Source organism: Centrocercus urophasianus, unplaced genomic scaffold, assembly GCF_019232065.1.
Source record: "Centrocercus urophasianus isolate 14NV4802_14NV808 unplaced genomic scaffold, USGS_Curo_1.0 seq_27, whole genome shotgun sequence".
NCBI classification, from domain to species: Eukaryota; Metazoa; Chordata; class Aves; order Galliformes; family Phasianidae; genus Centrocercus; species Centrocercus urophasianus.
The window spans coordinates 11,519,389-11,591,477 of record NW_024884833.1 but is presented as its reverse complement, the minus strand read 5'-3'; positions in this window follow the sequence as shown (position 1 = coordinate 11,591,477).

Here is a 72,089-nt window from a genome sequence, read left to right as displayed (position 1 = left end):
AAGTTAAATGATGTTATTATTTAAAGACAAATTTCTGGGTTTGAGCTAGATTTTGAATATATAAATAATAATTATAAATATGCTAGTGAAGCATGTAGAAAAAAAGTCTTCTCTTGGTTATCCTTTCAATGAGACAGTAGGAGTTCTAAGCATTCAAAACAGCTGTGCAGCCTTCAGGGTCTGATTTTTTTTCAAATACTATAAGCTCAGGGCCGTGTGCAAAAATGCATGCATAATTACACAACCTGAATGTACATTTACCATGATTGTAAATGCAATTCACGTTGTGTGCAAAAACAGTCGGTTGTGTTTCAAAACCTGAGCATCGTATGAAGTCACAGTAATTGTGCATGCTGATTAAGCATGTAATTGGGCATATATTTTTGTAAGTGACCTCACGCTTCTGTGGTTTGAAAATGAGATATTTTGAGCTAACTATTAATAGGTACCTCTTTTTATTTTCTTTTTACAACATCATTGCTAAACTTGGTGTGTAATACACTGAGTTGATTTTGTACTTATTATTTTCTAATTTGGACATCAAAAGAGGTGTCTTCCAATGTCTTCTTCTGCAGGAATGGCTTCTTTTATCTGGAACAATGTACTCACAAGATAAAAAGTTCTACTAGTAGTGTCTTTCTTGATCAGAGTCAACATTTTTATTTTGTTGTTCTTCTATATCTTTATTGCTATAGCTTCAGAGTACAGATGGTATAAAAATATCTTTGTGCATAACAGACCAAAACTAGTTATTTTATGTACTAGATAACAGAAAATGTGCTCAATTTCATGTGACAGAAACATGATCTGGAACATGGACTGCGTGTCCGTGTAGCTAAACAAGCTGCATCACTCTCTCGACAGTGTCACAGATCTTGGCTCCTGGAAGGCAGCAAGCCTCTCAAGACTCCCTGTCAGGTTGGCAGAAGAGACCTTCAGTGCCTTTTAAAAGGGAGTCACCCACTATAAGCACTTGTCTTTTCTTTTTATGATAGCCACTGCAGGCTACTAGCATGGTTTCTTCTTGGGCATAGGGGTCATGGATGTTTAGATATGTGACAGATGTAATAAATATATTAAACTGTATAATGAATAGTGTAAAAGCAATGAAATGAGCCCAGGAGGACAGAGCTGGCTAAAGAGGTCTTCAAGACAGCTGTGTTGGATTTCATTCTGACATAATTAAAGGCATTGAGGAAAAAAAAACATGTTAACTGTGTTCAGAAAAGTTGCATAAAAGTAGTAAAACACCTGAAGAATGGAAAACATAATGTCAGATATTTCAAAATAATAGTGAAATTATAGATCAATCTTATTGTTTTCAGTCTGGGGAAAATATGAAACCAAAATCAAACTGTTCAGAGTTTTGAAAAGTAACACAGAAATGACTAACAGACCAAGGTATCTCATACATTAATCAGAAAAAAAACTGAGTGAAATTGTTCCTACAAGATAGTACTTGGACCTATAAATGAAAAAGATAATAATAACTGGATTCATTGCCCTCTTTAGTAAGGGAGAATGGATAACTGGCTTCAAAGACATGGAGAAAGATGAAATGTTCAACAAATTATTTGCTGTAATCTTTACTGGCAATCAAGCTTCCCATGTCTCTCACATCCATTAACTTCTAGGTGGGTCTGGGTGAGCAAAATCCCTCCTACAGTAAGAGAAGAGCAAGTCCAAGACCACCTCATGAGACTGAATACATGTAGGTCAGTGAAGTCTGATGACATGTGTCCCCGGGTCCTGAAGAAGCTGGCTGATGTGCTTGCAAAGACACTATCATATTTCAAAAATGTTTGCTGTCAGGCAAAGTGCCCAGTGACTGGAAAAAGGGAAACACCACTCCCATACCCAAGAATGAGGGAAAGGAGGTCCCAGGGAACTGTACCCAGTGAGCCACGCCTCTGTGACTGGGAAGATAACGGAACAGATTCTCCTGGAAGCAATATTAAGGCACATGTAAAATGAGGATGTGATCAGAGAAAGCTGGTACAGATTTACCAAGGGCAGATCATTCCTCACCAATTTGGTGACCTTCTATGAAGGAGTGATGGCACTGGTGGAAAAAGGAGGGATATTTACTTGGAATTCCTCAGGGACCTTGCTATAGACTCACACCATCTTCTTTTTTCTAAATTGGAAAGATACAGATTTGAAGGCTAGACTATTCAGTAAACAAGGAATTGGTTTGATGGTCATAGGCAGAGGGCTGTGGTCAACAGCTCTATGCCCAGGTGGAGGATGATGACAACTCATGTCCACCAGGGGGTCAATCTTGTGGCTGACGTTCTTTAACATCTTTCTCAGTGACATTAACAGTGGGATCAAGTGCACCCTCAGTAAGTTTGCTGACGAAACCAAAATAAGCAAGTTTGAAAAATTAGCCCATATGAACTTAATGAGGGTCAACAAGACTAAGTGCAAGGTGTTGCTCTTATGCCAGAACAATCCCAGATATCTACAGACTGTGATAAAAAATTATTGAGAGAAAAACTGCAATGTGCTCTTGAAGCCTGGAAGGCCAGCAGTATCCTGGGATGCATCAATAGAGACATAGTTGGCAGGGAGAAGGAGGTAATTGTCCCCATCTGCTCTGATCTAATGAGGCTTCATCTGGAGTACCGCATTCATGTCTTGTGCCCCCAGAACAGAGAAAACTTCTGAGGAAAATAATCAGAGGTCTACAGCACCTCTTCTGTGAAGATGGGTTGATGGAACAGGCCTTCTTGAGCTTGGGGAAGACTCCAAGACGTCATTACAGCCTTCCAATATTTAATATGAGATCATAAACAGGAAGTCAACGTTTCACATGGGTGATGGGAGAAGAGGGGATGGTTTTAACCTGAAAGAGGGGAGATTTATATTAGATATATATATATTAGATGTTGAAGAAATTCCAGAGGCATTGGAATTTGTTTCCGAGAGAAGTTGCAGATGTGTCCTTATACCTGGAGACATTCAAGGCCATACTGCTCTTGGCAGCATGACGGTGGTTTGTCCTGAAGTGATATTACTGCAAGGCTTTTGATAAGAGTAATCATTTGTAGAATGTGTACTCTATTTTGTTATCTGACAATTTGTGCTTGTTGAATGAATGTATAATCTGGAGTTGTCTAAAAATATCTTTCTAATATTTTATGAATTATACTAATGAAAATCCTCATTTACTGTTGAAGGGAAGTTATTTTCCATGATTACTTCTGAACAGTGTTCATTATGTCATAAGAGACTTTTGCTGTATTCTCTGCATTTCAGTTGGGAGCCACTCTGTTAAGGGATTTAGGCCTTTAGTAAATAGCAGAAAGTGAAGTATGCTCCACTCTTTTATCAGCGATGCAGGAGAAGGGCTCTTGACTGTTGCAAACATTCTGGATCTACTCTTGGTTGGCAAATGTCGACATGTTTGCCTTCAGCGGCTCAGAAACTTGAAAAGATCAGGGACACTCTAAAGAAGAATCAATGTGTTCATATATATACAAATGCATTCATAAAAATATATGCATCTGTGACAGGAGTGTTAAGTGTTTTAAGTATTAAGGAGTATTAAGATTTACAAAATGTAAGTAGTGAAATAGCAGGAAATGCTGATAAACAATTTCAGGTTTTTCTATGTAAGAAGGTTGCATGCATTTCTTGAAACCCTACTGACCAATGGTAGGAACTGAGGTGAGTAGCTAAATTTTCAGTGCCAAAGAGAAAGCAGGAAGCCAATTAAGATCTCTCGTGGTAGAAACAAACAAACAAACAAATAAATAAATAAAAGGGAAATGTAGCAGAAGGTATGCTCACAGTTAGTATAACCTACTTGGAAATAGCTAACTTGGACCACCAGAAGTTACACCTGTGTTCTAGAAGATCAATCTTGTTTTAAATTATTAAACTAATTTGAATGCATTTCATTCTGGAGTTTGATATATGGAGCCTGTATATCTACTAAGCTTCTCTTTACACATAATGAGAAAAAATAGAATAAAACTGTTGAGAGCTCTGTGCCAAGGTAGTGACCCAAATGACTTCCCTTGTAACTTTAATATTTTTAAGATCTTTAATATTAGAACATCAATTCTTTTCTGAAAAATTGCTGATATATTCATTCCCTGAGACAAAATTATACATGCTTTTCTCTTGCCTTGCAAATGTTTTTGAAGAAAAAAAATTCTTACGTATTTAGTTGCTTTTCTTCCTTCTTAAAATTGGCCCTTAAGCATCCTGTTTGCCTTGGAGGAAGTGGGTTTATTTTACATAATTACATAAAATATAAACATTGGAGTGGTGATTATTAAAGTGAAATAGGGGGAAAGTGACTTGCCCACTAATAATCAGGAAAACTTTGCAAAGATTTGTTAAAACATTGTCAACAATCCTAATCCAGTGAAGGATGTGCTGTCATCTCCATACTCCTTAGAGTCAGAAGACTTAGAACAAAGGTGAAGAAAGCTTACAGAACAGGTGAGAGAAGCATGGTCTGGAATGAGTTGTCCAAGTGTGACATGAGGCAGAGCTGGAATTTAGATGTCCCTGGATAGTCCTTTTACATCAGCCGCAGCAAGATGTCTGAATGTCTTGCTTCTTCCCACAGTGATGATTTGATTTCTCATTAAATCTGAGCCAGTGCAGTCCATAACATGACGGATCATCCACATATAAACTGTGATGGAACTGTTAGACAATCATATCTTCATGTCTACTGTAATAATATCTTTGCCTAGATTCTAGGAAACAGCATTCTGAACAAAAGCACATTTTAAAGTGTGTAAAGCAGAAAGTACATGACATCGAGGAAGGGCTGATGGAGAGAAAAGCACAACTGTGATGGAATTAGGAAGCACAGCTATTATTAGTTATAGTTTGTGGCCCTCCCTTGAAGTTACATAAGATCAGTATGCATAAATGTTTTAAAATCTGATACTGGTAATTTAATCATCCAGTGATATTTTTGAAGCATTCGATTATGTGGGGTGGAAATACATAAGACAGGAGAAATAAAAGCATGCATACAAAGCAAATCAATTTAAGTGAGTTTATAAAATACTTTTACAAGAACAAGCTTTTGAACAATAGCAGATGAGTGTGGCTTGCAAGCATTAGAAAGTGAAGCTATAACTCCATCTCCAACATCTTCTTGCCTCTGACTTAAAAACTGATATGCCATATGTGGGAAATATAACTACCCACCTTATTATACCTGCAAATAGGAAAACATTTTAAACTTGTAGTTGATTAGCCCTTCAAATAAAATAATAAAATATATAGAAGATACAGGAGACCTTTGTGGAATCCATGAATTATCAATCACAATATGAAATGAATCATTCCCTAAGGATAAATGCCTTGGAAGGGTAGAGTTGGTATTTTATTAAAGGCCTTATTTCCCCCAATTAAGAAAGGGTCTGTTAACTTCAAACACATGGAACCACATGAATTAAATTAGGTCACATCTCATGTTACAGTTTCAGATTTCATAAAGTACAACTTGTGGTTATGTCATGTGTTTCACATCTAAAGGCCTGGTTGATGATTTCTCAAACTCTTCAATACCATACTTCCAATGATATTTACCTTAGCTTGACCATAACACTTTCAAAGCTGGTGTTAATAATACATGTGCCAGTTTCGTAGATCTGACAGTATTTCCCTTCCCAATAAACAAATACCAGTGGTGTGACAGTGGGTGGCTTAATTGTGTAAGTGCCTTGCTGTGAGCAGCCTTCAGGAAGAAAAAGGCAAAAGTATGGTCCAAGCTTAATTATAGGCAGTGATAAAGGCTCATTGACGTCATCCTTTTAAAAGGGATGTCACCAGCAAAGATTCTTTAGACATGAATAACAACTAATTGCTTGAGAGCAAAACACTAATAGAGTAGCTGGTCTAAAACACTCCTTATCCCCATTAAATTTTGTTTCACTTGTTTTTCTAGAGCCGTGGATGCAGAGAGTGCATATGGCTCAAGATGTTTCTTTATCAGAAGAGTTTCTTGGGCACCATTTGTTATGCAACCTGTTGGATCACAAATTATACGTCAGAAAATTAATTGCTAAATACAATAAATTTTTGTTGTTTATCTTAATATGTCACGATTCCCAGAATTAGGCCCTATTGAAAACAGAGACAGCAACTTATCTATTCATCCTGAATTGCTTCACTTTATTCATTTTGTTCACAGACATAACATGAATGTTATGCATTTAGTATATTTAGTTGCAGTACCAGAGCTAGGATGCATTCATCTTAATCTTTTAACTTAGTCACATACTTCAGGAAACTTTGATGAAGAGATAAGAGAAGGGAAGAGAAAGGAGGGAAGGGGAGAGGGAAAAGGAAGCTGGGGCTGTTTGCTTGGCACCTGGACTAATGGTTGTGGATGTGTTTCACCTTTATTGAAGGGGAAAATCAGGCCCGCTATAGATAAGTCTAAGGGAATGATGACAGGATTGGGGTTGAGGCAAGAGTCTCAGCTGAAGTGTGTCTGCACCAATGCACACAGCATGGGCAAAAAATAGGAGGAGCCATTGTGCAGCAGGCACACTATGACTTAGTTGCCATTCCAGATATATGGTGAGATTTCTTACACGACTGGAGTGCAGCAATGGATAAATATAAGCTCTTTGAAAGGGAGGGGTAAAGGAGGGGTGGTGGCATGGCTATGTTAGAGAGTGTTGTTGATGGTATTGGGGCTGGGAATGATGAGATTGAATTTCTATGGGTAAGGATCAGGAGAAGAGACAACAAGGCAGAGATCCTGATGGGGGTCTGCTATAGACCATCTAACCAGGATGAAGAGACAGATGAGGTGTTCTATGAGCAGCTGGCAGAAGTTGTGCAATCACCAGTCCTTGTCCTCATAGAGGACTTCAGCTTCCCTGATATATGTTGGAAGTGCAAGACATCACAGAATAAGCAGCTTGGGCAATGTCTAGAGAGTATGGAAGATAACTTCCAAATGAAGCTCATAAGAGAAACTACCTGGGGAGGTGCCCTGCTAGACCTGGTATTCACTAACAGGGAAGGACTGTTGAGAGGCGTGAAGGCCAGGAGCTGTCTTGGACAGAGTGACCACAAGATGGTAGAGTTCTTGATTCTTGGTGAAATCAGGAGAGGTGGTAACAAAACTGCTACTCCTTTGGGATTCAGTCCTAAAGGGTAAAAAGGTCCAGGAAAGCTGGTTTCTCCTCAAGAAAGAAGTCTTAAAGGCGTAGAAGTGGGCTATCCACCTGTGCCACAAGATGAACTGGCAGGGAAGAAGACCTGCATTAATGAACAAGGAGCTTTTACTGATGCTTCAGGAGGAAAAGAGAATCTTACTCCTGTGAAGAAAAGATGAGCACCTTGAGGAGAATAGAAAGAAGTTGGTAGTTGTTCAGGGAGAAAGGCAAAAGCCCACCTTGAACTTAACTTGACTGTTGAGATAAAAGCGAAGAAAAAACTTTTTTTAATTAATATTATTATTAATATATTAATAGCAAGAAAAGGGCTAAGAAGAATCTCTATCCCTTACTGGATTTAGGTGTGAACGTGACCACTGAGGATAAGGAAAAGGCTGAAGATCACAACACCTTGTTTACATCTATTTTTAAAAGTCACTGGGGTACTCTACCCTCTGACCTGGAAGTCTTGGATGGGGAGCAGAATAAACCATGATTTGGGTGGAAATAGTTAGACCTACTTTTCCACCTAGATTGCAATAAGTCCATTGGCCAGATAGGATCCACTCAAGCATGATGAGAAAGCTGACACAGGTGATAGGCTACTTTCCACGATCTATCTGTGTTTCCAGTCAACCAGAGAGGTTCCAGAGGACTGTAGACTTGCTAGTGTGATTCTCATCTGCAGGAATTTTTGTAAGTAGGATCTGGGGAATTACAGGTCTGTCAGTCTGACCTTGGTGCTAGATAAAGTTATGAATAAGATAATCTTGAGGAAGATCACACAGCATATGTGGGACAAGCAGGGGATCACCCCTAACAAGTGCAGGTTCACGAAAGGCAGGTCCTGCTTGACCAACTTGGTCTCTCTCTGTGATTGAGTGACCTGTCTGGTGGATGAAGGAACGGCTATTGAAGTAGTAGATCAAGGGATATGGTTGTAGATAAAGGGAGATGGTTTTAGTGGGATGTAGATAGAGGGACATGGTGTAGCGGTAAATGCTGGTGATAGGTAGATGTGGCATGTGAGGCATGGACTCTGTTGCTGGTTCAGAATAAAGACTTTTATTGTAGATGTTCACAACCTTTTATACCACTGTAACAACTCCTTTGCCATGTGTACTAGCCAGGTGTTTCATGTGTGTTTACATCTGGTGCAAGTAGCTGCCGAGCTTGTTTAATCATTTACAAGGTCTTTTGTTCATAGCATCCTGCAGCCTCACTTTCACTTTGTCCCCTGTTTCTGTGTCATAGATCTATCTACTCCTTCTACGTTATGAAAGACCCGCAATAAAAGTCGTCTAAAATTGAAGCTTTCCACTTTATCATGGTGCTTCTGCAAATTTGTTAACATTATTTTGCAAACCGTCTTCTGTACCTTTTTTATACTTGTTCCCGCTGTTCTCTGTTGCTCACCTCTGTTCTGCAGAGGTGATTCTGGCTGAGGTTCCTGGCCCTGCTTCCTTTCAGTAGTTTTTGGGTCCAACTTCCTTTCAGCGGCCCTAATTTCTTGCCATCAGTCAGCTTGATTATCTCCCGAGGCTGATCCTGATACAGGGTCCCTGTTTGGGTGCCATTTGTGGCAAGTGAGACACGGGCTCCATTGCTGGTGCAGAATGAAGAGGTTTATTGTAAATGCTCACAACCTTTTATACCTCTGTAAAACTCCTTGGTCACATGTACAAGCAAGGCACCTTGTAACTGTTTATGTCTGGCACAATTAGTTGCTGAGCTTGTTTAGTCATTTTGTTCATAATGTATTAGTCCCACTGGTGGATGGTTGGACTGGATAATCTTAGAAGTCTTTTCCAACCTTGGTGATTCTATGATTCTACAATTCATGCTACTACTTCTGATTCCATCAGTTGCACTACTTCCAGAACACAGAGGAAATAATATTTTCCAAGATGCAGGATAAATTCCTCCTTCCTCTACAAATCTTCCCTTTTATCACAGAACTGACATCCTGCAAACAGATGCCTTTTACTTGCAGATGTAGCCTACATGCTGCCCGGACAGTCCTGAAGGGCTCAGGACTTCAAGGGTGCCTTTTGGCCTTGAGAGCACTGTCATCTTAGAACTATGAGATCAGAACAAATCTTGTCCATAGGCAGGATGCATAATCATGTTCAAGCAGGATCTTATGCTGTTACTTCAGTTATATCAGAGAACTTCTCTCTAGAACTGTTAGATGCTGGTAAAACCACAAGTTTATCAATGCTGCAATCCACTGGAATTTCCCCAGCTATGGGACAAGTAAAATCCACTTTCAATCCTTCACTCCAGTGCCTGGTGCAACTGAGTTTTGTGTCATCATCAAGAGTATATATAATCATGTGTATTTATTCATAATATTAAGCTAGAATTATTATCCCTAAAGCAATACCAGCTCATTTGTATATCCATAAGTGGAAAGGCCTGCAAGGATAAAACACTACTGGGCAGCACAAACAGGTGAAAGAGTAGCATGGCTTTGTGCCAAGAGCTTAGATTCTAATATGCGGGTTTTTCCCCTTCTGATTTGCATGGATCTGCTTATCCCTATATGGAGCTCTCTCTTCTGTTTGCTTGCTTGTTTGTCCTCTAGTCTAGATTGTAGCCCTTGCCACTGAACTCTTTCACTGACATTTGCAGGTTTCATGTTGTGTATCTGAACTGTGTTAAGACCTAGATGTAAATAAAAACACTGTTCATTTATTTTCTATGAGACTCATTGAAGCTGATGAGACTCTTTACAGTGAGTTCAACAGGAGCTGGAGTGAGCCCCATTTGTACTGAGTTAGTTTTCCTTGTAGTCCAGTTTCTAAATAGCATTTGTGAAAACATACTTCATAGAAAAAGTGATAGCATAGTAATGTGATTTGCTACCAATTCATTGCATCCAATAGAATAACCATGTAGTTTCGACATTATTACCGTGAAAATCTTTTATTTCACAGAAACAGTAAAATAATATTATGTTCTCTCTTATGTACAGACTCGTAAAATAGCATAACAAAATGTTATTTTCAGACTTCCATTTTTACTCCTTTGTAGCTTAGAATGTCTAACAAAAAATCTCCCTTGTTTTTATGTGAAAGAACATATTTTCCAAACACTTTCTCTGGACATCTTAAAAATCTCTCATTTAGGATTCCATTAAATCTGTTTTCTTTCCATAGATATATTACAAATCCTCTATTTCCTTTTGCATGTCACTTTTACTATTGCAAAAGGATCATGATTTTTAAGGCAAATTATTTCTGTGTCTCTTCATGTTCCGTGTTTCTCTTTTCTTTAGAAGACTGTAAAATGTAACAGCAGTAGTGTCAAGTGTCCTAAAAATGCAATATTAGAGAGTGATAGCATTTCTATACCACTTAAAGACTGCATGAAATATAAAAAGGAAGCCTTGGTTAGGTAGAAGGGACTTCTCCTGTACATATATCTACATAGTTTTCTTAGAAAGGGTTTGTGTCACAAGCAATCCCATTTACGTACCATATTTTGCATTGTAATAATGTTGATCTCCCCAGCATAAGTTAGATTTTTCTAGAAAGCTATTATGTTATAAACACACTTCTGGAGTTCTAATTTCTATGTTGAAACATTATTCTTTCGCATTTTTTTGTCTTTTTCCTTTTTTTTTTTGTTTTTTTTTTTTTTAGTTTTTTTTTTTTCTAAATAACATTTGTTTCATAGTTATTCTATTCCTGTAAGATTTTTTAGTATTCTTCACGATAGAAATTTGCTCCACTAGATCATTACTTACACTGTTTACTTATTGCACCTGAGATATTTATTTTAAGCATCTGCCTTCCTCCAGTTATTGGAGGAGATGGTTCGATATATAATATACATATACAGATACCCAGAGGAAGATGAAGGCAGAAAACAAAGCCAATGTTCTTCAACATTCATTACAAGTTCTAAGCATCTAAGTGGTGTGTGGAAGATGGGGAAGCTGGCAATAGAGAAACTGGTTTACATTATGGGGATAATCACCACCAGGGATTGAGGGACTTGTCGCTGATCCATAGGGAAGCAGCAAGGTCTCGTTGACCTGTATGCAGCTGAGGTTTACAGCAGGGGGGTACCCCTTCTTCTTTAGAACTCTTCAGGTTTTTATCCTCTCCATAGAGTCGTTTCGGTTGCCAGGGTCTCTCCTGCCTACCCCAGTTAGCAGGGGCATCATGTCTTCCTCATCACAACAACAATAGCTGTTGGGGTACCCACATTTTGTTCCTCAGGAGGAATAGCACTTCTGTCTTCTTATCACTGTGCTCATGGTAATTATCCATTAACTCCAAAAGCTTGTTGATTGGGTTGTGTCTTGGATGGGTGCTGGGTGTAATGGTTAATCAGTTGAGACACTTGCTCCGTCATTTTTGATGTAGAAGCCACGGCAGCTTGAACTGGGCACAGCAGTTGCTCGTAGTTTTGGAGCATAACAATTAATTCATAAACTAAGGGCGTTCTCTGTTGTTCCTGGTATCTGTCACACGCTGACATCAGTGTAGAGGCATATTTGTCCGGCGCTGTTGTCACGATTTTCTGCCATATCTCAGGCGTTGTCCTCACTTTTTCAGGGTCGCGGTTTTGGTGTGGGTGGTTAGGAACAAAGTTAGGGTCATACATTTCCACCACGCCTATTTCTCTTAAATACTGGATACCCTTTTCAACTGTATCCCATTTTTTCATCGCAATCTTCAAACCGTTTTTGAAGGTATACTTTTCCTTCACTGCTGTTAACACTCGTTCCCAGAGGGAGGCAGCCTCATCCGAACATCGACTAATTCCTCTATCAATAGCTGGATCTCTGGCAATGGCGCCTAGTTGGCGAGCTTCATTACCATCCAGAGACAAGCTATGGGCCCCACTGTCCCAACAGCGAACCAACCAGGAAACAAGAGTTTCATTCGGGTGCCGTGTAAACTCCTTTCTTGAACCTTGGATTTCAGTCATCTTTAGAGGCTGGCGAGTAGTAATAGAGACTTCCTCTTCATCACTCTCTTCTGCACGTCTCTTAGTTTTCCCTTTTGCCTTTCGCAATGGTGGTGGTTCTGAGGAGGGCCCCTCGCCTGGATCTTCCTCCACCTCCTCCTCCTCTTCTTCTCTTTTTCGTTCAAGACGCGAAGACACTCGTTTCCATTTCTTGCCCTCCACAGGAGCAACTGGTATTGTTACTGGTGTGTCCTGTGATTGATTAGATTTGACTTGGGGATTTTCCCCTTTGGCTTGAACCTCAGCTCAGAAACTCTCTCTCTCCAGAATGGTATTATATAGGGCACGGTAAGCACAAGCCAAACCCCAAATAAGTTGTACCTCCTTAGATTTATGTAAGCCGCATAGTCCCTGACTCAAATACTGGCTTAGTTTCTCAGGATCCCACAGGTGTTCAAGAGTAAAATCCCATGACACTGCGGGTCCCCATGATTCTAAGACCTTTCCTAAACCTCTCCATATTCCCTGCCAGCCATCATTCTCTAGTTTTGGAGGAGACTCCTTATTACGAATGCGTTGGAGTACATTCAGGAGAATTGATGACACGCACACCAACATGAGTATTGATGACACACTCACCAACATGAGTATTAATTCAAGATTCGAAAAACGTTTGACAAACCGAGAAGAAAAACCGGAGACTGGTCTAAACATTGTGTTGTTTGTAAAATTAGCTATTCCATTTGGGATTTAGCTGTTTGTGAAATTAGCTATTCCTTCTGGGATGTAAATGTCAAAATTCAAATCATACCACATTGCAAGTAGGTAAAACATAGGTGTCTCCATCAGTGCCCTTAGGTAGTTATATATGAATGCAATTCCACAACACGTAAGTGTGAGATGGATTATTGGCCAGTAGGTTGTGAGTAACGCCATTGCTTTAAATCCTTTACCCAGCACCCCCACGATAACAAGTGGGTTCATCACTGGTGCTTGCTAAAAAGGGGTTAATGAATTGAAGCTAACAAGAGGAGGGGGTAAAAAAAAAAAAAAAAAAAGAAAAAAAGGCACTACCCAGACTAAGTAGTGCTCAAAGTTTACAAATATCCCAGAACACTGGCAGTACGCCTAATCTTTCAAGGTCAGGTTTTCCAGCACAGAAATTTGAACTACTGATAATGCTCATTAACGAAGCTCTCTAAGAGCAGAGAGAAAAAGAGATTCATTCTAAAAGCTAAAAAGCAGCTCGCCCCACGTTGGGTGCCAAAAATCTGTCACGGAGTTGACCAGATCAATCTATGTCCGTGACAGGGGCGACAGGCCTCTGCCCTCCCCCCCCCCCACCCCAGTCCCACAAAAATGGGAAGGAAGGAAGGGAGGAAAAGAGCAGCAGCAACAATCTATGGAGGAAAGCTTATTTTACTATAATATTGGAATACAAAATAACACAATATATACAATTTAATTGAAATTGAGATTAATAAATCAGACAAGATGAGAGAGTTCCCAGGACCGATTCAAACCTGAAAAGCTTGGAACGGCTAGGAAAGCACCCTCCAGCACCCACTGCCAGGCAGCAAGAGAGCACCCCCCCACACCACCCAGAAGGGCCAGATCCCGTGACTTCTGTAATGTACAGGGATAGGTACCTGGGATTGGGGCAGTGACACTTTAATGCCCCGTACACTACATAATGTTTTGATGTGGAATACTGAAACCCAAAAACAAAACAAAAACAAAAACAAAAAAACATAGAACCATGACACTGGGGAAGAAGCTCTGAGCCAAAAATTTTTCCATCTTCTCACATCATCTTTATTGTTCTGTTGCATTTTTGTTGTTCTATAGCATCAAAAACTTATGAGAAAAACAGCAAATTATTTTAATATTTTGCAATTACTCACCTCTTCTGTACTCTATTTCTTCAGGAGAGAATAGCTGGAGATACAAAATACCTGCAGTTTCAGCTTGGACCATAGCCTAATCTTTCAGGATATGTAGATGTTGATTTGGACCTTGCAAAGACAGGTAGGAGCTCTGTAACAGTGACATAATCATTTATTAATTAATCAAAACATGGGTATGTAGCCTAGTAATTCCTTCTTTTCCTTCAGCAGGCTAACTTAAAAGTACACACAATCAGAAGTAGTGAAGGAATCGAAGAAGAGGGACTCTGCTACTGATGCCAATATTGCAGTATGAGGCCCAACAATTGTAGAAGGAGGACTTGACAAAGTGATGCTGCTTTTAGGCTCTTTCAAAGTTAGGCTACTACAGAATGACAGTTTTCTGCATGCTATTTTTGAACTTGGATTACACAATTGGGATTAAGGCAACCTGATTTACACATCTAGAAAATTTTTGCCCTAAGTCAATCCCCTGAATACAGTCCTAACAAAGCATTTTCCAGATCTTAAGCAAAAGTCAGAAAAAGATCACTGAATGCTTTAACTGGTGTCTTTAACTTCTTCCTAGCATGCATGAAGTCTCTCGAAGCTTCTCAAGACACACTATGCAAGACATGAAATACTAAAATTTCCAAGAATTCACACAGATGAATGCATCATGTTGCTTGGTCTTGTTTCTTATTGCTATGTAACCATGATAATACCTGGCCACATTTCAGAAGCCTTCAGCTTGGCATTTAATTCTCCACTGTGATGAACATCTGTACATGCTTTGTGAGGATATAGGAGCTCTGTCAGACAGCAGAACTCCTAAAGAGAGCACTGCAACAAAGGGAACATGTACAAGTAGGAAAAGAGACAAACAAAAGAAGAAAATGGGACAAAGTAATGATTAAAGATCAAAAAAAAAAAACAAAAAAAAAAAAAACAATTTTGAGTATTTTTTCATAAAATCATTGACCCACACAACCAGCTAAGATGATGAGAGAGTACTCAAAAATGGTCAAAAAACCTGGAAAGAGATCTGGAAGGAGCAACACACGTCAATTTGGAAAGTGGTTTGAGTTGCTATTTTAGCACTGAAGAAATTCTGCTTGTGGATTGATGTAGTCGTGAGGAAAATTCTCTTATATTTACCTTAAATCTACCTTCAAATTTCACTGTGTGTATCTGTTGCATTTGTCACTTCCTAAAAGATAATTTATTCACAATGCTGTACAATCAATCTGAAAAGTTGACTTGCAAAATCCATCCTGGAAATCCAATAGATAATTTAATTCTGTAAAGACGCAGTGAGAATGCAAGGGAAATCTAAGCTGAAAGGCATATTATTCAGCTTGCAGCTTGTTAGAAAGGACTTAGTAAGAAAACAGTGTACAGAATCCAGAACCAAGGCGGATGCTAATGAGTGTGCAGGGAACTATGACTCAACCCAGATATTTCAGAAGCAGCAACCTGGAAGTCTTTTATAGGCCACACAATCAAGGGGAGCATGTTGATAAGTACTTCCTTTAGCTACAAAAAGCAATGCACTTAAAGTCTCTCATCATGATGGGAAACTTCAATCACCCAGATATCTGCTGGGAAAGTGACATTTCTGGCTGCAAGCAATCCAGAAGAGTCTAGCAGTGCACTGAGGTTTAATTTCTCATCCACGTATTAGACAAACCAACAAGAGGTGAAGCTTTAGTGGACCACTAACCAGTGCAGAGAAGCTCATTAAAAGGTTAAGATTTCTGGCAGTCTGGGGTGTAGCAATTGTGCCCTGCTTGAGCATGTGATCTTGAGGAATAGAATCACAGAATCATCACATCATCAAGATTGGAAAAGACCTCTAAGATCATCCAGTCTAAACATCCACTTATCACCAATATTCCCCACTAAACCATGTCCTTCAGTAGAATGTCTAAACATTTCTTGAACACCTCCAGGGGTGGTGATTCTACCACCTCCCTGGGCAGCCCATTTCAGTGCCTGAACACTCTCTTGGAGAAGTATTACCTAATGTTTGACCTGAATCTCCCCTGATTTAACTTGTGACCATTCTCTCTAGTCCTATTGCTAGTTACCTGGGAGAAGAGGTCAACCCCCACCTCACCACAGCTTCCCTTCAGGTAGTTGTAGGGAGGCATAAGGTCGCACCTGAACCTCCTCTTCTTCGCACTGAATGATCACAGCTCCCTCAGCCACTCCTCATAAGACCAGTGCTCCAGATACCTCATCAGCTTTGTTGTCCTTTTCTGAACACACTCCAGAGCCTCAATGTCTATCTTATAGTTAGGGGCCCAAAAGTGAACACAATACTCAAGGTGCAGCCTCACCAGGACTGAGCACAGAAGGATGATCACTTCTCTGCTATTGCTGACAACACTATTTCTGATATAGTCCTGGATACCATTGGCCTTCTTGGCCACATGGGCACACTGTCCATGTTCATCAGAGTGTCAACCAATACTCCCAGGTCTGTTTTCTCTACATAGTCTTCCAGCCACTTTGGCCCAAGCTTGTAGCATGGAATGAGCCCTTGGTCTTGTTAAACTTCATCCCATTGGCCTCAGCCCAGCTATCCAGCCTGTCTAGATCCCTCTGTAAGGCCTCACTTCACCCAGGCAGATCGACACTTTCTCCCAGCTTTGTTGTTATCCACAAACTTACTGAGGGCGCACTCAATGCTCTCATCCAGGTCATCAATAAAGATATTGGACAGAACAGGCCACACTATCAACTTCTGGGGAACACCACTCATGACCAGTTACCGTCTGAATTTAACAGCATTCATCATCTTTTTCTGTACCTGGCTATCCAGATAGTTCTTTACCCAGCAAAAAGTGTATGTGTCCAAGCCAGATGCTGACAGCTTCTTCAGAAGAACACTGTGGGAGATATAGTTGAAGGCTTTGCTAAAGTCTAGGTAGATTATGTCAATGCTTTTCCCTCATTCACCACTGCTGCTTCCCTCACTGCATTTGGGAATGGAAAAATGAAATAATTTCATAATTACTATTATTACTTTTTTTTATATATCATAGAATCACAGAATGGTTTGATTTGGAAGGAACATTTAAGATCATCTAGTTCCAAACCCCCTCATATATGCAGGGACACCTCCCTATAGACCAGGTTTCTTTAAGTTCCCCATCCAGCCTGGTCTTGAATGCTTTTAGGGAGGGGTATCCACAACCTCTCTGGACAACATATTCCAGTGTCTCACCACCCTCACAATAAAGAATTTCTTCCTCATATGTAGTTTAAATCTACCCTCTTACAGTTTTAAACCATTTCCCCTCAGCCTGTTGTACATACCCTTATAAAAACACCCTCCCCAGCTTTCCTGCAGGCCCCCTTCAGGCACTAGAATACTGCTGCTTAAGGTCCCCCCAGAGCCTTTTCTTTTTCAGACTGAATAGCTACAACTCTCTCAGCCTGTCATCATAAGGTGGATGCTCCAGCCCTCTGATCACCTTTGTGGCCCTTCTCTGGACCTGCTCCAATAAATCCACATCCTTGTTTTGGGGGCTCCAGAAATGAATGCAAGACTCCAGCAGGGGTCTCATGAGAGCAGAGTAGAGGGGCAGAATCATCTCCCTTGAGATGATCCCTGCTTGTCCCACTTCTATTGATGAAACCCAGGTTATGATTGGCCTTCTGACTGTAAGCATGCATTGCCAGCTCATTAATGGACACCCCCAAATCCTTCTCCTCAGGGCTATTCTCAAGCCATTCTCTGCCTGTGTCTGAACTTGCAATTGCCCTGACCCAGGTGCAGGACCTTGCACTTGGCTTTGCTGAACTTCATGAAGTTGGTGTGGGCACACCTCTCAAGCCTGTCCCTTCCCCCTAGCATGTCAGCTGCACCACTCAGCTTGGTGTCATACATTACATTTCTCTGTTGGAATCGCTTGGTTTTTTTCTGAGTGTTCAGATTTCCCTCAGAACACAGATCTTCAGTATGTGCCAGCTCATTTTGTGTACTTTAATCTTTTGTAATGTGTATTAATCTACTTCAGCAGAGAGATAAAAAGCTAAGAGAAAGCAAGAGAAGTCTTACCACCTACATCTCTCTGGAGATGGAAAGGAAGTTGACAAGAAATATGACATAAGAAACCAAACTGATCATTACAACTGAGATAACAGACAATACTGGAGAGTAGTATATTTTTTAAATAAATGATATGACATTGCATAAGCCATGCAGATGTAGACTCATGAGGATATCAAACATAGAGAGCAGCTGACAGAATGACAGCAAAGTCTTCAATGTTTTAATGCAAATTTCTGTTTCCTGTACCTCATGCATCAAATAGCCATCAAATATGTAGCTGTCTCCTCTGACTAGAAAAGATCATGAAAAAGATTGTTGGGATGCTTCTAATTTATTTGAAATGGAATCTTCTGAATGTGGATTGTTGGTTCACTTGTTCCATTTTCAGGACTCTGGTTGGTAGATAAGGAGATTACCTTTCTTGTCTTTATTCTCTGCTTCACCAGAGAAAGCCAATACATACACACCTGAAATTAAATTATGCTTTAACTCTATAGAATTATTACTATTTAGAAAGAAAAAGAAAAAAAAGAAAAACAACAGCAACAACAACAAAAACAACCTGAAAACAGAAAACAGAAGAAGGAATTTTCCGGTACTTCTGATTTCTTTACAAAAATTTATTTATGAATGTATAGCTACTTTTAGATCGATCATACACGTCTGCTTTCAGAGAATAATACCAAGACACAGACTATTTTCACATACTCTTATATCAAATACCACTGATTAATAATGCCACTGTCTCACAAATTATTCAAGAAGATTTCCAGGTCACAATAGCCAAAAACCAAACATTTACAAAAACCTCAACAGCTGAAACTGAAGTTTTCCTATATCCAGCATGTAGGCCAAACCCTTTTTCTACTCAGTTGATTTCTTGGGTGCTAGTTCAGACTAGGCACTTCTGGAGGCCTTTTGCATAGAGTGGAATAGCTTCAACTAACAGGTTGAAGGACCACCACTGGGACAGTCCATGGCTTTCTGGATGGTAGAAAGTATAGTTTTGTCTCCCGAGGCTCAAAGGAGATAACTGCCTGCTTCCAGATCCACTGGCACAATCATGGGGGATCTGAGAAATAGACCCTCCAACCTCCTGCATTTTAGGATAAAATACAGCTGCTGTTTTATATTTTTGTTGTTGTTGTTTTCTATGTGTTTGGTTGGTTGCTTTTGGCAAACATGAAGTAGGCTTAACACTGAAGGTCTGTCTTGAAACTTCAAATCTAAGTGTAAAATAAGGATAACACTATTGCTTTCTCTTATCCTTGATCTCTATGTACATTTGGATCTATACATTAACATAGTTTTGTGGGATCAGACATTGTGCTGATGACAGCTTCTATTGTTGGTATGGTTGGTATGCTAATGCCACCTCTTCTGCACGTCACTGTAAAAATAATATATAAATTCTATGTATCATTTTGTTGCCTGTTTATACAAGGAAGTGTTATGATCTTTATTTCACAGGTGAGGAAACCAACAGTCAGAAAACATGTCTTTCATGGCTTTGTATGTTAGATAGCATCAAACAAAATGACCTATAAAAAATACAGTATTTTTGTCGGTTTCTGCCTCCTGTAGTGTAGGAAATTCAGCTGAACAGAAAATCTAAAACTGCTTCTGATTAATATGAATACAAGATATGCATTAAAGGTAATAAATGCTTTTGAGAGAGGTGATACTTGTAGATATCTACTAATAAGTCTGTCTGAATAATTAATAATGTACAATATCTAGCCTAATCTAAATGATGTGCTAAGTATGCTTAAAACAATTCAACATTCTATTACATAGAATTGCTTTGGGAGCAATACTTTCTAAAAGTATTTTGTTGTTTTATTATTCAAGGAGAACAATGACTTTTAGGCAATTTAGGCAATGAGTTATAAATTATTATCAAGGTCTTTCTATCTTTTTTTTTCTTTTTCTTTAGCAGTGACACTGTGATGTGATTGAATACTGAATGATGGTAGTGTTACTAAGACAAGGGAGAGCAGAGATTTAGGAATTGGATATCTTGCAGAGTCAAATTGACTTTGCCAGTGTGAGTCTAACAGCCACACCAAGCAAATCAAGGAAAATCAAACCATTGTCATTGAGGGAGACCTTGGATCAAATAGCAAAATATCACCACGTTTGATCCACCTCTCAAAAGATTATCATAGCAGTTGTTCTAACTACAGTGTGATTTTGTGGTTACAGTTGTGCTGCACTTTGGAGGATGGAGGGGAGGGAGCAGTCCAAACAAATTCTGATCGCTTCAGCATTATGTAACTTTCTCTCTGACACCTGGACAGTGTTACACTGAGTTTGATGAAGGAGCCCTTATGAATAAATGTTCACTGTCATTAAAAGGCAACAGCTCTGCAAATGAATGAGAAAGAGCGTGAGTGTACTGTGTGTTCTGATTCCTTGATCTCTTTCCAAAAACTTTGGTCTCAACTACCGGCAGAGATTTTTGAATATAAGCTTCCACCTCCAGCTTGCTCAGTGATCACACAGTGTCCAAAATTTTATCCAGCTATTAGTAAGAAAAACAATATGCAGCTTATCTCCTTGGATTCTGTTCTGTAGTCTTACTTACAGTAATAGTGATGCCAGTGTTGCAGGAACCATCTGAGATGGCCTATTCAGAGTATGTTTGCACTCATTATAAATCTGCTTGGCTGAGATTTTCTTTCAAAAACGTAAATGCCTTCTTGTGCAGTCTTAGGGTAGTTGTTCCCTTTGTAAACATTCAGTATTCACTCTATTAGTGATCTGTTGGAACAGGGAAATATGTAACTACTTGTAGCATTTACCGAATTCCAGCTTGAATGTCCAGCTCCCTCTTACTGAATGATACAGGAACAAATATGCTATTAGTGTGCAAATTTGAGATCTTGGGAAAGTGAGAAGCCTGTTTCTGTTGCCTTGAAATCACTAGACATAGACGAGATTGAGCTTTTAGGTTTGTAATTTAGAGATTAGGTAGAATCAGGAGTTCTACTTCCATCTCATTTCATCTAAGCTACAGTTTCGCATTAGTGTTTGTTTCTTTTGTCTCAGATGATCTAATTGTGCCTTTCTTCTTATCGCTGAAGTCTAGTGGAATGAATACTAGATTAGTAGTACTAGTTCCTCTCCCAGGGGTGTGATCTCATTAAATGACAAAGTTCTTGCCACATACAAAAAACCTTTGTTCCCACACATACTAATATCAGAAAGATTTCTCCACACATTGACTAATTTTACAAGTAGTTCCTTTGCCTTCCTAGCATGTTGCGCAGAATTCATTTACAGTGCAGATGCAACCTTCTAAAGTGACTGAAAAACAAGTGTGAATGCTGAGAATACATTGTGACACTTTGACTTTATCCATGAGAAAGTGCGACTGCCACATATGGTGTTGCAACTTCAAAACCTACTTGCGGAGAACAGCACTGTAATGTTAATTTAAAACAAGAATGTAAAAGGCAAATTAGGACTTTCCTAAGCAGCACTGTAAAATCTTGACTATACTGAATGAAAGATCTTGACTAAATTTTCACGCAAATCTTGGTTTTAGGGGCAAAATTTTAATGGAAGTGTTGGTTGATTCCTTTTAATTATGGTAATTACTCTCTTTTGAAATTTCATAGCTAGGAAAAAAAAAAAAAAGAATTGAGGTCTGCATGTATCTAAACATATTTAAACATGATTACAGAAAATAAGCTCATACCTACTTATAAAGAAATTATTTAGATATTGCAGTTAATTCTGTAAAATGTCTATATCTGTATACTTTTCCGTGTTTTTGTAAATTCTGTGCATGTTTCATCGTATTGGTAGCATTTGACATACAAATGACACCAACTGAAGCCTAAATTGAAACTACATTTAAATCATTAAGGAGATACAACGAATAAATTAGTCCATTTGCATTTTCACACCAAGCAATACACTGCAATGAAGCTTTAACTTGCATAAAAGGACAGGCACTAACAAAAAGACATCTTTTTAAGAGTTTTAAAAAACCTGTTGTAAAACACTGTTGTATCTCAACAGATGGTGTGAAGTTATACTTCATTATTAAGGAAAATAAGCTATTTTTCATGCATCAAGTTGAATTATACTGTTTCTTGTTGTTATCATCTTTTAGGGACTTTGAACAATCAAAAGTATGTGGATTTCCATGAGGGAAAAACATCAGCTTAGATGTTTTCACTTTACAGCCTGATAATATCCAGAAAACATACTGACTGACTCATACTCATCTCTTAGCAACGTGTCCCCAACTTTATGCTGAAATAGTTGTACCTCCTTAGCTTGGTTTCTGAAAAACAACAAGTTACGATTTAAGAGTAGCTACGGGAAGAGCATTAATAGTGAGACAAGTCACAGGGGAAACATTTAAGAGGTTGTGCCAGAGCTGTGTTACAAATTAAAAGGTTTCAGTCATATCTTCTTCTGGAAGAAGGCACATTTATCTCAGGCTGATTCTCACAAGTTCTCTAAATGTGCCTTCTTCAACTGAAGTTTGATGATAAACCTTTATTTATTTGCCTACAAGACCCCATTCAAACCCTACCATTTCATTTAGATCTTCAGCTGAGGAAATGGTTAACCTCATGCTTGAGATCTATATAATTTTCAGCTAAAGAATATTGTAATAGTTAATGGGAACAAGATGTAGAAACATCCACTTCGGCTACTTGAAATTGTTCTAAGACAAAATTTTAATTTTGTCTATCAGATGTTAATGTCGTACTAGCCATATCCAAAATAAAAACTGCAAAACTACAAATTGGAAACAGATTCTATGTTGAAAACAAATAGGTCATTATTATTATTATTATTATTATTTATTATTATTACTTCAATGAAGAGCAGAAAGTAGTTTTGTTCACCATACAGCAGTATTTTGCAAGTGTGGCTTCTGCTATTTCATTTCAATTCATGTTGGATTATTAAATTTAGTCTGAATAATTGCAACTGCATTTTAAGTTATTGAGGTAATGGAAATCTGAAAATGAAGGGAAAATAAATTTGAAGTATTTACAAAATTTTACATCCGCATTCAGCTTTCTTCTTGAGTGCGTTTTGTAGAAAGAAGGAAAGAAATAGAGCTGCGTGATTCTTATAATATTCCAAAACCAAAGAATGTACGTAAAATTGCACATACTGTAGAAGTCAGAGCAAGATATAAAAAATGTTCTCATGATTGGCAAAAAGGTATTAACCCAGGTGTTTCTCATCATCTTCCTATGCCTTGGTATTCTAAGTACTCTGCCTTAGAATATAGCAATATTATGTTTGAGGTAAGAACTTATGAGACAGTGAACAAAAGTTTATCAACAGTGTCAAGAAAAGAGAGCAGTCTTTTCATGCTTTAAAGCAGCAGTGATTAAAATCCCGGCTGTGAGTTTAAGGTTGGGAGGGACTGAATGGATGTAGCAAGAGAAGAGGGAAATCTTTATACATAGAGTATTGGCAGCTTTCTGATTTTTCACCACTACACGGAAGAAGTGCACAAAAGAAGTGTGTTACAGTGACCTTATGACTCTATTTAAGTAGTGAGCAGTAGCATAAAAGGGAACCTTAAACTTTTCTTTTTGTTGGATGTGTCAAAAATTTAAAAAGCTGTTATTTTAACAGTCCTTTTTTTTCCCACCCTCAAAAGATTCCACTTGTGTGAGAAAAAAAAGTGTTTCGTACCATGAGAAACACTATACTAACTATTCCTCCTTATTAAATTTCAGAAATATTCCACTTAAAAACCAATTTCTACTCTCTGCATTTTAAATGTGTAGCCAGCAGTGCTTCAGTTAGGTCACTTTACAGTCATATGGACATCTCTCTAGAGATTCCTGGGCAGCAGAATTCAGTGCATTTGTGTGTTTTCAAAAGACAGCACATGGCACTTTAGAGGCACCCAAGGAGCTTCTTCTGTATGACTTATGGCTTTTTCAAGAAATGCAGAATACAAAACTGTGGTATAAACCTTTAAGGGAAAATACGATCAGCTGATCTGATGATATTTTTAAACTACACCATAGTAAGAAGATTTAGACAAGTAGGGTTTGTTGTTTTTTTTTAACTTTAGAGTCTGAAAATATGGATAATTTACTCTGTCTAGCATCAAGCAGTGCCCTAGAAAGGGCTTCCAAAACCCTCATGTGCACTGGTCCTCCTTTTACAGCACAACTTTTCCTGTGACAACTGTATTGCTACTTTCAGAGAAAAATCCCTTTGCAGATCAGGTAGCCTGTACTTTTAAACCTGTCAGTTACTATGTTTTAAGTTATGTTTTTAAGTTAATTAAAGCTGCATTTTACTCTTTTTTCACTTAAATTTTCTGTAAGCCATCCATGAATTTCTGAGTGGAATATTTTTAAGGGCATTAAATATGTTAGCGATGTTACTGCGTCTGAAGAGAAAAGGGGGGCTCCTTGAATGCAGAGAGCACAGCAAGCAGCAACATAGCAATAAAGAAGTATGCAGACGTAGGAGGTATGTTTGTCAGTTTCAAAGCTAATAAGCTTTAAGACACAAAGTTGGAATAGAAAAAGAGTAGTTAGAGCTTTTCATTTCATGTTATTCTCCTGAGGCAAATCCGTTCAATCCGCATTCAAGCCTGGACTCAGCAAAATAATCAGATCCAGGTTCAGCACTTGAACTGTTCTGCTGGCTTCTTTGGAAATACACTTCCACTTCTCTTCATTTTGCTGAAGAAAAGTTTAAGAACTTTATGCTTTCTTTGCTCAGTTTGGCCCCAAAATGTTTGAATGTAGAGAAGTTTTATTCTGTGATTTGGGCCAGATTTCTTACATGAAACCAAATGCTTCAGAGTGATTTGATAATATTTTTATGGTAGAAATACTTAACTACGTATAAAGGAACTCAGTCTGCTCCATTAATCAATGTAGAGTACTCCGCAAAAAAACAGATTTATGAACAGCTTGTGAGGCATATAATCAAAAATGTTGTAAACCTAAGTAATCAAAAATGGAAATATTTTTTGTGTATCTGGTGTTGAAGAACCTTTGAATGAGTCTGGGCAAAGAATATCTATCCACATTTTGAAGAGACTGAGTGTTATTTTGGCAGTAATTTAATGTTACTGATGAAGCTCTTGGAGCTGGAATAGCAAGAGAAAAAGGATTTTGCATATCTTTTCAGTCTTTGCTATTGAGTCATTTATGCAAATAATCATGAAAAGGAAAACAGCTGATGGCTCCATTTTGTCACGAAATCAGCATTAAAAAGAAAGAAAGATTTACCTGTAAATGGAAGAAATCCTCCTGTATTTTTTTTTTTATTTAAGTAGAAATTTTCAAACTGATAGTGTAGAAAGCAACTTCTAAATTCATTTTCTAAGAAGAAAATAGGGTATGTTTATCTACTATGTAGATAAACAACTTCAGAGTAAAAGCACTGAGTGTAAATTTGGCAAAAATGCACCACATTGTTTTATCACATTTATCTTATATTGTAGTCTTTGAGCTTGGTCTGTTTGGTGCTATGAACTTCAACAGCAAAATATAGAAGGTAAACTTGATGATAATTACTGCTAAATCATAGTATCTCTTCAGAAATTCCAATAACCTATTATGCTTGTGATTTTAATGACTAGGTTACATATTTATGAAAGTGTTGCAGCCAGTTGCCAATAAATTCTCAAGAAAAAAAAAATTGCACTTTGAATAGTATGGACCTGATTCCAAACCAGATTTTATCTAAACTAGTACAGAGTTAAAATATTTTGGCAGTTTCTGAATCATTCTGAATAGAAAGGCTGTTTTTGTAGTCTCAGGGGCATGCTATAGCTAACTTCTCATCTGACATTAACCAATGCAGTTGCATGGAAGCAAATTCTCTCAGTTTATAGCAATGAAAGCTTTGGACCCTTGCTTCAAAAATACATAAGAACAAATTTATACTGCTATAAGATAGAGACTGCCTGCCTTTTTAACATCACACTCTGAAGTATTATTTTCTGCATGAATCACAGAATCATAGAATGTTTTGTTTTGTTTTGTTTTTTGGAGGGACCTTTCAAATCATCTTGTTCCAACCTCCCTGGTATAGGCAGAGTCACCTCCCACTAGACCAGGTTGCTCAAAGCCCCTCCAGCCTGGCCTTGAACATCTCCACAGACGAGTCATCCACCACCTTTCTGGGCAACCAGTGCCAATGCCTTGCCACTCTTGCTGTATAAAATTTCTTCCTTGTATCTTAACTAAATCTAACCTATTTTATTTTGAAGCTATTTTCCCTTGTCTCATCACAGCAGATTCCACAAAAGAGTCTGTCCCCTTCCTTCTTTTAGCCCCCCCTTTAGATGTTGAAAGACCTCTCTCAGGTCTCCCTGGAGCCTTTTCTTCTCCTGACTGTACAGCACCAATTCTCTCATTGTGTCTTCACAAGACACAGGGAAGGGATTGTTTTGAAGCCTTCCTCTGCACAAGCTGTAACTGTTCAATGTCTTTCTTGTGCTGAAGACTTCACATCTGGACATAGTACTCCAGGTGAGATCTCACCACTAAAGAGTGGTGATCACCTCCCTTGACTTGCTGACCATACATATCTCTTCGAACACAACCAAGAATATGGTTGGCTTTCTGGGCTGCAAGGGCACATTACTGGCTCATGTCCAGCTTGCCATCCACCAGTATCCCCAAGTCATTTTCAGCAGAACTTTACTCTATCCTTATATTCCCCAGTTTGTACTGATAGTGGGGGTTGCCATGACTCAGAGATGCAAGACCTTGCATTTGGGTTTACTGAACCTCATGACATACTCCTGGGCGCACGGCTCAAATCTGTCTATATCATATCTATTTCCACACTCATGTGCTATTTGTTTCTTTGAAGATCTCTTCTGTGCATCCTTATTCTGTCACATTTAAATGCTAATTTTTTATTCGCGGGGATGGAATTAGGTCACATTAGGCCAACAGTGACCTTCAGGAGTTGCTACAATTTTCAGCTCATCACTTGCTTCACCACCTAGCTGGCAGAGGATATCTAGCTCAAAACTATGAAGAAAAATCAATGCACTTTTCACTGGGACTCTTCCTGTATCTTAAAGCACAGATTGACAAGTTTGGTGTATACTGCATTTTTAAAATCATAGTTCAATAAAGTTTGTTTAATATAGACATGTACCCAGGTCTGGAGGTACTAGCATTGATCTCTTTTAGTTTTATTTGAATTCTTTATATCAAATGACAATTTTTTTTTTTCTATAATATGAAAAAAACTTGTATTTTTTAATACATTTACCTGAAACTTGAAACAAACTTGAGTAAATTTTTCGGGAAACTTTATCTTTTACTGGAAGCAATCCTTATGTGAAAAATTTTTTATTTCAGAAAGCACCAGAAAAGATAGAACTTGACAGTAGTACTTCCCAACCATATTTACCAAAGATTCAGGTGCCACATTAGCTCTATTATGATAAATACACTGAAGAGCAATTCAGTCTCTTTTCCTTAAAGTCAAAGACTCAGGAGGGGTTTCAATATATTTGGATTCTAAAACAGCAATGTAATTACTTAACAGCAATTCAACTTGTTCTTACTTGTCATCACATTACCTAGCTGTTTCCATTGCAATTCTGGACTCGAGGTCTCGCTGAAATCAATAATCTTTGCATGAATTTTAACAAATCTGGATTTCTCACCTCATGTAATGTGGTGCCTTTTACCTATTAAGTAAAAAGAAAAAAGGAAAAAGGAAAAAAGAATATCATGTATAATTTTCTCTAGGCGTAATTCCCAGAATTGAATTTTAAAATGAAAGTTTTAGTCTGATACGTGACAAGCTGCTCAGATCCCAAGGAGATCAGCCAGTGTGTTTCACCTTGCAGTGAAATAAAGTTTCATCGATTAAAGCTCTTGAAATTCAGCCCAGCCATTAAAAAGGCACTGAATCTTTTTAACATCCACTTCCTTAATACGGAAGGTAATACATCTTTAAATAATTTGTAAGTGTGTTATATCTGCCATCATAGTTATTGAGAGCTTTCCTTCAGCAAGATGCTGCCTACAAGCTCCAGATTTCAACCAGATGTCACATATTAAATATTTTAATATTGAGGGAAATTAACTTTTAAATGAATAACAAAGAAGAAGGAAAAAAAAAAAAAAGAGCCAGAGCAGGAGATGTCAGTGTATAATTTGTCAGTTTCTTATTCAACTCTTTCCATTTGGTTTTGATTTAGCACCAGACCTCAGAAACCAGAGAAGGCGTCCTCACACAAAAGCTGTTTCAAATTATATGCAGCAAGTATTTAAACACATTAGCAACAAGAACAAGCTGTCCTCATGCTAACTGGTCCTGCTTTGTTCTTGATTGTGGAAAATCTCACTTTAACTGCCCTCTAATTTGTTGCAGATAGCTACTGTACCAGCAGCTGTCTTGGCATAGGATTAAACAGACATGAAAATGTTATTTTCCACACAAATTATTAACAGTGCCAGAAGTCTCAAAATTGCATTTGAAAAAAGTCTTTTTTTTCTTCCCCATCTATTTTCTTATTTACATGGGTTACTCTGAAATTAATGCCCCATATTTCCATGGAAACTACAACAGAGACAAAGAGCACAATAATACTATTTGATAGAACAAATTCTCAGCTACTAAGTACAGTTTTTCAACAAACTCACCGCTAGTAACTATACTATACATTTTCACCAGCAGTGGAACAGAGCTTGCATGCTGTGCCCATAAAATTCTGCACCACTGGAAGTGAGCCACTGTTGCTGTCACCACTGCTGAAACACAGCACCCACCACCTCACTGTAGTCATATCAACTATTTTGTCTCCATAAACACTCAGCAAGTATCAATAAATGTCAGTGGTTGCCATTTTTCCTGCCTGGAGTTCCACACCTTTGCTTCATATGCACTCCCATTGTCACACAACATTTGTCAGACTGCCCCTCCACTGCCACCTCTCACATGGCAAAAACATGTAAGAGAATACTGGCAGGAATGGCAACCACTACCACCGTTCCACCAACATCTACCTCTCACGCTGTGGGACAACATAACAAAGTTGGAGGCATTATTTTTTGCAGCAGCCCTCACATATTACTGTATTTCCACCATGCATATTCTTCTCCAAAAGTATTTCTGCCTCCTATCCATTAAAAAGTATTTGCAAAATTACAAAATTATTTGTTTTCTTGAAGCAAGGATTCATATTTAATTTTTTACTGTAGGCTGGTTGAAAAGAAATGATCTTACGTGAGATGAACATCTGTCTATCACAATATAAAATTATTGAATCTTAAAGCAATTTCTCAGAAGATATAAATAAATATAGGATAAAAAAACAGACATAGGAAATCAAACAAAGTTCATATTTTGTTTTAGATATTTTAAATTACTTTAAACAAAAATATGCATGAATAGTACACAAACCATTAAAAAAAAAAAAGGGAGGAAATATATTCTTTATACTACTGTCCTCTCCCACTTAATGTTATATGTATTACATCAATTACATTCCTCCGTATTATCCCTGAAATATCATTCTGGGATTATATAAACACCTGGCACTTTTGTGAATAGGATCAGGGAGCACCTTGTATGATTCTCATTGTGGTGACTGAAAAAATCCTTCATGATTTGCTTAGTACATGAAAAAATATGATTTTACTCTTTATTCCATCCTTTGAGAGTACCTTGGAGAGGACCCGGCCTGTGTGTGCAAACTTTTTCTTTATTCCAATTCACTGAAGTCTAATACAGGCTTATGACGCATGCTAACATACATTTGCAAATGAAGATTTCTGGTAACATTCCTGAAAGACTGGTTGTTTGAAAAAAAAAAGATGTTGCATTGGTATTCTTTCCCTCATCTGTAGCTCCAGGAGTGGCTATTGTGACTTGCGAGAAATACAAAAAAGATTAGCGGCCAAGATTTTTCACTCTGATATAGTAATGTGCATCTTTTCTATCTGAGGTCTAAAGTCAACATCTGTTCAATAGTATAAACACAAACTTGTTTCCTATGCAGTGTTTCTTAGACTCTGTGTAGTAATTATCTTAAAGATGAGGCTCACAGAGATAATAGCAATCTCTCTCTCTTCCATAAGGTGAAATTCCACCATTCTACATTGTCATTCTACATTGTCTGCTGAGTTGCTGCTCCTTCATTTCTTGTGTCTTTCTCTTCTCGTTTGAACCAAAGGTAATTCATCTTTGCACTAAGTACTACCTGTTTTGCTATGTTAGAATTCTAAATGACTTAAACTTATTCTCATATAATTCCATTTTAATTCCTTTAAACTCTTAATTCTTGACAGTGTTTTCTACGTCACTCTCAGTTTCATTCCCATTAGTTCTATTTCCATTAGTCCTCCACCAGTTTTTAAGTATGCTACATAAGGAAAGGTACTCTGGGCTGAACAAGCTTTAGAAAATTTTAGGAACTTAAATCAACTGCCATTTCACTAGGAAATGTCTTCTCTGGTTCAGATAGTGATTTGGCTGTCACTTAGCTGTGCTTGAGTACAGCTGTCAGCAGATACTGATTATCATGTACATAAGTGGTGACGGCTACCTGCTGTTAGTAGCTTCAGGGAAGATGGGGGCAGTCAATCATTAGGAGCAAAAACAAAAGCTCAGATTGGCTTTTGATTGGGTATAATTAAGAAAGCCTGAGATGTCTGGCAGATCTGAATCTGTATAATCCTCAAACTGTTGGAAATATGCAAGAAAATGTGTTCTCATATCTAGATTCTCCTCTATCAGTGAATGCTAAGGATCTTGGGGTGTGCTTGAGAGCTAGATATCCATCTTTAAAGTTCTGGAGTGGTGTCTAGTTACGTCAGTAAGAACAAAATCTTTGGATTTGTTTCCAGCAATAGTTATAGACATCTTTGCCTTTCATTTCTGACTACCTGTTTGTTAAGATTTGCAATTTGTACATTGGAGGTAATAATTATTATTGTTGTTGTTACTGTTGAGGTTATTATTGTTTGTTTAATATTTTTATTGTTAATGTCATTATTATTGTTACTTTTTATTATGATTGTTATTATTATATTTTAATTAGTTTGACCTATGCTAATGATGATTTCAGAATAAATAGAAAACCAGGAATCTCAGACAGTGAACCACTCTTTCACAGCTGCTGTGCTGACACAATTGCCCACAAAGTTCATCTTTTGTTGTCCCAGACAGATAGAAATCAGAAAGTAACAAATCAGGACTATTAATTGGATGTGATAGGACAGTCCAACCAAGGCTGGAAATGTGCTCTACAGTCTTTCAAGTGATGTGGGGACACAGTCATTATTGTGTTGCAAATGAAAGGTTTTTTCCTCCTCTGGACTGACTTTGAGCATGCAGAGGGCTGCATCTTGAACTTTTTCCTTCATCTAGAATTTACATGTAGTCACTACGTGGATTGCTGTTTTGACTCCGGTTCATAGTGGTGACGCCATGTCTCATCACCAGTAATGATGCAGTTCAGGAAACTGTCACCTTCAGCTTCATGTTAGTTCAGTAACTCCTGACCAACTTGCATACAGTGTTCTTCCTGTTCCAGTGTGATCATTCATGGCATTCACCTGCACAAACCTTGTAATACTCCAACTTTGTCACCATGATTTCCAATGCACTGAAGCCGATATTCAGCACCAGAATTCCCTGGTCACAAATGAATTATTTGCACAAATAAACTGTTCAACACACTCTTCATTTTGTGATGGCCATCTGGATCATAGCCTGCCTTTTACATTGCTGTCATCACTGCTAAAATGTTCCACCAAAAGCCTCACTGTGCTCATATCCATTGTTTGGTATCCAGAAAAGATCAGTAAGCATGAGTGAACATCAATTTGCGCCACTGTCTTTGCAAGGAGGAGTTCAATTTTACCTTTTTTCTTTACACACATTTCCATGTCAGATGCCATTTTGTCAGGCAGCCCTCTGCTGCTATCTGTCATCCAGCATCAAAACGTAACAGCATATTGTCAGGAAGGTTTCTACTACCATACTATGTGCCACCCATAGTGATGTAGTGGGCCAATATAATAAAGGAGGAGGCATTACTTTTGGAGCAGCTGTCTGATTTGTGTAAAATAAGTGATATTTGTTACTACATCATTATCTGTTCTTCCAGTGTTCTGAAATGAATAAGAGCAAGGCACCATGCTAAAATCTACTGTTGTTTCAAAATTTTTCTTTCAGTTCCATTTGAGTAATTTCTTTCTTCCTGCATTGTCTTAATTTTTGTTCTCTCCACTATTGCAGCTATTATATAAAATGGAATTAAATGATCGGTTGGTTTAGGGTTTTATGGAGAATAGGAGAAACCAAAGCAAAGAGGCATATTTCTGCATATTTAGTATGACGTACATCTCAGAGTAATGCTGTCTGATCTTAACTAGTTTCTAATTTGATCTCTATGCTCCTCAGAATATAAAAAAAATCTTTCTCAGCTAATTGGTTCCTTTTTGTGTTCCCCAAAAGGTCTTTACTTATTTCTAATATTCCTCTTCACATCCTTCCCAAGGATTTATCTGGAGCACTTCCAAAGAATTTTTTGCTTTCCTTCTTCAACACCTTTAACTTGATCATATAAATTTAAAGGTTCAACATTTTTCTTCTTAATGTTGAAAAAGTCATTATTTTCCCAGCTCCATTACTTTCTGGCTGCCATTTCCAGTTTGGCTCCAGCCTGCAGTCCTGATTCCTTTTGTGAACACTGGGCCACACAGCAGTGGCAGGACTTCAGCAGTATGGATCTGTTCAACTTTGTAAAACATTTTGCTCTGCAGGTTTTCATTCCAGTGTTAAATACCTGGGCAAAGTCCTGAGACTAACGCTCAGAGATCAACGAGCTTGGCTGCAGCCTCGTGGTCTGGACCAGACTCCTTGGCAGTTGAAATTTATTTGTATCTCAAGAGTGGAGTTCCTCCTGGAAAGAAGCCAGAGATCTGTTCTTCCCTGAGGTGAGATAATGGTAAAATGGTAACTGTATCAGAATTAGCAGTGATAGTTTTATCACTCAGAGGTCTCTCTGGCTGCTTTCCACTTGAAAAGCTGAGCTAGAAAGGAATAAAACAACTCTCATTTTTCTCCTTATTTGGCATCAGAGCATGAAGAACTTCAGAAAATGAGTAGTAAAGCAAGGATAAGGGTCTTTTCAAAGGTAAGATCTCATTTTTCATCTTTGCAGTTCCTTCCACTAGAAGACATTGTGCGCTGTTACTCTGGATGTCACAGAATTCTCTGATGCCTGTGGGATAAATCACATCTTCCAGGTCTTTTGATCTTGAGAGTTACTAAAGCTGATCCTTTCTGTAACAGAAAACGTGCAGCCCCACTCAAAAGACTGGTTTCTAAAATAACACATTCTTATTCTCAATTGGAAGAAAAACAAAAACAAATACAAACAACAACAACAAAAAAAAAACAAAATAAAACAATAGCATACCACCAAAAAAGTGTTTTGATTTTTATTCATAATATATTTGAAGAACCACTGGGAAGGAGATGCTGAGAATCTTAGAAGGAAGACTTCCTTTTCCAAGGAATGAAATGAAATACGGAAAAGGTGCTCAGTCTAAAAATTGACAATTTAGTATGAATTATTCACAATTTCCGACATGTATTTTCAGAAAAGGTAGGGTTATGTCACTTAATTTAGCAATGGCCTACACCCCTGAACCTTTATTTGCATCACAGATTTTTCATGAAAATCTGGGGCTTCTCTAACTTCCACTGTAGTTTTCTCTAGCTTTACTTTCATTAAAATTTTAGCATATTCCTGAAATAGTTGCCATGTGAAGATTCTGAATATGTCTATGTGTATACTTTTCCTTTTAAAAACATATCTGAATCCTGAGTGAGCCTGATTTGACCTCTGATACTCTTAGTTTTGTGAACTACATAGCTTACAGTTGTACAATAAAGCAGAAGTAATATTTTACGAAACCTAGGAAAGATCTCTGAGGCTAAGCCACATGTCCAGTTTTTTCTTTAGGTAGTCTGTTATTAGGTGCTACATATTTTTTTGATATTGCTCAAAAAAGTTATTCTCACTAAATGAAAAAAAAAAAAAAAAAAGCGGTTTCATTTAATAATAGAAAATATAAAGGATAATTTTCTGCTCTTCATTATAGTATAAGTAATCCTGAATCAATTTGCTGAAGCTACTTCAGTTCATTTGAATTTTTCTCAGACGTAGGAACCTACATCTCACTGCATTCTTGGGAAATTCTCCTGCCTTGACAAGCACTCACCATGATAAAATATATATATATATGTATTTCTTCAAATGAACAAAAAAATTGATGGTCTTTCTTGGTTTGTGTCTTTTCTGTATAAAAAAGTTCCCACTTTGTGTTTAAGAAATACTTTTCCAACAACAGTTCACCAAAAGAATTACTTTTGCCAAGAGAATTAAGTATATTTTCCTTCCTTTCATTCTGTTCCAACAGTTTCTGCTAAATCTTGAGATTAATCCAATACCTCCCACAATGTTATTCAACCAAATAATAAGAAGAAAATAAAATAAAGGATTGTTTTTCTTTTCTCAACTACTTTTGGTAGATGTCCGTTTTATTTATCATTGAAACATTCTGCTGGAAGACAGGAATAAAGCTGAATACTTTTATGTACTCACATTTGAGCACACAGACAGGGAATTTTTTTGTAGTTGTTGTTTTTTGTTTGACTGTTTGTCCATTTTATGTAAAACCAAGCTTGCACAGCTCAAATGCAGAACATACTTAGTACTACAGATAGAGAAAAAGCATTTTATAAATTTGAATTGAATGTTAAAGGCAACAGAGTTAGCATCATAGAATAAAGCTGAAAGGGATTTCTAATAATCATCTAGTCCCATCAACTACTAAAGCAGCTATACCTCAATGTTAGGTGAATTTACTTAGAAACTTGCCAGCCTGCCTCAGTGACCTACCACCCTCACTCTGAACATAGTTCCTTATGTTCAGCTGGAATTTCTCATACTGCAGGTTGTATTACCCTCTTACTGGGGATTTCTTTGAGAAATTTGACTCCATCTATAATCTCCTATTTTTGTTCATTACAACAACTAGACCCCTATAGCTTTCTCTTCTTGGATCTATATATATGCAACTTCTTTAGCCTCTGTTTTCATGCCATATACTTCAGCTTCCTAGCCATCTTGGTTGCATTTCAATTCTCCCCAATTTTTCAGAATTTTGCAGATGTTTAGATGCAATGCTCTTAATGTAGACCAAAAAGTGTTGAACAGAGGAGAATAATCCATGGTATTTGATTTGCTTTGATGACATTTCTAAACGCTGCTGCCTTGTGGAATACTGGTAGCTCTGAAGTTCAGGATAGATTTCTGGTAATTTTAAGCTGTTTTTTCTCTACTGATTTCAAAATGTCTGTGATAATTTGCATGAGATGAAGAATTTCCTTCTTAAGTTATGAACTCAAAATATCAGCAGGTGCGGAGCTTTGACACTATGATAAGTTCCACTGAAATCAGTCAGACTGTTTGCAATGTTCTACCTGTGCTGAGTTTTTCAGTGCAGTTTGGGTTTACACTTTCCAAGTTTGAAGGAAATTTATCTGTAGTTTATAAGATTGTCCCATAAGTATTGTGTAATGAAAAAAGATACAAACACTATATCAGCACAAATATAGTAAAGCCTTCCTTAAAAGTCTTTCTTCTATACATCTATGACAAAAGATCTGAGAAAAAAAAAAAAAAAAAAAAGAAAGAAAGAAAAAAAAAGAAGGTAATTTGTCTATCATTATTTTTTCTCACCAATTTTAAACAGAGTTTTTAACTTAATTTTGTATTCTGAAGCAGAAGGAGCTGGGGACCAGAATCCTATTTACATTCAGAGATTAATCCTTTTCAATAAAGTAATCACAGTGCTACAATATTAACATATATGTATAGTCATTCACGTTTACAATCATTGTTATACAACTGAAAGTAGAATTCTTATAACTTCAATGTTTCCTTATTCCTAACTAAGGCTGGAGGATGCGCTGTATATGTTCACTTCTTCAATCAATGCAGCCTAAGATTAAAGGGATCATCTGATTTACCATTTAATAAAATTATTTTTACTGGGTTAAAGCAAGGAAATGGGAAGCTGTTCTGGAAGCTTTCCAATCTACAATAACTTCACCTAACTTTGATTATAACTTTGATTCTGGTAAATGTATTTTAGTTTCAAACTGACTAAATTTTGAATCTAGAACCAACATTTCAATCATGAAATAATTTGGAGGTGTTGCTGAATGCTGTGTCACTTGCATATAGTTAATCCTTCAGAAACAAGGGATTTTCTACTGTAGCATGCACACACTTCAGTTCTGTCTGCATTTCCTAATGGCATTGTTCCCAACTACTTTTTAAGACCCTGACAAATTCAGATGAAGGTACAAATAGATATTTCCAATGAAAACATTTTCCTTATTCACACTCCAAGTAGGACTTTTTATTCTGAATTTACTACTATGGTGTCCTAATTAACCCAAGTAAGCAAACCTGATTCATTGAGAATTACTAATTAATTATGTAGGCTTCACTAGCTTCGCTAATGTATATAGTTTTTCTGATTTACTTTTTTAAAAAAATTATTTTGAGAATATTGAAATATTTGAAAGAAATACAAAAGTGACGACATGGTGCTAATACTAAAACCTGAAAATATGCTCTCCTCTAAAAAATCTATTGGTCAGACAAGAGAATTGTCATTTCAATCTCTCCTGCTTTTAGCTTCTATAATGCTTCATCAATTATTAATTTTTATTTCTTCTCTATATTAGAAAAAGCCTAATATTTTAAATATTGAAGCATTATTAAAATAATTAGCAGGCAGCGTGGTGAATGAGTTGCTCATTAGAGCAGACAATGAAAAATTCTGTTTGTTCTTAGTCTGTAACTATCACATATAATAAGAGGCTCTCAGAAGAATTTGCAAAAGCCTAGGCAGCCACCACTTCCAGTACACATCTCTTTCCAAAAGTTCCACTTGTTTTAGTTCAAAGGTGCAGGAGTTCTGTTTGTTTCCACTTTTCTCTCTAAACTTTCTAAAGCAGCCAGTAAATGAAAGTCCTAGCTTTATGTTTATGTTTACGAAAGTCATATCTGGGTTTAGGTACTAAAGCAAGGTGGTCTTGTTCAAGTTAAGAACCCTTAATAGAAAATATGGTTCTGATAATTTGTACTAAATCAGATGGAGACAGTGATATCCAAGGAATAAATAAAATAAGGTCTCTGCAAAACTTCAGAAGTAGTGAATTCTATTGACAGGGATTTCCGAGAATTAAACTTCATCAGATTTTTGTTATCTAAGAAGAAAATAGAAGAAATGTTAGGCAGAGCACTAAATAAATGGCTTTTTTTCTCTAACTCACTGGTTTACTCTTAAATGGATTAAAGTGCACATATTTATTATTGCTATTACTACTACTGTGGTTATTATTATTTCTTAGTTTAGGTTTGTTTTCAAATCCAAGTTCAATTTTATTTGAAATTTGATGTGTAGGGTGCAGAATTCATGCTATTCATTTTAAAGAGGAGTAGAATAGCTTTCAGAGGCTGCTGTGTTCAGAGTAATTTTTCCACCAAGGACAGGGAAATTGAAAAAGTCATTCCAAAATTTCCAATTCTACTCATTTTGCAGCAACTAGAAAAATGTTCTTAGAACAATTCTTTAACTGTGTTTGCCAGACTTTCATTTGAGAAGTAAATGCTTGTTACAACACCACAGGGAAAAAGAGAGACCAGATTTATGACCATAAACTAGCCTCAAGTAACTTATGCAGTCTCAGAAGGACATGCTGAGAGAATCTCGACACAGAATAAACTCAATCTTAAACTCAAAATTAAACTCAACTGTTACAACACTAACCTGGAAGCTTGAGTTCCAGGTCCTAAGGTAGTTAACCTTAACTGTTTCCCTTTCCTATCACACTCTTACAAATTGAAACATCTTCAATGAAAATGTTATGGAAGCCTTTGTCAATTATTCAGCTATGTAATATCCCCCTGAAATGTGAAAAACAGTTCAGATTCATGATTCATGCTGATGATTGGTATTAAACATTCCTTGAATTTCAGAAAACTGTCCTAGCCTCTCACTTAATAAGCCATCACAGATCATCACCCAGTGATCAAATTGGAACTGGTGCCTAACCTTCCAAGTTGAAAATCCGTGCTTCAATAGAGAAAATTCTTATTGCCTCTAGATGCAAAAATAACCATTTTGACATTTTTAGTTAGAATTATTCACTAGATTTCTAAATAATTCAGAGCCAGCCCACTTTTTGGTGAATAAATCATTTACCAACAGCATTTCACCAGACACATTGAAAAACATAGTTCAGAATGAATGAAAATCGGAGCTGTTATACATCAGCAGAATGACATGCGTTTTCTCCAATGTAAATTTGGTGATGTAGCCTTATGTTATCCCTTTACGCTAATGTGAAGGCCTTGCAAAATGTAAATCTATATTTTTCATGGATTCAAATCTGTATATTATTTTAATAAAATAACTAAATTTTTTTTTGTAAATCATAAAAATGAGTTAGACATGTTCATTATCACAGTGAGTGTTTACAATGTGTTTTAAAATGTATGGACTTATCACACATATAATGAACCTGAGAAAAAAAGCTACATTATAAAGCAATGCCGATTCCCTACCAGAAAAACAACAGCAACAACAATCTATATTACTTCTAATGAGAGCTAAAAAGAATATACAGTGGAATACATTCAATATAGAGATTTATAAAATACTGAACTCTTCTTGCTTCTAGTTTGTACACAGAAAGTAACATATATAGTCAGGTCAGTATACCTACAACTTTCAAAATTTTTTCAAAAATGGAAAAATTTGCAGCAAAGAAAATACTTTAAAATACTATAATTTTTGTCTTCTTGTCAAAGAGTTTTTATTTGCCTGTTATCTACTTGAAATATTTAGTGAAATACTTCATTGGTGAAAATGTGTCAAAAACTAGAAGGTATCTTCTTCTTATCTGGTGATAATAGTATCTAAAGTATTTCACAACCTACGTTTCAGCTTATGTTAAGTTATACTAATTTAAAATCTTTCAATACTAGTGAAAAGAGTCAATAGTATTGTTTTTTATGGAAATCTGCTATTCTCCACTTTGTTATTATTCTCAAAGAAAATGTAGTAGTATTGAACTGACATTAAGTCTCTCTTCTTGTAAAAACATACACACATATAACTTTCTATACTCTGAATTTTCCCTTAAACTTTTGCAGAAATTGTATGTGATTTCAATAGAAAGACAAATCAGGACAAGCCAGAAACTGGTAAATGCAAAGAACTGACTAACAAATCCATCAGTTGGCAATATATAACCAGTCAGGAAGATTGTAAGTCATCCTTACATACATACCTAGCAAGAGCAGAAAGTCAAAAACGGAAGAAAATAACAAAAGTGAAGCAAGAAAGTTACTCACGAGGCTGAGAAGGATTGAATAATGGTCAAGAGATAAAGACCAAACCAAAACAACAACGAAACAGTAAATAGCAAGAAGTTAAGAGTCAAGCAGACAGCTCAGTAAGAGTGAGACATATATTTTACGTGCTCCAATTTAACAATTTACCAATCTTGAAAAATTGCTATGCTACACAACTTATATTAAAAAGATCAAAATTTGTCTAACTAGTAGACCACAAAATGTAATACACAAATGAAGACTCTTCTTCCTTTCGGCATTTCTTCTAGTTCAGAAATACAAGAAACTATCCTTACTCCATTGAACTTAAATACTTCTGTTAAAAGTAGTTTTATACTTTTGATCTGGAATAAAATAAGAAAGCATTGCTTGTAAAATGTGCATACAGTACAAAAACTGGTGGAAAGAGAAATCACAAGTGAGATATGCAACAGGCTCATTTGAATTACATGGTGAAGTTAGCTCATTTGTTTAGTGCTAACACTGCCACATGGCAGGTCACAAGTATAGAAAGAAAAAAATCAGGTTAAAGAAACAAATGAGGTCATGATTACTAGACGGAATTCTTTAGTACCCTTCAGCGTATTGGCATTGGAAAGGCTTGATGTAAGTGATCAACAGAACATGAACTTTTTAGTGCTGATGTAACAAACAAGGAAAGAATTTTCTTAGATTTATAGACAACTCCCCCAGAGAATTTGGCGATGTTATGAAATCACTATTGTTTTTTAAGAAGAGTGCTGGCAATTCTGTTTCAAAAAAAGATACTAAGTCATTGGAAAAGATTTTGGAAAGAGCTGCAAAACTTGTTCAGATTGGAAAGCATGTTCACTGAAAAACGGCTTATACAATCGAATCACTGAACTGATTTTGTACAAGTCTGTGGGGCCATACAACAAGCATCCTGGGGTCATGAAGTTGATATGTTTGCCAAGCCACTCTCCATCATATTTGAAAGTTACTGCTGTCAGGCAAACTCCCCAGTGGCTGAAAAAAGGAAACATCTTTCCCATTTTTAAGAAAGAGAGAAAGGGATATCTGGAGACTGCAGGCTGTTGTCATTGACCTCTGTGCCTGGGAAGATCATGGAGCTGATTCTACTGGAACTTATAAGTCTCATGCAAGACAAGGAGGTGAAATGAGAAAGTCAGCTCAGCTTCATCAAGGACAGATTGTACCTCATCTGGTGACCTATGATGGAGTGATGACACCAATAAACGAAGAGCAACAGATGTCATCCACCTGAACATGTTCAAGACCTCTGATGAAGTCTTACACCGCATCCTGATCTCTAAAATGGAGAATTATGGATTAGAACACTGGACTATTCAGTGTCTGAAGAACTCATGGATGGTCACAGCCAGAGGGTGGTGGTCGAAAGCTCCATCCAGGTGGATACTAGTGACAAATGGTGTCTCCCTGGGATCTGCACTGGGCCTGGTGCTCTTTAACATTATCGATGATGTAGACAGTGGGGTGTACTCTCAGCAAGTTTTCTAAGTGGTGTAATTGAAACAACAGAAGGGAGGGTTGCCATCTGGAGGTATCTGGGTTGGCTTCATTAGACTCATGAGAATCTAATGAGGCTCTACAAGACCAAGCACAAGCTGTAGCACTTGGCAATACCAGGCAATACCAGATATGTATACATGCTGAGAGAAGAACTGAGAGCAGCCCTGATGAGAATTTCCTGGAGATCCTGGGATGAAAAGATGTATTTGACTCAGCAATGCACCTGCAGACTGGAAGACCAGGATTATCCTCAGCTGCATCGAAGGAGCGACCAGTCTAGTCTAGTAGTCTAGAAAGGAGAAAGCCTTCCACATTCTACTTGATGGCAGTTTACAAATAGAAGGGAGAGTGATGTTTTGAAGAATCTGGTAATGATAGGATAAAGGGGAGTGGTTTAAAACTAAAAGAGGGGAGATTTATATTAGATGTTTGGGAGCAGCTCTTTGCTCAGAGTGTAGTGAGGAACAGGCTGCCCAGAGAAGCTGTGGATGCCTCTTCTCTGGAGGCCAGATTGGATGGTGGGTAGCAACTCTGTCCACAACAGAGAGGTTGGAACTAGATAATCTTTAAGGTCCTTTCCAACACAAACTATTTTATGATTCTATGATTCTCAGCTTGCTGTATTTATGTTAAAAAGCTTGAAAATATTGTTCATTGTCACTACAAGTGTCCACATAAAGAAGAGTATTCTTATAGCAAATGACCTTTCAATTTAACAGGAGAAGCCATAAAATCATAAATTTTGGATAACTAAGCTAGGAAAGTTTGTTAAAGGCAATAATTTAAATTCAATTTTGTTATTTAAAATGTTCTTTTTATTCCATTTTTCACACACTTGAAAAACACCGCTTTTTTTTTTTTCACACACCACTTGAAAAAAATTGTTCAGAGGTGTAGTAATTCCATTTTTACTTGAACTTAGGATACCAAATCATCATATCGTGGAAATATTTTTTGATTAAGCATTAGTTAGAGGGATGTTGAACAACTTACCCAACAGAAAAAAAATTAGAGACAAGATTATCATAATTATCCCTTCAGACCTTAAAATATTTTCATCTATTCACAGTTTGTCTCTCTTTTTTTTTTTTTTTTTAATGATATTGGAGCCAGTCTGAAACATCATGGTTACACTGGCCCTGGGATGTTGTGACTTCCCAAATACTAACTGTGACAAGTTTAATAGTTAGGAAAGGATTGATAGATGCAGGGAATTGTAAGGAATGCTCTAAGTGTTAGCGCTCATTCATTCCTTTTGGTTTTATTGTATTTTCATTTAGAATCCAGTGGGATGTTATAATATTGGTGCTTTTCTTTCTTTCTTTTTTTTTTTTTCTTGTAAGTAATTTTAAAAGAGTAATCAGGTTCATACTTTATAACTATCATGCTAAAGAAATGCATCCTGAATACCATGCTGAGGTCTAGAGTTTTTGTTTATTCAGCAGAATTTGCTGTCTGCATTAAAAATAGTTGAGTTTTAATTGTGGGGGTTTACAGAAAAATACATGCTTTTTTTTTTTTTCCCTTCTGAAAGATTTTTTTTCTTCTGCATATGAGAACAACAGTTGGGATTTGGCACCTAATCTCTATTACATGAATCCTATTCTATGTAGTATTTATGTATGTGTTTTCACACATTCCTCAATCATGACCATTAGGACCTGAATCCATATTTGTAAGATTGGAGGATTTCGAGTGTAACCTGAAGAAATGCCAAAGTCCTTCTTGGTTACCTACAAAGCCTTACTCAAGCACTTAGGTGCTTAATACTCTATAAGCACATTTGTGTTTGGTGGGCTTTTATCTCTTTTCCAAACACGATTCACTTAGCACATAGCATATCTCTTTAATGCATAAACAGTCTCTAAGCCAGGATCATAAACCTAAGGCACTTAGATCTTACAGTAATGGTTTCCTCAGTCAAATGAATCTCCTTATGTCCTCAGCCTTTATGGTTCCGCGAAAACTGTACTGTTTTCTAAGAACTGTTTTCTAACTTCAGCAGGAGAGGTGGAAGGTGCCTTTCCTTAACGTAACTTACAGATTAATGTTTAGCATTCACGTCAAGAGATGTGGCTCGAATGCCTTCAGGTTGGAGGAAGTCTAAAAGTCACCTCTTTAATTTTCTAGAAGTTCAACTATTACCAATGCAGCAAGAATTGAAAGCCAGAGTGGGACACTTCTCTTTCCATCCTGTTTCCAGTATGGATGGTATTAGCAGATTTTGTCTATGAACACAGGTCTTCTGCATACTCTCTCTATGAGAGTACATGTGTATTTCACTATACTCTGTGACTGATTTAGACACCTCTTCTGCTTTGTGTACAGGTTGGTTTATTAAAGGACTGCATTCTAGGGTCCTGTCTCTCCCAGTCTGTTGCATGAGATACATAGAGGATTAACTTTATGAATATAATTCCTTGAACAAAAAGGGGAAAAAATGGGAGAACATTCTTCTGCATGAAATGGAATCTTTGTGTTGCAAGTCCATGTATACATCTTGGTTAGAAAAGGAATATTCCACTTCTTTTTGCAGGGCCAAAAGAAACTAAATGGGATTTAGGATTTACAATTTACTATGTATCAAACATACAGATGAGTGAGATGAAAGATAATTCCAATTAGGCTGTTTAGAAGGGATCTATAATAAGCTGAGTTTTAGAAGTATAATGATGTAGAAAAGATATTTTTATAACTAAAATATTGTGGTATAAGGAATCTGAAGTTGAAGTCTGAAAATTAAGAAATAAAATTATAAACAAAGCAGAGACAAATTTGCATTATCACTATCACTGTCAGGATAATGTGACAAATGGATGGAGGATTTAATGTAATTTGGTTAGCTAATTTTACCAAGTTTGGCTGCAAGTGTTAACTCATTTTTTGTATTTGATTTCTACTGTATTTGGTGTAGCCTAACTTGCATGAATAAAAGCTGGAATCTTCACAGAAATACAGCTGGTGAGATAATGGTGTCAGCAGAATACTATACCGCCCCAATAAGGATTTATCTTTCTGTTCCAGAAAGAATTTTTGGGCTTAAATTATATTTGTGTATGTCAGAAAAAAATATTATAAGCCATCATCTACACCACTAATGGCCTAGGAACAAAATTAGCTGCACATGTATATATATCTGAGAATATTAGAGAAGAATAAAAGAGATGCCAATTAAATGAGTTAGAGAGTGCACTTTTTAAGTCTCTCTGGAAAAAGTGAGCTTCTTCATAAATCTGCATCATTTTCATGTCAAATTAAGTATTTTAAATTACCAAAAATATGAAGCAGAAAGAAAACAGTACTATTCAATGGTTGATGATAGTAGACATTCTCCACTTTCAAGTAAATTCCGTGCAGTATGTATTGTATGGAATAATTTCACTTGATTTTCACTTGTAGCTAACTAGTACTTAACTGAGAACCTATTTACCATCAGAATTGGCTATTAACTTCAGTTGGCCTGTAATCAGAACTTTTATTCATAGAATTAGAATTAATCTACAAAAATTAAATATTCTGTAATAATTACTACAAGAGCAGGCCACAACAAAAAGTTTCTTATGATGTCCAGACTCATTGTATCAATAAATTTAATAAATTTTCAGAGCAATTTGACTTAAGAAACAGATGCTGAATATAGAAGATAGTAGGATGTTACTCAAATTGTTTCAAACTGTAGAACCTCGTACTTCGAAGATTTTTAGTGTTTGTGCTAGGGCCTGAAAGAAATAGAACATGGAAAACATTAATGCATATATTGCATATATGACTATTAGTAACAGAACAGAATGTAAATCCTTCTGATTGACTCAATCTAAAAAATCAAAATAAGGAAAATTTTGATGTCAGGGGGAGGATGGTATTCTGACTTTCACGTTTTTTTATTATTATTATTATTATTTTTTTAAAAAAAAAAAAAAAAAAAAAACAAAACCTATATTAATTTTTGGCCCAATGATTTGACTCCAAAAACTTATTTTTCTACCTAATTCCAATTTGAGAGACAAATATTATTGAAATTCTATACTTATTTTGTACGCAACGTAGATTTGTAAATATAGGGAAGAACTAAAATATTGTTTGCTTTTTCCTAGTAGATGGTCTTAAGGATTATCATTATCATTACCTTACAGCCATTATAATATTGATTTCCACTGTCAATAAAAGATGTAAAAATAGTTAACCCTTCAAAAATTCCTGAAACTCTGCAGCATGGTATTGAAATGCTACTTTTTCTCACTTAAATGTAGTGAAAAATAATCTGATGGTGACCCCAGTAAGACACAGTTATGCTATTAATTGTGTAGCTTAAGTCCTGTGAGAATTAAATTTGGCAGAGGTATGAAAGACAACAAAAAAATCTTCTGTAAGTTAGTGATCAAGGAAAGACCGGGAAAAACATGTCTCTGTTCATGAAGGAAATGGGAGACCTGGTTACCTGGGATACAAAGAAGGTTGAAGTAGTCAATGACTTTCTTGCTTCAAACCTTGCTGGCAAGTGCTCTTGCTATAATGCCTAAGTCACAGAAGGCAAAGACAGGAACTGGGAGATTGAACGGTTGAAATTTATATCAACAATTAAAGAGTTCCAAAAGCACAAATTCATCATGTTACACTCACTGTAGGAGAAGATCAGATTTGAGAACACCTAAACAACATGAAAGTGGACAGTTGATGGCATTTGATGAGATGCATCCAAGGGTCCTGATTGGCAGTTGAAGTTGTTAAGCCACTATCTATATATATTTGAGAAGTCATGGCAGTCCTATGAAGCTTCCAGATCAGAAAGGGAGAAAAATAACCCCCACTTTGATAAATGAGGAAAGGATGACCCAGGGAACTGTAAACCAGTTAGTCTTATCTCTGTGTCCAGTAATATCATAAAGGAGATTCTTCTAGAAACTGTGCTAAGGCACATGGAAAACAGAGAGGTGATTGGTGAAAGCCAATATGGCTTTATTAAAGCTGGACAGATTTAGTAGCCTTCTGCTGTAAGTTTACAGCATTAGTAGATGTGAACCCATGTGAACCTCATGAGGTTCAACAAGACCAAGTGGATGTTTCTGCAACTGGGCTGGGGCAATCCCAAGCACAAATACAGGTTGGGGAATGAACGGGTTGGCAGAGCCTCGAGGAGATGGACTTGTTAGTTTTGGTTGATGAGAGTTGGCATGACTCCAGACAAGTGCCATGAAGATGATGAGAGGGCAGGAGTACCTCTCCTATGGACTGAATCTGAGAGAATTGAAGTTATTCAACACAGAGGAAAACTGAAACCTAAATCCAAATAAAATTTTTTTAAGAGAAGATAACAATAGAATTACGTTTGTAAATATGTTTTGGTTGGAAAGAGGCTCTTATGGAAATACAGTACAGAAAATAACCAAGTAGCTTTTGAAAGTATTTGATGTATTTTGTACAGAACAGTGAAATGTATAGAATAAAACTCTTGCTTAATTTTGCTATATTGCAATTAGGCTTTAGCACCTAAAGATCTTACATTTCACTGCACAGTTTTACTGTTGTTGCTTTATGCATGAAGTCATTGTCTTTATAGTAATGTCCATATCACTCTAACTTATGCATATTCCAGTGATTTTGTACTCATCTACTCATTTCTAGATTAAGAATTAATCCAACTTGTAATTAAATTTTATAAATGTCAGCCTAATTGAGGGAATAGAACGGACTAATCAAAATAAAATATGTTATTGCAAACATCACCAAGTCAATGAGTTCACACTATGTCAGATGTGAATCTGAGAAAGATATAGGGCAGTTGGAGAATTTCTTTCTAGTTTTTAACTAGGAAATAACAGAGCATGACAATCCCAGTACAACTTAAATGAATCTCTTGTAATAGAGAAAGAGCACAATATGGGTCTTTCATCTGCTGATAATGACGTTGTCTTTTCAGATTAGATAAGTAATCAAAGTTCTGCGTGAAGAAGAGGTTGCAAAAAGTCCTTACCTATTAAAAAATTAATAATAATAGTTTTTTGGGTTTTTTTCTTTTTTTTTTTTAAAAAAAAGAGCAGAATCACTCTAATCTGACTGTTAATCTGCTAAAATGAGGACACAGTGCCACAATATTTATGGCAGCCATGAGTTGTATTCTGCCCTTAGTTATACTTGTATAACTTTGGAATATACAGACAGTCTCACAATAATCAAATTATTCTATTTTCTAATGTTTTAAATTATCCTGCCCATTTTTCAATATTTTCAGAATATTCTTCTCCATCCAATAAAAGTGAATAGCAGCCTGAAGGTATGCATTTGTTCCACAGCTGCCAAAGATGAACAAATATTTTTATCAGTCATCTTCATAACATAATACTACAGAGGCTAGGAATTTTTCTATTGATTTTATAATGCTGTCTTAGCTCTTAAATAGATATTTGAAATGTCTCCAGTCGTTAATTTGCTGCTCCTCCCTTTTTACATATGAAATGTGAATTCAATAAAATCCTAAATACAAAGAAGAAATATCAAAGGTATACAAAGCATGCAGGGTTTTTCTGTGTAAAGAATATTGCCTATTCTGTACATGCTTTTAAAAAGAATGTAACATAAGAGGGACATTAAATGTTTTAAAGAGTTAGGCTTATGTAAATGTTGTATAAATACAAAGCGTACAAAATTACTGTTATCAGTGAATAATAACAGTTTGGTGGGTCTTTCTGTTCTGCTGCCCTGCATATATCTGTACTATATCTTCACTGTATCTGCATATATCTTCATACATCTGCACTATGTATCTATACTGCAGGCAGCACTTCCTCTTTCTGTTGTTGCTAACAGAATGAAGTTAATGTAGCACAGCTTGCCCTGAAATGCCTGCATAATTATTTCAAGGCTAGGAATTGGGAGGCAAGGTCTGATAGATACAACTGAACTCAGCCAGAGAGCAGCTAGATGCATTATTGATTATGCATGCGCTTCAGGGTCGTGTAGTTTGCACATCAGCACTTGCACTAAGTAATAAACCTGGAAAAGTCTCCGCATATCTATTTAAACCATCTAAGCAGAAGTCATTTATTCCAGCAATTAAAAATAAATATGGTCATGAAGTTACCACAATGAAGGTTATTTATTTAGTTCAGTACTTAAGGGCTTCTATTAAGCATTTCATTCTCAAGATGACCTCTAGCTTCTACTCATTAGATAGTATCAGAGAATTTTTTATTAGAAATTGATGTTTCTTTTGCACATCAGTGCACAGTATTGGATAGAGGAATAGAATATACTATTAGTACCTTTTGATCTGGAAAAGCTGCCAGTCTAACTAATGCTGGTGAAGCTGGTATATATTAAAAAGGAGATGATATCTCTTTGTCAGCACTATTTATCTCAATTTTAGCAAGTTTTTCCTTTTTGATCAGCAGAAATTTTGGCTCGTGAAATGTCAATAACTCAAACTTCTTTTCACGTTCAGATTATTAGGAAAAATAATCTTTTTCCATGGAAGCCCACCAAGGTATTACAAGAATTTTGCATTTTAAGAAGGCACTTTTAGGAAGAATACTCTGAGGCTGGAGAGTTAATGATTTTTCCATAAACGTCCTTTCAGAAAATTATTATGAGGCTTTTTCTCCAGGTTCCTGTTTTTCCCCTTTCTCATCACATACCATTATCTCTTGATGAAGTACATTTAACTTTGAACAGCTAAATGATACCCGTTGCCCAACTGCATGTGGTACTCGAGGTGCATATTACATAGTGCATTGTACCAGTGCATAGTACAGCAGGACAGCCCCTTCCCTTGGCTGTCTAGCAGTGTTAACTGAGGACCTAGAGAAAGGAAGAAGTGAACAGATAGGGATGAGCTGAATATACTCTTTATGTTAGAAATGGGACCATTCAGATGTTTTTATTCCCTTCACAAAATATGTTCACAAATAAAGTTGTTAGCTGCGCTATTTTGCTAGGCGTTGTGTTCGTACTTGTTTTTGTGAAGTCCAGTTTCATGGCAATAGGAAAGAGAATGCATTTGAAGGGACACAGACAAGACGTTGAAAATCCTGTGGCAACACAGGAACAATAGCCTCCTACAGTGGCGATGCCTGTGTTTCAAACACTTTCTTTGCTTGAACTTTTACAGCCTGTTGCATAACCCAGGATGTTTAAAAGTCTTGACCATAATCTTTCCATAGCTGATGAATAAGGTTTTTCAAGATTAGATGTGAGTTTAGCAAAACTGATCTGTTGTTGGGGTACATAACAAGAAGATGCACAGTAAGTAATCAGTGTTGCCTGATGCCAGCAGTATGTCCAATTATTTGAAAACTAGGAACATCATATCTGTTACCAGAGACTGTATACTGTTTGAAAACCTGTTACAAACATTAATAAAATCTGACTATATCTGTTCATGATAGTTATTATTGTGGCCCCACGTGAAAGAGTTGAGACACAAAGAGGGTAAAAGCTTGACTTTCTAAGGTATTAAAACAAAGGTTAAGACTCAGGTTGTCTCTTACAGGGGAGCTGACAAATGCATAACTACTTTTAGTGCCTTTTAGATTTTTAGAAAATTTCTGAAAATCCTACTTGGTACCATAGATATTTAAATATGTTTGACAAGTGTCTTCATCTGATTTGCCATGTATCAAGTTCAAAGTAGTCAGACTGGGGGAAGTCTGTTTCAGAACAGCTTCACTGATAATGCTCCCCAGCATGTCTAGGGATAAGCCATACCTTTTCCAAAGCTGATACTGGCCTGAATTTTTCCATAGAGAGCATCTCAATTAGGCTCAGCACAGGTACTCTTAGGCTGCAACTAACTACCTGATAACTTAGATCATTTTAAATTTGTAGAAAAGTTTTGAGAGTCCCCAAAACTGCATTTCTTCCACGTCCACTGACATGACATTGATAATGCCTAAGTTCAGGCTATGAGTATGCTTCTTGTGAATCTATTGGGACTCCACGATTTCCAAGCTATGAAGCACACTGCTGTCAACCAGCAATCCTTACTCCTCAATCACATCAGCCCTGCCCCACTGTCCTTGTGAAGAAGTGCCATTGCCATGTTCTCAAATGCATCAAATCTTTTCTGCCTGTGATCTTATTTAGCTATGTTTCATGCAATTCATCTCTTCTCAGATACCTGTCAGAGAGACTCATTAGTTTTTTTAGAGAAGTAGGCATGTGGGTAGTCATCAGTGGAATATCACAGGTCATCTGGGTGAGCTTACTGCAGAATTCAGTGCTTGACCTACTGCACACAGAGTTTGTCTAGAGCTAAGTAGGCCTAACCCAAACATTTGCATCTGTGGATGTAAAGCAATGTAACTATTACCTGAGGTACAAATACTCTCAAGGTAGTAAATAGTTCCATGATACACGCAGAAAAGACATTCCTGAGTCTTTTCTCCAACCTTTCCATTTTTCTGTATCAGCAACAAAACAAAAAACCTCTAAACACTGCTCAATTGTTAATTAGAGAGCAGATAGCCCTTGATTAACGTTTTTATAGAGTGCTTGTGTAACATTTTGTACATTTCTTGTTATCCAGCTGGTATCAGTTTAATGTGCCCCCAAATCAGCTTGATAATGAGCTCATAACAATTTGTTGATAGGAGACTGGCTGATTCATAAGCTGCTTGTCACCATTCCATAAGTGATATATGAGTCACTGATTTAAATAAATTCAATATAAGAAATATTGGGAGCCAATAAATCTGATTTTTGCTTATGACTCTGGCTCACCATCTCCCACACTATCTGCTTTTTCACATTTTGCTAAGACCATCTTAAAATTTACTGTATATGCAAAACCAGCAGTGCAAGCAAGATGGTAATCAGAGCATAAAACAGAGACACATGCACTCTCCTATATATTAATAAGTTAGTGGGGGTGGGAGGGAATGAAATGGAAAATAAAACAGGCCTTAGATAACGTCGGAATGACAGAAGTGATATAATGCTCAAATTATAGTCCTTTGAAGTAAGCTCTGAGTGAACTAAATACACAGCACATGGCAAAAAATGTGTGGTAACTGCTGTGGTATAATTTGTCTTGATTAAGGCTCCATATGAAAAGATAAATCTTCCTAAGTAGAAATAGGAGTTCAATGAATTGAAGCCAAATATGCAGCATGCCATTTGAGTTCAGGAAGTGAACTAAACATGAGTTTGCATAATGTATTAGAAACCACCGTATTGCATTAGGAAAATGCACATTTTCTATATAGTTTCTGAAAATAAGATATAGCTGTTGCTAAATTCACTGTATAAATAATAATAATAAAAAAATCTGAATTGCATTTATGTAGAATGTGATTGCATCACTAAAGCATATTAAGATATTTCGGTCACTGTGGAATACCTGGATTGCATTTCTGGACATCATTTGAATCATCTCTATTCAGAATACACTGTGGAAGCATGGCCAAGAATGATGTTTCCAGACTGGCTTTAGTATGAATTGACTTGTTCTTGCTGACCAAAGAAAGAGTGAAAAGCCGGTTTTATTTACTGTAGCTTGTAGGTGGATTAGTCCTACATGAGAAAAGGATTTGACCAAAGGTACCAAGCCCTTAATTACAAAAACAAGCAGAATCTCCATAATGATTCATCAGCAGGACCAAAGCTGGTACAGCTTCATACATGCACCCTTCACCAGACCTGTTGTCTATGAATGACAGCAAAATAGATCTTAGTTCAAATTTTGAATTTCTATAAAATATGTCAATTTAAAAGAATATTTTTTTTATTCTCTGGAAGAGTTATATCCAATAATATATAAGCACTTCTTAGTTTATATACAATAGGAAATCTGAGGCTAATCATACATTTTGCAGTCAGTCAGTCAGTTGTGCAGGTGAATAGAGCGAGGCTTACCTTGTCACAGCTAGTAGGTCTTGACAGTTCCAGACATTTTATTTATTCTATTGATGTAATTCATGGACTGTGTGGTCCATTTTATTCCTGACAAAACTTTTCAGATTCATGTATTAGTTGATCTGATTTTAATCAGAAAAGTTCTGCACTTTTGTTTCCTGCAGTACATTTCTATTGAGATGCTTGTACTCAAATTTAACATAGAATAATAGAAATTCAGAATCATTAGGATTTGGCTAAAAGACTGACATGCCACTCACAAAGCTACATCTAAAATGAGCAGAGAAGTGTAGTTGTGATTCAGACCACTCAAAAATAGATGAAAAGCCATCATATATGGTACTTTGAAAGCTTTCATTCTGCATGTTAACCTGTGCACAAGCCATACATCATCACAAGGTTTCCTTTGTGCTGAGCCTGGAAATTCAAGAGAAGTTGGAATATCTGATCCAAAAGAGATAGTATGCACTAATCGTTAATTCTAGGAACTTCGATAATACGTAACTCTTTTTCAGGAAATTCTTCTCTTTAGTAGCTTACAGTTTGTGATGGTGCTCCATAGGTCTTCCATATAGCGACATCATACAATGAAATGACAGAATTAGTACGGCTGCTAAAGAACTACAGTTCCCAGCATTCTCTGGTTCTTTCCATGTGGTTTCCAGTTGTGACAAGAGAAAATCCTTTTCCTTCACGCTTGCAGCACAGTCAGGAGATATTGTCCCATTTTTTTGATTTACTATTCTTGATTCCTTTTATGTTGTGTTATATCATATTCCTTTACCATTTTTAATAAAATAGTTTATTTCAATTTAGTGTATCTTTCTCACCTCTCCACCTATCCCAACCTGTCACAGACAAAGCACTTTCAACACATGACACAGCTGAAATATAAGGACTGCTCCAAAAGTAATTCCCTCCATTTTATGATGTTGGCCTGTGATGTTAGAGGTGGCTGTCAGGGATATAGAAGTAGAGGCTGAACCTTCCCACCGATATTCCCTAACGCTTGCTGTGTGACAGATGGCAAAAAAGGGCAGTCTAACAAATGGCATCTGACATGAAAGTGAATATGGAGCAAATGTGTGTCAGTGGCACCCACTGGTATACATCACTGCTTGCTGAATGTTTATGGAGACCTAAGAGTGGATGTGAGCACAGTGAGGCAATGGGTGGTGCATTTCAGCAGATGCAACCATACTGTGAAAGACAATTTATGTTCCAGATAGCTGTGCACATTTGTCACACCACAGAATGAAGAGAATCTCAATTAGTGTGAATCAGCTAATGGTGATGACTATGCTGAAAAATAGTATTTTGTACCTGAAGATTTGCTCTATCAAACTTTGTTGTTTTTCTTTTTGCATTCGTTGCTGTTTCCATATAAATAAATAGGAGGCATTACTTTCAGAGCCTATATACATTTTATATACATATATACATATATATATCCTATATACATTTTATTGTTAAGAGAGAAGAATATAAAATTAATCCAAAAATCTTCAAGGTAGCTAAGAACTAAATCCGTAGGTGAATTTTGGCAAAGCAATGGAATAGCCTACTGCTTTTTCCACTTTGTACAGGTACAAATAAGTCCACCTATGCAGACAAGCTTTGGACAGGCTGCTTAGACGGGGTAGACAGCCTACTGATGTAGGTTTTGGAAGCTCTGGTTGTGCCACTAAACCTCTTCTGCCCCTTTCATGGCACTGTGGGTGCAGAGATTTCCCTCCATGTGCCTGGATTCCTCCTTGGCTGTGGTGCCAAGTACAGTTGTCCTCCAGGAGATGACGATTGCTTTGGCATATATTGCTGGCTGCAGCCAAGCTGGGGAAGAAACATCCAACGTTATATGCCTAGAGGCTTCACACAATCAGAAGAAAATGCTGTTTTGTTTCCAAACAGGCAGCGGCAACAAAGATTAGAGCTAATGCCCAGTGACCATAGTGGCGTGCCTAGCGCATATGTGTGACAACAATGTGCCAATTCTTAATGAGAAGAAGGAATTTTTGGCTGAGGCGGTACTGTACCATTTTCAAGACTTTACAGCCACTTTTATTGTGAGAGGACTGTGTGATGTTTTCCTTTGTCTATAGCTACAAAAGTATGCACATATATGACATATATATGTAAAAGAGGGGAGAAATGTGGCATGCAGAACAAAATAGAAAGGGTGTTGATGACAACTTGTAGGGTACATATTGAATTTTTTTAATTTAATAGACAATAGCCTGCCCTAATATTTTAAGCCAACAGTCTTCCTTGGCTCCCAAATGTTTGCTAAAATAATGTTTTTTGCTTGTTAATTTCCAGTTCTTGGCTGGATTTGATGCTAATTTCAAACATATGTCGTATACAAAATATGTTAATTTTGAAAGCCAAATCTGGCAGGAGATGATTGTAGAACTGGCATAGAGAAGCTTGGGACAAACAAACAGACAAACTCAAAGCTGGCAGCATGCATTTACAATCCACAGAGTGTTTCTTTCTTTTTTTTTTTTCTTTCCATTTTTCTTTTTTTTTTCTTTTTTCTTTTTTTTTCTTTTTAATTAAATCTTTTCCAACTATTTTCATAGACACACAAGAAGGAATAATGAAGGAAAAGCAAATGGTATGTGATAAAATTTTAGTCAAATTTTAAAACTACCTTTAGCTTAGATATCTTCTGCTGTCTAACTTGTGTTACAAAAAAAAATTAAAGATCAGTTCATTCCCACCTTCTGGTCCCTAAATATTGTAGATGAAAGTTATAGTACATGAAATGTGAAGAAGTATATGATATATATTTTTTCTTTACTGAAGCAATAGCTAATGGAACTGGCTATAGAAAGGCAGTAGTTCTGTTATGACTTTTGAAAAAATTCTATAGTTTGTTGTCAGTTGAAAGGAGCTGCCTTTTCTGCATTTATTTAATGATTTACTTTTCAGAAGTGGTATCTTTTCAAACACAATCCATGAAGCATTCAAATCAGTTAAAAGAGCTGGAATCTTTCTTTCCTCTGAACCTACCTCTGTATGAGCTTAATTCCTAACATAAAATTTCTTAGTGTACATTTTCATTTTTGCTTCTTAAAGATATTTTTACATTCGGGATACTGTGAATATGGTATTTCCTAAATTACTGCTGCATTTAATTGTGTGTTTTTATTTGTTGATCTGATGGTAGCAGTAGTACTTAGTATTTCTTACTACAGGTAAGTGTTTTACCACAAGTAAATTTGATAATGGTAGTCTTGCTTCTTGCAGGTAGACCTATAAGTAAAAATAAATATGGCTATATATCAAAGTGCAAAACCTCCCTGAGGAAATGCAATAAAAAACATGGAAGAGTTAGAAGGAGAAACAGTAATCTGAACATAACAATACAACTTCAATTCTCTCTCTTTAGGTGAATGAATTGCAGAGTCACTCCTATTGTGGGATCCTTTGTCCTTAGCTTTTCTAACTGTTAGCTAAAATTTATTTTCTATATAACTTGAGCTTTTTTTTCTTTGTTTGTTTGTTCTAAATTGGAATAAATACAAGCTTCTAAAAATTTTCCTTTATTGGACATTTCAAAAATCTATAGTAAGGAAGTATTGATTATATAAATGACATCTTCTGATTTATTTATGACAATAATTTATGACAACATTTATGACAAACGGAAAGAGAGTGAAAACAAGACATTTTTCAAACTAAAAAACTTTATCAGTAACTTTTGAAAGTCCCAATAATGTATTTTCAGGCAGAAAGTATTATGTTTCACAAAAAAAAAAAAAAAAAAAAAACTAACCTATAATCCCCTTTGATGGCAATGTTATAAATAAATATAGAAGGTAAGCAGTCCATGGCTCATTTCTTGAAGTAACTGATCTCCAACTATCTCAAACAGGTAAGTTATTTCTCAGAATGCTGGAGAGTAAATGACTGCAGATCTGACCTTTAGCACACAGAAATTTCAGCAAAAATTCTATTGGAGAACGGTAATTCAAACAAAACTACTCATTCTGGAAATCTGCATAATAAATTAATTTTATCATAGGAGGCCTTCTTCTGGATCATATACTGGCAAATGAAAACAAGGTTATAGTCATGAACAATTAAAATAAATGTTGGGGGAGGGGCAGTGTAAGTAAGCTTGATTACATTGAATGTTTGTAATGTGAAAAAAGATTGAGAAGGTACAAAATATGCTTAAATGCAATTCTGTCTTCATTTGAAAAATTATATTTATTGAAAGTTCTCCCAGCAGACTTTTTGAGACAGTTATTCAGGATCATGCTGTCTGGCTAGGAATAATACATATACTGATCCTTGCACCATATCAGTGAACTGAAATAAGGCAATAAAAGTGGGTTTCATCCTATGTATCTTTAGCTGCCCAAGAGTTTAGGCCTTTTAGACTCCTATGTCATCAGGGGAAGGAGTAGACTCCTCTGTAAGATTAATGCCACCTCTCTTGGATTGCTACCTTAGACCCATTAACTGCCTCTGGATTTTGCATTTTATTAACTGCAAACTGATTAGTTAATTGTGAGAATAGGCAAGTAATTTGTGCAGGTCAGACTTCTACTGAAGATACAAATAGAGTAATGGTTGATTTGTAAGAGGGTAAAAAACGTACAACCTGTTAGAACACACAGCAATTAGAACATAGGAAAAAAAAAAACAAACCACTGTGGATGTTTGGTCTCAGGAATCTACAAAACATTTCAGTGGTTTAGCATTAAGTCTGTGCACAGTGGAAATAACAGTAGAGTTGTCTCTGGCTGCACAAAAGTTTGTTTATAGACTAGTTCTCTTTCTATGAGTATTTAAAAAGCTTTTCAAATATAGTAATTTTTGCCTCTGTAGTTTGCACTCGAAAGTAATAATTGAGTTGGTTTGTTGATTTATTATACCTTACTTTATTTTCTCTCTTACTAGAAGAAAAGAAGAAAAATACATTGTACTTGAGAAAAGAAACAGAACTTAGATGGACTTATCAGTTCAATGCTTTATATAAAGAGAAATGCTACAGAAGTTAGATTTGTCAAAGCTTGGTTTTTAATCAGAAATAAATAGTAATATTTGTATTTGAATAAGAGAAAATAAGATCTTACAAATCTTGTTACACCAGAGAAAGAGTTAAAACAGAAATTTATCTTACAACTGTTTAAAAATAAGATTTAAATCCCATGGGTGTTTATTTTGTAAGCTTAACTTCACTTTTGGGAGTAATGGTACTGTGCATTATAAACAAAATTGATCATGCCAAATATCAAGACTGTACAAAATTTCTCATTACTAAACTGTTCTCATCTGCCTGTATGTTTGTTAAAATTTAAATAGATGGGCTGGAAGTGTACATATTGCATATCTATTGCAGAATGAGCTCCCTAATTTGTTACTCATTATTTCACTGAAAGTATTTTAGATTTTCCCAGTATTCCAGGATGTGTGAGGTTCTCCTCTTAAACCATGGTTAATCTTCCTTTGGAGGGACTTTATAGTCCCACTTTTTGAAGCAAATACTTGAATCTGGGGGTCGCCCACTAGATCTTGGAAAAGGCAGAATCAGGAGTGTTAAACAGCAAAGTACGTATTGCACATCTGGTTTTAACTTTGAGAGAACATCGTTGTATGCTTGATTTTTACAACCTTATCAATTCTGTTTCATCATAATGTTGTTGCATTTTTATTTAATATATAGAAAAGTGTTTGCTCGACAGTTACATGAGTAGTTCCTAGTATGTATAGCTATGTCCTGGGCAGAATGAGACTTTGAGGAAACAAATGTTGAATGTTGCTATGCTTACAAATTTGCAAGTTAATATCCCCCACTCCCAATCAGTTATTTAACAGAAATATTAAAAATTCATCTGTTAATTTCATTGTTTTTCAGTGTAAAAAATTAACTTTGATTTTATTAGAAACTCTACCTTCAAAGATAAATGAAAATCATAATCATAGAATGGCTTGGGTTGGAAAGGACCTCTAAGATCATCTAGTTCCAAGCTCTCTGCTATAGGCAGGGACACCTCCCTCTAGACCAGGTTGCTCAAAGCCCCATCCAGCCTGGCCTTCGGTGCTTCAAGGGAGGGGGCACTCACAACATCACAGGGCAACTTCGTCCACTGTCTTACCACCCTCATAGTGAAGAATTTCTCCCTCGTATCTAGTCTAAATCGACTCTTTTCCAGTTTAAAGCCATTTCCTTTTGTCCTATCACTACCTGCCCTTATAAAAGGTCCCTCCCAGCTTTCTTGTAGACCCCCTTCAGGTACTGGAAGACTGCTATAAGGTCTCTTCTCCAGGCTGAACAGCTCCAGCTGCCTCAGTCTGTGCTCACTGTAGAGGTGCTCTGATCTCTTTTGTGGTCCTCCTCTGGATCTGCTCCAACAACTGCATTTCCTTTTTATGTTGGGGGCCCCAGAATGGGATGCAATACTCCAGGTCAGGTCTCATGAGAGCAAAGTAAAGTGGCAGAATCACCTTCGTCAACCTGTTGGGCATACTTCTCTTGATGCAAATGAGGATACAGTTGCATTCTGGGCTGCTAGAGCACATTGACAGCTCATGTTGAATCTTTCATCAGTCAAAACCCCCAAATCCTTCTCAGATCTTCTCCAAAGCCATTCTCCACCAACGTGTAGCTGAGATTGTCCTGATCCAGATGCAGGACCTTGTACTTGGCCTTGTTGAGGTTGGCATCAGTCCACCTCTCAGGTCCATCAAGGTGGAAACATTGAGAAGATAGTTCATAAAATAATAAATAAGACTTTAGAAGTCTTCTCTTTATTCATTCAGACCAAATCCGTTTTTTAATCTCCTACGGATAAGCATTATAGAGAGTTATTATGGGACAAAAACCAAAACATTTAAAATTTTCTATTCCTTATCAGTCCCAGCATAGTTAATTAAGGAGAGCTTCTTCACAATGTAAAATAAGCTTTATTTGGGCAATTTTATACTCATTAAAACATGTAATTATTTTTTTTTCATGGTCTCAACACATGAAAACACGATATTAAAATGTTATTAATAGAGAGCAATCGGTGACCTTTGAATTTCAAAGAGTTTCCACCAAAGGTGATGTGTTTTCTACTTAACCTTTTTACATTTTATCACTTTTCAAAAATTCTAGGCAAAAGAAATAGCTTTTAAATAGCTTTTTTTATAGCTTTTCTTTTTTTTTTTTAAAGGAATGTGTAAAGTAATAGATTCATGTAGTTTCAGTGAGGCATAAATTGTATGTATTTAAGATAAAAAACATTATCTTATGACCATATTCACACACACACACACCCCAAAAAACATACAAAAAACCTCACACATAGCTGTTAGCATTGGAAAGAGACATCTTTTGCACCCAATTTCTGTTGAAATTTTACACATCTGTTTCAAAGCACTGGTGAACTTTTCAATACTGTAAGAAGTGGTATATTTTACATACATATTTTATAAGAGATTTTATATATGCATATATACATTATATATATTAATTTGTGCATACTTGTTCATACGCAATGTGTTTTAATGTGATAGATTCTGGTTGCCAAGATTTTGTTCCTATTTTTATCTCTGCTTTTATTAGCTTTTTGCTTTTTTTAAATGTCTGTTTTTCAAACTAAGATCTGAAAGACTTGATCTAGATATGTTTCTTGTTTTGTCATAAATTGAATATGTTCTCAACCCCTTGTTTGAAAATTAAATATAATGTAATTTATTATTTTTTATTCACCTTCAACAAGAATTTATTTAATTAGAAATAGCATTTGCTACTCAAGAATGGTATTAACTCTTAATTTAAATTTAATTTTCTCTTTTCTAATTATCTGGGTTTTTGTGTTCAAAGTAGCATGTAAAAACATCTGTAACTCTTGTAGTGAACAACTACATTATATACTTTATTCTTTTGGAAAGATTTCTCCTTTCACATGCTGCCTTACACAGAATGATGCTATCTTTACATATTCCATGTCTAAAATATATCTTTTGTCATTTGTCTTTGGAGGAGTCAAGGGTCACAAACCACTTTTATAGACTGAAGCACGGAGAGCAGTGGTGATTTGTCCAGAGCAGAACACGATTAGATCTCAAGAGTGCAATTCACAGACCATTCTATTTTAAGGCACATTGCCCAGTTCCTGCGAAAAATACCATTTGTTCCTTGAGATTTGTAAGGGCAGCATTGTACTGGCAGGCCAGCGTTAGCAGCAAGAAAGGTATTGTCTTGGTTCTCCTTTGTCCTGGAAAGAAAACATGAGAGATTTTCCGGTCATTATCTGTATGTCCTGAGAAGAAAATATGGGACATTTTCTGGTCATTTTCTATAGGAACTTAGAGCATCAGAAACAAGCTTTTTCCTAATACCATGTAGTAGTGTTCTCTAAATGTGTAAAGCCAATGTATTTTGAGTCTGTAAATCACTTTTATTATACTCAAAACACCGGAACATCAGATCCTTGGTCATCTTTCTTACACTGATGTTTAGTTACAGCAGCAGTCAAAACAGTAGTATACAAAAAGATGCAAATTTTCTCTGAAACTGAAACCAAACACAGTCTTGCAAACACATTCCTTTTTGTTATTTTTACCTTTTCCTTGCTAAACAAAAAACGAAAAAACAACAACAAAAAACAAACAAACAAAAAAAAACCTCAAGAAAATTAAAGAAAGAGGAGACAGCTAGATTATGCCATTTCTTTTCATAGAATCATAGAATCGCTCCGGTTGGAAAAGACCTTAAGGATCATTGACTCCAATCTAACCCAACTACCCTAACTCTAACAACCCTCTGCTAAATCATGTCTCGGGGCACCACATCCAAACAGTTTTTAAACACATTCAGGGATGGTGACTCAACCACCTCCCTGGGCAGCCTATTCCAGCGCTTAGCAACCTTTTCTATAGAGAAGTTTTTCCTAATATTCAACCTAAGCTTACCCTGGAACAACTTCTGCCCATTTTCCCTAGTCCTGTCACCTGCCATCAGGGAGAAGAGACCGACCCTACTGTCACTGCCAGCACCTTTCACATAGTTGAAGTGAGCAATAATGTCTCCCCTCAGCCTCCTCTTAATCAGATTGACATACCCTGTTCCTTCAGTTGCTCTTCACAGGGCGTATTCTCCAAGCCCTTCACCACCCTTCTTCTGCTTCTTTGGACCTGCTCCAGCACCTCAATGTCCTTTCTGTACTGAGGTGCCCAAAACAGAACACAGTACTCAAGGTGAGACTTCATCAATGCCAAATACTGCTTCTGATAAAGAGTAGCTAGGCAGAACTTTGCTATAATATGCAATACTACTAGACGAGTTTGATTCATGGCTGATATTAAAAGTACAGAACTGAAGTTCAGTCAAATCTGTTTCAGTTTCTTAAACAAAATATAAGAAGATAGAAATTTGACAGAATATGTCTTGCATTTTGCTTTCAAGTCAGAGTTACCACTACAGTGCTGATAGGCTCATATAGTCAGATATGAGGGAGGAATTTGACCACTGAATCTCCCCAGATACCAAACAAGTTTTAAGTGTATTTTAATTACGTAGTAGAAAATGCTGGAGCATGCAGTATAGCTGCCAGCTGACATTCTCATCACAGTGTTCAGAAAATGTGCAGAAGGTGAAGACTGCTATCAAATATACATAGAGGATTCATTAAACACACTCAGTTCTTTCCCTCTCCCTGAAGTGAAAACTCTGTGTAATGAGTTCATCACTCTCATGTGATTCTCTTGAAATCTCCTGTCTGTGACAGGTCTGTGTTTTACAGATGCTTATTATTGTCATAAAAGTCAAAGTAAATGAAATCTAAAACATCTGGGAGAAGAAGTCTGAATTATCACTTAAGAAAACAAAGGGATACCAAAAGGTCTTTAATTTTTTTTTTTTTTTCTTTTGTTTTTGTTTTGTTTTGTTTCTTGGGTTTTTTACATTATGTTCTGCAAATTTGGAGTTTAGTGGTGAATTTCAAGAGAGGAGTTCACATGGTGTCCTTCGCAGATTCCCTTCACTCTTGTCATTGTCATCCATTAAAGCATATCTGCTCAAATAAGAACAGTAAAATGCAAACGGTTGGAACATTTTAGCATATCCCTCCTATTTTCCTGCTGCACACTAGAATTCTTGATAAATTAGAAATTTGTCCATGAAGAATTTTGAAATTTGAAATTCTGGATTTCTTATGAAGACAAAATGTTTAAAATTTTGTAGTTAAGGAGAAATTTTCTGCTTTCCCCTTGACTTTTTTTAAAAACAGAGACCTGTTTCAAGTTTGTCAAAATATTTTTTATGTAGATATCTTTAAGTTCATGTATTGTTACATTTCAAAGAAAAAAAATAAAGAACTTACTGCTTCAGATTGTTAAAACAATATATTTCTCATACAAATAATAATTTTGTCTTATATTTTCCTTCTGAGTTAAAAATTTGCCACAATATCTGGTGCAATACATTTCTGTAAAATATTTTGATGTAGGTTTCTATACAAATTTTTCTCCAAGATTTCAGTTTAGGGTTAGGATAAACATGGTTAAAACATTTGTGTCCTACAATATGCGTTCAGAAGTAATTATCCATGTGAAAATTATTACATTTTCATTATGCATGTACTATAATCCAAATGTTTTTCAGCTTTTTGTCTGTCAGTTGGGTAATACTCTATTAAGATATTTCAGAAAAGCTCTGTTGTCATACAGAATACATTACAATTTTCCACTTCCCATATGAATACTCCGAATGACCATTTTAAATAATTTGGACTCATCCTCTAGCTTCAAGGCAAAATAGCAGTTGTTCTAGATGTTAGTCATTCCTAAAGAGCAATAGATTATATTTAGCTTTTATTCAAAATGTGAAACTTCCTGTGAGTCACATTTATTCCGTGCTGCTGCAGTGGGGGCAGAATAAGTATTCCTTCTCAAATACGTAAAGGGAAAAGAAAAGCTTAAAAGCTTGAGGACAAAGAAAAAAGCAGATTTCTGTATAATAAGAGTTCTGCATCTGATTCTGGTTTAGAGTTGACAGACAGAAACATTCCCAGAGTTTCTCTTCAGAGTTTACTAGGGAGTGGAAAAGTTTCACTTTTCTCCTCTTAAAACTCCTACACGGAGATGGATTAACTAAGTAAAGATTTCAGATAGTGAGTGAAAGCATATTTTTTTTATGCTCTAATTTTTTTACTCAGTCTCAGTGCCTCATTCAGTGAGCAAGGAATTTGTGTAAGAACAGTGTTAGCTGAATCTCTGGCTAATAGTCTATGACATTATTCAAGTTCTATATTAGTATGTTTTGTTTCTCAGAACTGGAGTACTAAACATATTATTATTCCACTGATTTACGTCTTAGTTGCTATTGGACCGAGAAGAGTTTATACAGAAGCTCAGAATTAAGCCTTGAAGACAGTTGTGGGAAATGCACTTGAAGTACAAAGAATCCTGAGAATATCAGTGCTTTGTCATTGTTTTGTTTTGTTTTGTTTTGTTTTGTTTTGTTTTTCCAGGGATCTAATTTACATGCAGCACCTCAAATACTGAAAGGAGAAATAATGGTCCACAGTACTTGTTAAAATTGGTTAGTATTGGTATTAGGGTCAGACATGAATTTCCAACCCCAAGAAGATTTGATCAATGATATGACACTTCTAACATCTTCATTTTCTTTTCTGTGACTATGACACCACCGAATGACACTTTATGAAATGTTGTGTACATTTAAAGTTCTTTTTGGAGATACTAAAGACACAAATATTTATAAGTTTCACCCATGTGATTTTATTCAAGTAAGATTTAAAACTCAAAGTTTGCAGAATTGTTGCAATATGCAGTGGAAAGCTGTTAGCAATGAAATAAGAAACCTACAGAGGAAACAGAAGAAAAGGGACTATTGACGAAAGAAAACATCAAGAATATCAAGGTCAATTTAAAATTTCGTCTTGAATATTTTTTAAGCCATTTTTGGTGTGTATTTTGCACAGTGCTACCTCAAAGATGCATATTGAGATTTAAAGATCAAGTTGTGTAAAACATGTATAAAGACAAGTGCAATATTAAAGCATATGAACTGTTCAGTGTAATTCGAATCTTAGAGGCTATAAGGTTACCAATAGCTGCACATATTTTCCAGCAAACTCTGCCTTACTATACATGTCATTAATAAACGCAGCATAAAATCATCATGACTCCTGCAAGGAATAGATATTACAGGTTTGATTATAGACTTTTAGTAACATTAATCTCAATATATAAGAAGTAAGAGAGAAAAGGGGACTTGTGGCTGATAGTCCGTATTTTATACTTGTCCTGTATTTAAGCATTTCAAGTGAACATATATCATGACAGAGAAAGAAATCCTACAAAAGAAACCTGATTTTCTGTGTTCTGATTGCAGTTCAGATCAGGTCATTTCTTATACAGGGAAAGAGGAGATCAGATTTAATTTCAGTGGAATCACTCACCCTGTCTGATTACTGTTTTCAACTGGCAGAAAGATTCAAGTGCTGTCTGAAGCCAGCTACTTGTAAGAATCAGAGAAAGAGGAAGGACAGAAAAGAGAGTGAAGATTGCCAGTTATACAGGGGAAAAAAAAAAAAAAAAAAAGGATTTTTTTTCTCACCAAAATGTCTGCCGTACAGAAATGGAGATGGAGAACAAGTGACACAACAATGCCAAGCAAAAAATCCACAGATCTTAGAAATTCGGATTACAGATTGATGTACAAGACTAGACGGACAAAAAGGATATGATTAACACATAATAATTTCAGCAGGAAAGATAAATGGAGCAAAGCAGGGTCAAGACTAACTCTTCAGATTGATTAAGAAACAAAGTTGCTCAATTTGTGAGGCATCCAGCTTTTCTGGTCACAGATACTTACGTTACTAAGAAGTGACCTTCTAAGCCCACTGAATGCTGGCTGGTATTTATTTGTTTTTATCATGCTTAGACATGCTTATGACTATGTACTGTGTCTGTGTTTAAGCGAGAGTTAATGTGGACTGATGTGCATGCACTCCTTTTCAATGCCTTCCACCATAAATACCTGTTTAGAGGACATTTCTCAAGTAGTCATTCTTTTGCTGTTTTTAAGCTGTAACTAACTCAATTTAATATCCAGAAAAAGAGAAAGTGTGGCATATTATTCTATTTACTGGAAGACACATAATTTTCTCTTCCCTGGATAAATTCCCTGAAGATCAAAAATTGCTGTTTTGAGAGGAATGGAGAGGCTTGGAATACTTTCATTTTGAGGTGCACTACTTTATGTCAAACTAATGAAATTACATATAATGTCAAGGAAGGATAGAAGCAATAGTAAATCAGGAAATGGAAGATAGTACAGATATGCCAGTTTTTTGTCTTCCTATTTCTGATCCTATAGAAATCTGTTGTGGGTGACTACATGATTAGAACAAAACAGTAGCAGGAAATACCAACATAACCATGGTATGCAGCTAGTAGTGTAAGTTGCTGAGCTTTCTGAAGACTGTATCTTTAAAAGAGACTTACTGAGGTGTAATTGGAAGGCCGTATTTATTTCCCCCACATCTATGCATTTGTCTTTCTTCATAACATGTACCAGCATGATGGACTACAAAGGCAGCACTAGGCAGAAGTATTGCTATTTTTAAAGCTGAATTCCAATTTGGCTTCAGGTGTTCAAAAAAAAAAATTCAAAGAGTTTGTTTCAGAATATTTCAAATTTCAACATCAGAAATAGCTAGAATAAAGATCATCAAACTTATTCTTAATTCCATGCAATTTATTCATATACCACATGCTTGACATATTTGATTATGCTAAGGAAATTCTTCTTTGAATTTCACAGGTTTTTAGAAAATCTGGAATCACAGGCTTAATAGTTTTTAAAGTCATGCAGTTTGGTCTCCGAGAGCACTGCTTAGTCATTCCTATGCAATCCAATTCTATGTTATGAAGTTCAAAAAAAATGTTTCAATAATTCTGCAAGATTTCCTTCTAAAAGGGACTTTTATCATCTACTTTTACAGAATCACAGAATGGCCAGGGTTGGAAGGGACCTCAAGGATCATGAATCTCCAACCCCCATGACACATGCAGGGCGACCAACCTCCCCATTTAATGCTAGATCAGGCTGCCCAGGGCCCCATACAATCTGGCCTTTAACACCTCCAAGGACAGGGCATCCACAACCTCTCTGGGCAGCCTGTTCCAGCACCTCACCACTTTCTCTGTAAAGAATTTCCCCCTGACATCCAACCTAAATCTTCCCTCCCTCAACTTAAAACCAGTTCCCCTTGTCCTGCAGTTATTTACCCTTTCAAAGAGTTGATTCCCCTCCCTTCTGTAGGCTCCCTTTAGGTATTGAAAGGCTGCTATGAGGTCACCCCGCAGCCTTCTTTCTTCCAGGCTGAACAAGCCCAGCTCCCTCAGCCTGTCTTCATAGGGCAGCTACTCCAGCCCTCTGATCATCTTTGTGGCTCTCCTCTGGACCCTCTCCATCAGCCCCCTGTCTTTCCTGTACTGGGAGCTCCAGACCTGGACACAGTACTCCAGATGGAGGCTCACAAGAGCAGAGTAGAGTGGGACAATCCCCTCCATATCCCTGCTGGCCACCCCTCTTTTGATGGAGCCCAGGATACCATTTGCCTTTTGAGCCGCAAGAGCACACTGCTGGCTCATGTTAAGTTTTTCATCTCTCAAGACCCCCAGGTATATCCCTGGTATACCCTATATATCCCTATATACATATAAGTGTATATATCCCTATAAACCTATATAGGGATATATATATATCCCTATATACCTATAAGTGGTATATCCCTTCTCTGCAGGGCTGCTCTCTTCCAGTCTGCACGGATGCCTGGGATTCCTCTGGCCCAAGTGCAAAACTCTGCCTTGTTGTCAGGTTCACCCGGGCCCACCTTTCTAGCCTCTCGAGGTCCCTCTGAATGGCATCCCCTCCTTCCACCATGTCGATCGAAACACTCAGCTTGGTGTCATCAGCAAACTTGCTGAGGATGCACTCGATTCCATCTTCGATGTCATTGATAAAGACAATACAATTAAAAATTTATATATGCTGCATGAATGCACAGGGCATTTATATTTTTCTGAACAGTACAAATGAATCTGAATAGTTTTTGTGAGATGATTACACCAGATGCTTGAACTCAAGAGGTGCTATGATATGTACAATGTGATGTATTACAAATTAAAGATTGGAGGTATCTATTTACAATTTTGGCTCTTGCTCAATCAAGTCAGAGTAGATAGAATTGCACTGAACTATGAAGTGACAACTGGCAGAGGGAAATATGACAGATCTTTAAATCTAATATTGTACTCACAATTGCCTTGCACTGGAACTCTGATGCATATGTCAAGGTTATAATAATAATAGTCTTAAGGTCCTTTTACTACAAGGCTGAGCTGTCACAGTTCATGTTCAGTTTGCATCAAACTCAACTCAATTTTTCTACTAGCAGTGAGAGTATTGATGTTACTGAAACTATGAATAGAGATTCCTGCAGATTGCTCACAGAGGTTTTCATCAGTTTCCTTTTAGAACATCAAGTCTAAGATTTTTCTATGGCAGTCATATGCTGAGGAAGCCTAGGAACCTAGAACATACAAGTGCTGTAAGTGAGGATGAGCAACTATAAATGCCCATGGGCATGGAACAAAATGTTAAGTGTATAGTGATGCGCGAAAAACATTGACAATAAGTATATTTCAACCTGCCACAAAGAATGGGACTAACAGTCTGTTCCTTAACAATTCATACAAGATTAAATTGCCTTTGCAGTCACAGAAATTCAAAAGCATGAAAAAATAAGAAAGACACCTAACGTTATATTCTGCTGTGAATTTCAAATTGAAATGATTCCAATGTTGCATTAATTGTTATGGCTTATCTCAAATTCCTAAATATCCTCCATTCAGGACATCTCAAAAATTTATCTTTAAAACCTGAATTTTATAAACAATTAATTTTTGGTCTTTGCTTGTTTTCTGACTGACAACTCTTGACATTCTCTTTTGGAACTTCCAGGTATAACTTTATAAGGCTACCAACTTATCATAATTTTAAGCCATATTTTTAATATAGTGGATTTTTTTTAGCATCCCTTTATGACTCCAGGATTTAACAGTACCTCAGCACATTACAGAACTACAGAAAAGACAGATCACGATGAGCTGATGGTGAGTTAACAGTGGTGCTATGTATATAATCTGAAGCCCTGAGTTGTGAAGCTCAGTAAGCAAAATGTTACAGCTCTAACAGTGCAGTGGTTTCACCATAGCTCATGCAACGATGGATTTATTTGAGAGATATAGGATGTTTAGAGTCTTCTCAGTTATGTGTATGAGACATTCCTAGTGGTGGTTCCTCAGCCTCTGTATTTTTCTTGTTTTTTTCCCACTTCATGACCCAGTGGGGCTGAAGAATTTAGACTAATCATAGTGATTGCTTTGAGATACTATTTTTCCATGACTGAAACGTTTTAGCAGTACACCTTGAAATAACTATTTCAAGCAATCTTTGTAGATTTTCATACAGATATTTTTCTACAAAGAATTATTCTCAAAATCCTTGTATTAAAAAAAAATATATTTACGTGATCTATTTACGTGATCATTCCTAAATTGGAAATGTCAAAGAGTAGAGGACTAAAAGAGTATATAACTGAAAATGAAATGTCTGTTTACTTGGTATTCCTAAAGAGATATCCAAATGCATTTCTAAGTGCACTTGCATGACATTCAAAATAAATGCCAGTTTTAGAGTATTCCAGCATGAAAAAAATAGATTGTAGGTAAAAATGAGCATTCTTTATTGTGATTTAAGAGGTTCTCTTTCCAATGCCAGATTAGATAAATTCAGGATTACTGGAAATCTAGTGAGAAAATTTTCACATTTTCAGAATAAACATTCAATGAAAATGAAACTCCATCACATATTGCTCTAAGCATAATGGTGAATCTTGGGAGGTTGATATATTAGTACAAATAAGTGCAGGTACATGAACTTGTTGGATTAATAAGGATACAGAACTTCTAATACTTGCACTGGTTTATCAACCTATCAGGAAACATGTAAGTGGTATATCACATCCAGAAATATTAAATTACCTGTGGATAAGAGTTTTATTGAATCATAGGGAGCACTTATGCACCTACGAGGTGTTTTGCAAATCGGCTTATTCAAAAGCAAACTACAAAAATAAAAAAATTCAGATTTTCATGCTAAGTAATTTTTACTCCATAGACACTAAAGAGCTACTGTAATTGAGTGGGAATTGATGCGAGTTGAACCAGCAAACTATTTATTTTTATCATCTGAAGTCTTTCCTTTTGTAAACCACAACTGTGCAATTTCATTACTTATATATTGTTGATTTAACTGCAGTTTAATTAAACTGCTATCCTGCACAGTGCATTTGTCCAGACTGTTAACCCCTACGTGATTTATAGCACAAATTCAATTTGTAAAAAGTCATGCTTAATTACATTTACAGGATCATTTATGTTACAAACATAAGAAAAACACTCTACATCAAAGAGTAAGCCTGAACAGTGCGAGTCAGTGACTGACAATGACTGACAAAGTACTACTTGAGGAGAAATAATTTTGGTGCATAAATCTTGCTTTACATTAAACTTATGTAATCTAATAATAGCTGAAACACCATAAGGACTTCTTTTCAACTTGAATATAACTTTCAAATGTACTTGAGTTTATCTGCTTAGAAAAATCTAGTGGATGACCCATCAGAAGAAGGAAGGTGTTCGAATAAAAGGATTGTATGTAATTGTGACATTGTCTAAATATTTAAGTTTATATATTTAATATTTAATAATACATTATATTATTAATACATTAATATTTAAATATATAAGTTTATACTACACTCTAAGAAACAGGAATTAAGCTGTCAGTAAAACTAAACTGCTGTAGATGTCATATCTTCTTCTGCACAACTTCCTCCTTTGGAGTGACAACCAGCAAAGTCAGGGTGCTTGACTGCCTATTGTACTACAGTAGTTGCCTTGGATGTTTCTGGTTCTAAAGATACTCATTTACCACAGTGGTCCTGGAACAATCTTCCAGTCTCTAAAACTGAAGAATATAAGAAGTGACAATGATGGAAAACTGTATTGTGGCTCTCCATAATTTCTGAATTATAATGAATCACATCAGCTGCAAGGAAGTCCATCTCCACAACAACATTTTGCAAAGCAAAAGCATACTTTAGTAAACTTTTTATTCCTACTATTTGTTTTCTGTAAGAATAATATAACACACTTTGATCCAGCCAGAAATATATCTCAAAGTGAAGAAAGTTTGTGTTTTTGCTACAAAGCTATCTTGTTATTGTATGATGAATTCACTTAGAGATGGAGTAAAAAGAAGAAATATCTTTTTTTTTTTTTTTGAAGATGAGATATCATTCTCATTCTCCTACTAGAATATCTGTAGACTGTCATCAGTAACACCTTCAGAAGCTGACAAGTTTAATTGATCTCTATGATCACAGAATCACAGAATCACAGAATCACAGAACTGTAGGGGTTGGAAGGGACCTCCAGAGATCATCGAGTCCAACCCCCCTGCCAAAGCAGGTTCCCTACAGCAGGTCACACAGGTAGGCATCCAGGCAGGTCTTGAACATCTCCAGAGAAGGAGACTCCACAGCTTCCTTGGGCAGCCTGTTCCAGTGATCATGTACCATTGAAGAATAAAATCGCTTGCATTTCACTGTTGTTCTTTGTACAGGGTACAATTTCCTGATTGCATCAGTAATAAGATAATGTCATGTAGTTCCAGGTGTGAGGTGCCCCATTTACCAAGATCATATGGGTATGGTTTGAAGATACTGCAATTAATTCCATCATGGAAGGACAATCTAAGGTGAAGGTGACAGAGTGAAGCTGATAAAATGGGCTGCAGGTAATATAGGATGAGTAAGCTAGAAATTTAGAGGAAAATATAACTGGCATATGTAAAAGTTGGCCTTTTCATTGTGATTATTACAAATGGGCAAAGTAGCTCACTTCTATGTGGAGCAGAAATAGAAAGAAGCGTTTGCAGAGCAGGAAGAGAATGACAGAGCAAGTTTTTTTTCTGAAATTCTTTGGTATATCTGCTAAATAAGAAAATGAGTATGCCTAACACAAATAAAACAACAAAGATCACTTCTAATAGAAGTAAGAAACTGCTCAGGACAATCTGATTTGGGAAAAAAATTACTCCCCCACCCAAACATTTAGACAAACAGATAGCTAACATGGTAATATAACTGATTTTAAGGAAACAAGTTAAATGACGCATTTAATTTCAAAGTGTTCCTTGAGTGCTCTAGTACAATCCATAAGGCAGCACTACAGCAGCAGAAACCAAGTGGCTGCTGGTAAGAGGTGCTTAACTTTGCAGAGGTTGGGTTTGGCTGGCTGCTCCTCATAAAGGAAGCACGCTTGAGAGAGTGGAGTTGCTGCAACTCGAAAGCATTTTGGAAAATTTGATCTTTAATATTTAATCTACTAAAATAATACCAAAAATGAAAATTCAAAAGTAAATTGCAGCCTTTTGGAAGAGTGTTAATTAGGACTAACATAAAAAATATTCGGAGTTACTCCAAATTAATGGGCATATAAATCATCTGACTCCATTTTAACTGTTATAAATCATAGACTATCTAATCAATGGAACAGTACATATTTTGATAGTGTTACTATGACGGTAGGGTGATATTGTTGTATATTATTGAAAATATTATGCTAAGATGGATGATTGACAAGCATGATTCATACTTTTGCTGCATAGTCCAATAAATGTCTTTTAGAAAACCAAAACACCTGACTGGAAGTAAGGGTATTACAATTCAGATCCCTGCTATGAACCACAGTACAGCCTTAAACATACTTTAAGAAAATGGAAGTGTGCAGATACTTTTTTTAAAACCTTCATTTTTGAAATTACCTATTTCTTCAATAACTCAAAGTACTTTAAACACATTACAGCTGAAGACCAATTTGTACAAATCAGTAAAAATTTTACTCAAAGACTTGAATGCATTTTTTTTTTATTTTAATGCCAGCAGTTGCTTAAAAGTATTATGTAAAAAATGAAGTACGGAAACCTGCACCAAATATGTTTTTAAGATATTTATAGTTTTCCCTGAATTAAGCACTAGAATAGGCTCCCCAAGGAGGTGGTTGAGTCACCATCCATGGATGTGTTTCAAATCCACTTGGATGTAATGCTCAGGGACATGATTTAGAGGAGGATTGTTAAGATAGTATGGTCAGGTTGA